Below are 72,089 nucleotides of genomic sequence, written 5' to 3' on the forward strand. Positions count from 1 at the left end.
TAAGTTGCAACAATTTGTTGTCTTTGGCAAATGGACAGAAGCTGGATTAGAGAAGGAGTTAGAAAGTTTTCGAAAGAACATATGAAAGGAGTTGATGATTTCATGGCATTTGTTCGGGCAAATTTTGCCAACGATGCTCACATTCTTTGCCCATGTTGTGAATGCCTCAACCGTCCAAGAATGGCTCAAGGAAGAGTGGAAGATCATCTGCTTCTTAATGGGATGTCCAGCACATATGATAGATGGATATATCATGGAGAACCTTTAGACAGACAACCTCAACATTTTGAAGCTGATACAGAGGCCCCTCATATGATGGGTGGTGGTGATGCTAGCATTGATTTCATGGAAAAGGTTTTGCGAGATAATGCTATTTTGGAGGAAGAGGATGGGCATGAAGATGATAGGATTCCTGACCTATTGAAGGATTTGTACGATGCTGAAGATCGTGCTGATGGACAGAAATCATTGTTTGCTGAGGTGTTAGAGGAGGCGAAGCGCGCAGCTCATGAAGGGGGTAAATTTTCAAGATTTACCTTCACCGTGAAGTTACTCCACATCAAGTCTTTCTACCGGATTAGCAATGCCGCATTCAACGCAATTCTCCGTCTTTTGAGCTTGCAATTCCCTAATAGTTGTGTTCCCAGATCTTATGATGAAGCATTGAGCATAATCCGCAGGCTGGGGTTAGGTTATGTGTCAATACATGTGTGCCCAAATAACTGTGTCTTGTTTCGGAAGGATTTAGCAAAGCATGACAACTGTCCAAAATGCAATGCATCTAGGTGGAAAGATGCTGATGGGAAGAAGTCAATACCGGAGAAGGTACTGAGGCACTTTCCCTTGATACCAAGGCTGCAGCGGATGTTCATCTCGAAGAAATCATCGCGTGAGGTACAGTGGCACAAGCTGAAGCGGCAACCTGTGGACAATGAGCTGAGCCATCCAGCGGATGGAGAGGCATGGAAAGAGTTTGACCGTACACATTTTGATTTTGCTGCAGATCCAAGGAACATAAAACTTGGCATTGCCACAGATGGGTTTAATCCGTTTGGGAACATGAGCACGTCTTATAGCATGTGGCCAGTTTTTGTGGTGCCGTACAACCTGCCACCATGGGCATGCATGGACCAGTCCAACTTCATGATGTCATTGCTTATCCCGGGTCCAGATTCTCTAGGAAAGGATTTTGATGTCTTTATGGAGCCCCTCGTAGAAGAACTGCTCCAGCTCTAGACTGGTGTACCTACATACGATGCCTTGAGTCCGGAAGAAAAGTTCAATCTACGTGCTGCGATCATATGGTCCATCCATGATTTCCCGGCTCTGCACACTCTGTCTGGGAGGATCACAGCGGGTTATCAGGCTTGTGTCCATTGTGACAAAGACCCTTGCTCAAAGAGAATAAGGAGCAAGATATGCTATATTGGGCACTGCCGCTTTCTTCCCCGAAACCATCGCTGGCGAAGAAGCAAAGATTTTAATGGTGAGAATGAAACCCGTGACAAGCCATCTGAATTCACTAAAGAAGAGCTAGAGAAGCAACTTGAAAAGGTGAAAGATGTGAGACCAGGAAAGCTGGCGAAGAAAAGAAAGCGTGAGGAAGGTCAATGTTGGGACCGGAGGTCTTGTTTGTGGGACCTGCCATACTGGGCTGATCTGAAATTAAGGCATAATCTCGATGTAATGCACATTGAGAAAAACATATGCGAGAATCTTCTAGGGACGTTTCTGAACATTGAAGGGAAGACAAAGGACACGGTTAGTTCTAGGCTTGATTTGGAGGACATGGGCATAAGAGAAGATTTGCATCTACAGCACAATGAAGATGAAGATTCATTTGAAATTCCACGAGCATGGTATACAATGAATAAAGATCAAAAGCTTGCATTCTGTGAATTCCTAAGAGCGGTGAAATTTCCAGATGGTTATGCTGCTAACCTAGCAAAGTGTGTTACTTCTGATGGATTCAAGCTTTCAGTACTGAAAACCCATGATTGTCACATCCTCCTCCAAAGGATTTTACCGGCGGGCCTCTGAGGAATCATGCACAAGGATATATAAGAAGCGTTTGCTGAGCTGGGAAATTTCTTTAGAGAACTATGCTGCAAAACCCTCAAGTTAACTGTCTTGGAAAGACTTGAAAAAGAAATCCCAATTATTCTTTGCAAGCTCGAGAAGATTTTCCCTCCAGCTTTCTTCACCGTGATGGTCCATTTGGCGGTGCACTTACCCAAAGAGGCAATGCTTAGAGGCCCTGTGCAATACGGTTGGATGTACCCAATCGAAAGAAGGCTGCTTACTTGTAAGCGTTATGTGCGAAACACAGCAAGACCTGAAGGTTCTATTGCTGAAGCATATGTCGTTGACGAGTGTTTGACTTCTTGATCTAGATACTTTGGTGATGTGGAAACAAGATGGAACCGGCCGGGTAGAAATAGAGAGCGGTCTGATTCGCAAAGTGGTGATGTCTCTATTTTCAACCATGGTGTGAACTTTCTTGGAGCCTCACAATACTTGGAGGCTGGTGATGAGTATGACAAGATGGTTTTGTTTGTGCTCAGTAATTGCGCCGAGGTTCTACCATATATCGAGTACGTTATATCTTGTGCACTCTTTATATATATATATATATTTTGCTTGGGTTGGCACCAGCCTAATGTTTTAATTCACATGTTTTGTTGGCATTGTAGGAAATGCAAGGAAGAGTTAAATCAGGAAGAAAGCAATATCAATGTTGATAAAAGGGTTGCCAAGGTGTTTGCTAAGTGGTTTAAGAATCATGTGAGATCTTTAGCCACATGTTTTATGTTTTCTGTGTTATTCACCCATTGTTAAATACCATTGTTTGCTAAATGGTTTATTTTTGCAGATTGGAAACTTGCATGAGGAGAAGAAGGTCAGTGATGATCTATTTGCTTTGGCATGCTTACCGGATAAGCGAGTGAGAGTGTATTCAGCATGCATTGCTGACAGTGTCCGGTACCACACCGTTGACCGCGAGGAAAAAAGGAAGACACAGAATAGTGGAATCATCACTGAGGGGTCACATGATGGTGAGATCATTGACTTCTATGGTCAGTTGAGAAGCATCGTAGAGTTGCAGTACAACTCTAGTGGAGGCATCCATCGCTCGGTTGTCTTATTTCGCTGTGACTGGTTTGAGATTGGTAGCAAGAAGAGGAGAGACTCTTTTGTCAAATATGATGACCACTTCAAAAGCATCAACACTGCAAGGTGCTGGTATAAGAGTGATCCCTTTATTCTAACAACACAAGCAACAATGGTGTTTTATCTGCCAGACACTCTTTTGCACGGAAAATGGCAAGTTGTGCAAAACTTTCAGCACAGACACTTGTGGAGTGTGACTGAAACTGAAGTGGAAAAGGGCCCCGGTGATGGTGGACTAACATACCAAGATGATGACTCTACGGAAGTTCCGTTGCAAGCTGATGATGACTCTATGGAAGTTCCGGTGCAAAGCAGAGTGCGAAGGGACCGGGAACGTGTGATCATTGGTGCTGCAACAGTTGAAGGCATCAAGAAAAGAAGAAAGGTGGTAGAGGATGGACATGAAAGCGAGGATGAGGAAAACTGGACTGATCATACTATGCTGCAATATTGTAGTGATGATGAGGAAAACAGTAGTGGGCATAGAGTTCCTTGTTTTCGTATCGACGACGATGAGTAGCGAATGGACATGAAGGTAAATTTGGTCTCCTTGGTGATCCTTTTAACTCTCTGTAGTTTTCCTTCTTGTGCATATGCATGGTGATCCTAATGTAATGTAGTGGTGTGGTCTTATAAATTTGGTCTTTTATCTCCAGGTAGCAAAATGCTTGAAGATCCTGATGGCTGTAGTGGTGTGATCCTGATGGCCGTAGTGGTGTGGTCTTATAGCATGGAGCTGATGGCAAAATGAAGTTGTGCTCAGAATGTTGTCAAAATGTTGTCCTGTAATGCAAAAGGTTGCAAAATGATCATTTAGATATTGGTGATCATTTAGTTCAAGTTTTGGTGATCATACAGAATGTTGTCTAGTAGTTTTTGTGATCATGTAGTAGTTTTTTTGAACTGAAGTGGATGATGTCTGGTTTTGCTTCAACTGAATTTTAACTGAATTTTGCGCTATTTTAACTGAATTTTGCTTCAACTGAACCCATTTCATTGTGAGCAAAAAGATATGCGCCAGCGGGGACTCGAACCCACGACCATACGCTTGTTTCACTATGTTTCTACCATTGGGCTAGGAAGAGGCTGTTGGTTTTGTACTCTATGCCAACCCTTTTGACTATATCAAACTAGTCAAGTATCAAGCACACACCTCACTGACAAGTGGGCCACTCGACCCACTCACTGACAAGTGGGCCATTTTGCTATTGTACCAAAGCTACCAAAAATATGCGCGTGGGCAAAAAATATGCGCGCGCGGGGGCTCGAACCCACGACCGTGCGCTTAGTTCACTTGGTTTCTACCACTGGGCTAGGAAGAGGTTGCTGGTTTTGTACTCTATGCCCAGCATTTTCAATGTATCAAACAACTCGCTCACAATTGGGCCCGCTCCTCCTCCTATCCACTCTTTTCCCCACTCCCCCTCTCCACTCCTCCTATCCACTCGACCCATTCCTCCTCTCCACTGCCACCGGCTTCTTCCTCTCCCACCGCCGCCGCATACTTTCTCTCCGTCGCCGACTCTCCGTCACCGTGGGTATGAATCCGCTTCCTCTTCCTCTTCCTATCTACTGTTATGATAGATTAGGGTTCTTGCCGCCGGATTAGGGTTTGATTAGGATGTTTTTTAGGGTGACGGCGACGCCTCCCCGGCGCCTCTGCTGGTCCGACGCCTCCCGCGCAGCTTGCCCTACGCCGCCGGCGACCACTTCTTCTCGGACTCCGCCGCGGTAAGCCATCCGCTTCATATCCTCTCTCCTTTCTCTTCTGCTCTAGGGTTTGAGAATCTAGGATTTGTTATGCATACTAGGCATCTATTGGTGGATTTAGGCATATTGTTCTTGGTGGATTTAGTATGCTCTGTTGGTGGATCTAGTGTGGTTGAATTGCTTTTTGATTACTATGTTGTTGTGTTAGGTAGTGTGGTTGGTGGATCTATGCTCTGTTGGTAGTCACCTGACAGCAATTAACTATTGCTGTGGTAGTGTGGTAGACATGCTGTTCTGTTGCTGTTGAATTCTATGGTTAATTAACTGAATTAACCGAATTCTGTTGCTGTTGAATTCTATGGTGAACATGCTGTTACTGTTGCCAGAACATGCTGTTGAATTCTGTTGCTGTTGAATTCTGTGGTTGAACATGCTGTTGTGGTTATTCTTGTTGACAAGTCTTGTGCTGAAGTGGGATTCATGCATATGCAGGTGTAGTGACCTGCATGAATATGGGCAGAGTAGTAGCAGTAGTAGATGCCAACATTTGATATGCATGCATGCATTCTTGCTTGTTTATATTCTTTTAAACTGAACATGGTCAAGTATGGAAGGTTTACAATGCTGCTTGTTTCCTATTTCTGTCCAGTCATGTTGTTTAATTTACTATTGTTTGTTTAGAGTAGAAGTGAGATGGCTGGCTTGGAAGGTTTTGAGTTCTTCGAGATCATAATTGAGAAATCTTGCAGTAGGCAGGTATATTTATCATCACTCATTTCTTTATCATCACTCTGCTGTCTAGTGCTTGATTGCCACAATTAACCACTGCTTGACCCTCGCTGCAGAGGCTGGCTGACAAGTTTGCGAAGATGCTCGCGGGCCGTGAGCCCCACAAAGTGAAGCTGCGGGAGGCCGACAGCGGGCTTCACAGGCTGTGGAAAGTGTTGGTGGTGTTTGATGGTGAAGGCCACATGTACCTAGGGCCCGGCTGGGAGCATTTCGCCCGCGCCCATGAGCTACAGCTCGGATACTTCCTTGTCTTCCGCTACGACGGCGACGCCATGTTCACCGTGAAGATGTTCGACAACACCATGTGCCGCATGTACTACCAGCACGACGACGATGCCAGTAAGCTCTCTGCCTCTCTTCTTCCTGTCCTTTTGGCTTCCTCTACCTGCACGATGACAACACCATGTTCACACTTTGTTGCATTTGGCCAGGCAATGGGAGCAGCAGCGGGGATGACGAGGAGCAGAGCGGGGATGACGACGAGGAGCAGAGCGGGGATGACGAGGAGAAGAGCGGGGATGACGAGGAGCAGCCTATTCTGGCTGACGACGAACATGCTATGGTGGTGGCTGACGACGACCCTGCTATGTTGGTGGCGGATGACGACCTTGCTATGGTGGTGGCGGACGACGACCTCGCGATGGTGGTGGCGGATGACGACCTCGCGATGGTGGTGGCGGACGATGACCTCGCGATGGTGGCGGCGCCTGCAATCCCACAGCTTGGCGACAGGACCATGCCAATTGTGGTAGAGGAGTACATCCGCGTTGGGATTCGCCACTCTGAGCGCATCAGGTTGATGAAGGAGAAGAAGGAGGAGTGAAAGTGTTAAGAAGGTGTTCAGCATGTTAGGTTTAAGCTTGTTAGTGTAATATGAACATGTCAATGTTAATAAGTATGTCAGGTTTAATTTTGTGCATGCTCATGGATGATGTATGACAGTGTCATCTAAACAAGTCATGTTTTTAACAATGAATATTCAGTTTGGTAATTGATGGGAATTGAAATTTTTTATGAATGCTCATGGATGAAAGATAAAATTATGGGTTTTTGTGCATGCTCATGTATGAAACAATATAAGTTTCATTTTTTGAATGCTAAAAACATGACTCAAACCCTAGCCACGGACGACCGCCGTGACTAAATCCGCCGGTTTTTGAAAACACCGTACAAATTAAAAGGGTGTGTCTAGGGCACATCTAGATGTGCTCTAGTTATTGCACATCTAAGTGAGTGAATCAAGCATAAAGAGAAAAGAAAAAAGAAAAAGGAAAATATCCACATGAATCTCGACGTAAGATCAATGCCATAGGACTTAGATGTGCAATACTTATGGCACATCTAGATGTGCTTTAGCAAAACTGAAATTCAAAAACCGTTTTTCATTTTTTGAATGCAAAAGACATGCGTTTTTCGTGAAGCGGCTACAAGGAGGGGCACCCCAAACGGCGCCATTCCATGTCTATCTCAAAGTAGACCCTATTTTACGGACGGTCGCCAAAAAGCATGCATTTCCGACCCTCGTAGCTACTCCCGGCAATTCGGACCACCTTCGGCCGATTCAGCTGGAACCGGCTGGAATTTAAACTGCGGGTCCTCCATAGCTTGCCCGTTATTTTCACTAAAAATGCTTTTTAGCTTCACAGGTAGGCATTCCATCACAGAATCGACAACAGATTTGCACGGCTCAAACCCTAGCCACGGACGGTCGCCGCGACGAAATCGGCCGGTTTTTGAAAGCACCGTAAAAAATTCAAAAAAAAAATCAAAAAATGGGAGACCTCCGCGTCACATCATCAAATGTGGCCTACCAACTAGAAAAAATACTAAACTTGCAATACCGGTGTTTTCTTGAGAAAGTGTTCTCAAAAACGACCTACCACGAACGAAGATTCATGGCTTTCAAAGCCAAACTAGCAATGATATGGCCACATCCGTTGAATAGTTTCTGATAATATGCCCAAATTGGGCGCATGCCTCCGTCTTGTGATGGCAAACAATGTTGCCAAAGCGAGGTTCCAACTTGTTTAACAAAAAAAACCGTTTTTCATTTTTTGAATGCAAAAGACATGCGTTTTTCATGAAGTGGCTACAAGGAGGGGCACCCCAAACGGCGCCATTTCATGTCTATCTCAAAGTAGACCCTATTTTACGGACGGTCGCCAAAAAGCATGCATTTCCGACCCTCGTAGCTACTCCCGGCAATTCGGACCACCTTCGGCCGATTCAGCTGGAACCGGCTGGAATTTGAACTGCAGGTCCTCCATAGCTTGCCCGTTATTTTCACTAAAAATGCTTTTTAACTTCACAGGTAGGCATTCCATCACAGAATCAACAACAGATTTGCACGGCTCAAACCCTAGCCACGGACGGTCGCCGCGACGAAATCGGCTGGTTTTTGAAAACACCGTAAAAAATTCAAAAAAATCAAAAAAAATGGGAGACCTCCGCGTCATATCATCAAATGTGGCCTACCAACTAGCAAAAATACTAAACTTGCAATACCGGCGTTTTCTTGAGCTACTCGGTATGATTTTAACCATGATTTCTACAAAGTTTACAAAAAAACCCTATTTTTTTCTACACCCAAACCCAAAAGGATTTCCCTCCCACACCAAAATTTTCCCTCCACCAAAATTTCCCTCTCCCAAAATTTCCCTCCACTCCCTCTCCCACTACCAGACAGGACCCACCACTCCCTCTCCCACTAACACGCGGGATCCCCTCCCCTCCCCTCCCAAAATTTCCCTATTCCCCTCCCCTCTCCCCAACGAACCCTAGCTTCTCCCTCCCCGCTCCGCGCCGCCCCGCTCCCACTCCCTCCATTCCCCACCTCCCCACCCTAGCGCCGCCCCTCCTCTGCTCGGCCCCGCACCTCCCTGCTCCACGCCGCCCCGCTCCCACTCCCTCCCCTCCTCCGTGCCACGGACTACATCGACGACGACGGCGGCCACATTGACTACATCAACGACGACGGCGGCTACATCGACGACGGCGCGATCGATGACGACCACCACTGCATCGTCAACATCATCTCCCCCTAGGTACTTCTCCCCTTGATCCATCTCCCCTCCTCTTGTGGATCCACCTCCCCTCTGGTGGATCCATCTCCCCTCTAGTAGATCCCCCTCATGGGTTAGGATATTCTAGGGTTAGGATCTCCTGGTGGTTCGGTAGGTCCTCTAGTTCGGTAGGTCCTCTGGTGGTTCTTGGGGTTAGGGTTCATGTTTATTGTTGCGTGGGGATGATCTCCCTCTAGTTCATGGGGTTAGGGTTAGGGTTCATGGGGTCAGGGTTAGGGTTCATGGGGTTAGGGTTAGGACCTCCTGGTGGTTCGTTTGGTCCGCTTCATGGTTTAGGGTTCATGATTTTAGGGATGGGGATGGATGGGGAAGTGGATGATTTTAGGGCATCAACAGCAGCCTTGGAGTGGAGAAGAGGGTTGGGCTGGGTCGGAGAAGAAGAGCTGGGCGGAGCCAACGAGGCTGCAGGTTGAGACAAGCAAGGTGTGATTCTGTCGGGGTTTCGGCCAGATCTCCCTCCCTCACGGCGAGGCTGCAGATGGGGATGGATGGGGAAGTGGATGATGTCTGGTTGATGGTGCTTGTATCAGTACTTGCTTGTGTATGGTTCAATTACTCAGCTAGCATAGATGGTGAATTAGGTTTCCAACAGCACTTCGAAAAGAAGCTACTTGCTTCCTTGTTTGTATCAACAGTACTTTCTTGTTTGTTGCCCTTCAATTTCCTTCCTTGTTTGCTTGTTACTGCCAGTAGCCCTATGCTTGTTTCTATCAGTAGCACTTTCCATGCTTGCTTGCTTGTATTATGCACTTTGCTTGCTTGCAACTTGGGTTAGTATGAACATGTACTTGATTGCTTGTAGCACTTTGCTATCAGTAGCACTACTGGGGTTTGTAGCAGTGTTCTTCTTTCATGATATGTGCATGAAGCTTGTGTTCTTCTTTCCACTGAACACGGGAATGCTTAGTACTTATTGTGGTATTGGAATTCCTGCTGTGTTAAGGCAGTATGACTAGTTTTAACATATACTAGAGTGGTGCTAGATAATTTTGATTGTTGTAATATACAAGGTTGATTCTAATTGTCAAAATGTCTTAACTTGTGTCATCTAGTCTGTAGCCATTTTTGGTGTGTAGAGACAGCATAATCAATAGTTGAGTATAGTTTTTTCATCTGCTTTTGTACTGCTGCAAGTATAGTTGTTTCATGCTTTACTAGTGGCAACATCTAGTTGTTTTGAAGGTCCTCATGATATACTCGTCTAGCTTCCTGTCAGACTGTCTAAGCATGTGTACATGACACCAATTCACTAGTTCATGTTGCTTGCTTGCTAGCATACATGTTGCTTGCTGGCATACATGCTTAATTAGGGTTTCCATCAGCATTACTTGCTTGTATCACTAGCACTTGGAGAAGAATCTACTTGCTTGCTTATTAATTAGGGTTTGTATCAATAGTACTTGCTTCCTTCTCTTCATTTTCCTTCATTGCTTGCTTATTTCTATCAGTAGCACTTTGCTTGCTTGTTTCTATCAATAGCACTTTGCTTGCTTGCTTGTATTAGTAGCACTTATGCACTTTGCTTACTTGCTCCTAGTGTACATGCATGCTTGTTTGGTTCACTTACATGTTTTCTTAATTAATAACACTAGATCATTGTATTGTTTATCCATCAAGTTTGTTTCACATGTATTACATGTATGTGCATGATGGTCCAAATGCTTTCCTTTATTGATACAAGTGCATCATTTTACTTTATCCCTGTTGTATCTGATTGTTGTTTATTCTATTTTGCAAGCACCACCTCAAGATCATCCATGGCAAGGAGGACAAGGTCAAGCATGAGGCCAACCGTTGGTATGCAACTTGCTCCTTGTGGCTAGTTTCATAAAATCTGTGTGTCTTAATATGCTAAGTGAAATGTATTGCTGCAATCTGAATAAGCTGGCTTAATTGTGCCTGTGTGCTGTTAGTCTTCCTTACCTGAATAACTAGGATTAAATGATAATAAAATTTCATAAGATATGTTTGGCTGCCTGTCCATGCATTGCAAACATTCACCTAATAGTTATGTTTCCTGTATCATGCAAAGAAGAGCCTCTCACCGAGTACGAGAAGGTTAGGGCTAGAAATATCATGAGGAACAATCGGATGTTTCAGTCCCTTGGCATCGGTGCAATAGCGTCGATGATTAGGAAAACAAATGGTGTACACGAAGGTAGAAGTGATGAGGTTCAAGAGGGTAGTGGAGTTATCAATGATGACCCAGAGTACAATCCTAAGGAGGATGAAGTTATTGATGGAGAGGAAGTGGATGATGTTGTAGTCAACAAGATTGTTAAGGTGCAAACTCTGTCTTGCTTGGAGGGTTGGGGTTCTGTTATTCTATGTTATTCCTTGTGCTCACATATTTCTCTTGTGATCTAATGCTTTTTTCCGTGCTATTTATACGAGGCACTGAAGGAATCTAGGACGAAGAGGCCTGGTGTTAAGAAGACAGTCAGCAAGAAGCACAAGAGCTCAGAAACATCTCCTGCAATGCCTCCAGGAAGGGTGATGGCCCCAGATCCAGGACAAAAAAAGAGGATCCTGGAACCTGATGAACCTGCCCTTGATAGAGTCACAAGGCAGAAAGCAAGGATGGCGACTGCGACGGACCATCAGGAAAGTATGCTGCTCATGGACTCTCAAACCTCGGTGCAAACGGGTGATGAGTTGCCGCCCATGGATGAAGGAACCACTCTCAGCATGGATGGAAATGGCACTGTCTGCCTAGATGAAGCAGGAACCATCTGCATTGATGAAGCATGCACTGTCCACATAGACCTCACCCCTGTTGCACCTTCTATTGACAGGAACGCTGTCATCAATGAAGAAGAACAGCAGCTTGTGCTTCAATCAGGCAAGTTGACCTTTGCAATGCTATCTTTTACTAGTGCATTTTCCAAATGGAATGATCATGTATGCTTTTGTTGATTCCTGCATTTGTCGATTTCTATTCTAATTTATGAGTTCAGTTTTATTTTCAGATGCAATGACTCCCAAGACTAGACTTAGAAAGGGCAGAGGGCTAGAGAGGATCACCAAGTCGCTTGGTAGCAAGGTGCCTATCCAAATTGCCGAAGGGATGATTCGTCTAGAGAAGCCTCTGCAGGCAGCAAAGCTTGCTTCTGAGTGTGGACTCGTTGCAAAAAGCCATCTTCCGGTTCTTCCTCACTTCAAGCTATACAAAAAAATGCTAGTCTATTGGAGAACTACATTGGGAAAGTTGCTGTAAGCTACTTGTTTCATAGTTAATGTGCTATCTATTTTCTGTTACACCTATGCATGATCACTAATATTGTTCCTACCTTGTTTGCTATCTTGGTAGGCAAATTTTGAGATGAACACGGACTCGGAGACCATCAAGACCTCGTGCAAAGATATTCTGCAGAAATATTCAAAGAACAGACGCCATCAGATCAAGAAGAAGTATTTTGATACCGTAGCCGCAAATAAAGTCAGCATTAAGTCTCCGGTGCCTGATCTAACGGATGGTGAATGGCAAGCTCTGGTGGAGATGTGGTCTATCCCAAGACATAAGGTTTGTCTCTGCTTTGTTTGATGCTTTATGTTCTGCACATGATATGCTAGTGCTAGATCATGCTGACAGTATGCTTTTTTGTAGGAAACCTGTTTGTCGAACAAGATGAATCGACAAAAAGTCGTGTACAATCAAAGAACTGGTTCTAGGCACTACACAACACACATTTTTGCCACTGTGAGAACTCTTCTCTAGAGACCTTACCTTTGGTTCCTCATTGAATAACTTTTCTGATTCTTGCTGAATAACATTTTGATTTTTGTTGAAAAACATTTCAGAAAGAAGAGCGTAAGGGTGAGGAGATGTCTGCGATTGACTTGTTTAAGGCCACCCACAACATCAAGAAGCATGGGTTTTCGGAGCCAGTCAAGACTGCTATAGTAAGTCACTCCATGCTTTGCCCTGTTTGATTCACAGCCAGCTTTGATGATTTGATGTTGTTTGACTCGGAGCTAGTCAAGAACACATGCTATGTTCCATGCTTTGATGTTGTTTGATAGTTCAACAAAGATATCAGAACTTGCTGTAGCTATTTGATGCATTTTTTATGATATGATGAAATTTGATCTGAATGTTAGTTTGATGATCGTCTCACTCGGGAAGCCATCTTATATAGAACCACCATTCTAGGCTTAATGAAGTGATCATATTGTTCCAATTGCATGTCTCCAGGTCACTAGTCATCATCTTCTTGTATAGATTTTGTGTGCTGGTTTGATTACTTCAAATAATCTATTTGTGTGCTGGTTTGGTTTCTCTTGCTTGGTTTGGTTTGCAAAATGTGAAATAGATCTCCCACTAATGCCTATCATTTTCCTCCATATGCTAGCTTGAGATGGAAAAAATGAAGGAAGCGCCGGTACCAGAAGGTGAAGAGCCAAAGTCTGCTGTTGAAATTGTCGAACAAGTCCTCAAGACCGAAGCCAAGGAAAGCACATTCCTCAGGAATGTTGGGCTCCAGTCATCTAGGAACAACTCCAGCAAAGTTGCTGCTCATGTTCGTGACCTTGAGCAGAAGCTGGAGAGGTCCGAGCTTCAAGCTGAACTGGTGCAAGAAGAATTGGCGGCAATCAAGATGAAGGCGGAAGAATCTGAAGCTGCACGTGACAAGGAACCTGAGCTGCTGCGCAAGAAGTCTCAAGAACAGGAAGAGAAGTTAGCCCACTTGATGGCTCTCTTTGGAGCTAAGGTAGTTTGATGGCTGTGCTATGAACCTCTTTGTCTTTGAGCTAAGGTAGTTGTTGCATTTTGAACCTGGGAACTGAGCTGAGAGCTGTTGCATTTTGTTGCATTTTGCTGTTTAAACTAGAGCACATGGATCCTGTGAAGTTATGTGATCACTTGTGAACCTGGGCCTTTCTGTGAAGTTATGTGATCTTGTGAACCTGGATCACTTGTGGATCATTTTGTTTATTTTCTGTGAAGTTATGTGGATCACTTGTGCACCTGGGCTTGTGGATCACTTGTGGATCACTTGTGCACCTGGGCCTTTCTGTTTATAGTTATGCAAAATGAGAACCTGGGCTCTAAAAAGGCCAAGGCCCAAACAAGAATTAGACCAAAAAGGCTTGGGCCTAAAAAAAGAAATGACTGTAAGAAAAAAAAATATAAAAGGCTGCATAACAGAAAATAAAAAGGCCAAGGCCCAAATTCGAACTAGACTAAAAAGGCTGTGGCCCAAAACAATAGTGGAATATAAAAAAATCATCAGAAAAAGGCTCCATTCCCAGAAAATAAAAAGCCAAATTATTGGCCCAGGCCCATGCAGATAAGCAAAATAAAGAGAAAAAAAATTTAAATGGGCTGAATTATTGGGCTTGGCCCATCAAGACGGCTGAAATGGACCGGGCTGATTCTATTTTATGACCTTTTCATTTGGTCGTAAGTCTGCCACGTCAGCTTGCCACGGTGGATCTGACGTGGTGTGGTCGGATTGCTAGTGACCAAAACAGTTGGTCGTTAAATCTATGACCTTTTTTTTGGTCATAAATGTTTGCGACCATTCCAGAAGAAAGGTCGCTATAGTCAGTTTACGACGCCCAGCTTTTGACCTTATGTTTTTGGTTACAAAAAGGTCATAAATGGAAATTTGTGACCATTCAGTGACCAATAGTGGTGGTCATAGGTTGACATATTTCTTGTAGTGAGTCCACGTGTGAAAGCTGTTTCCCAACCTGGTAATAGCAAAGCTGCTAGAGTGGCCAAAATTTCTGTCTTTTTGCCCCGGTCTTCCCGTGGCAACTGCTTTTGCAGCACGGATGATTGATGTTGACGGAGCGACTGGTGGAAGCCTTCTTGTCCTTGGCTTTTTGCATGCGCTGGGGAAGGAAAACATTTGTTGTTGGTGATATTGTTGGCCTAGTTGCAACCCAGTAGCGGCAAAGCTTGCATTCCCAGACATTGTTGTTTGCTGTATTGAAGGACCTGTCCGTGCTTCTGATGATTGCGGTGTATCTTCAAATCTGCCTGTGCTGTTGAAATATCCAGGCGGTATTTCTGGTGTTACCCAACCAGGTGGTGCCCCATATCTGTTTTGCTCATGAAATGCTTGCTGCGTGCGCTGCCTTGCATGCTTCTGCAAACAACATTCAAAAGTTTTTGGGATTAATCTGGTTTCGTTTTCACTCGAACTGATGAACGTTCATGTTCAAACACGGATGTACTGATGTACTGTTTTTTTAGCACTGTTTTGTAAACTGGACATTGAACTCATGCATGACGTCTCCTTTGTTCTTCTGTAACTTATGCAACTACACTAGAAGTACTCCTAGTTTATGTATCATTGAACTTACTGTGTAACTGTGGCACTCTCTCGTCACTATCTACCTGGACTGACGCATATGTGCTATTTTTTTAACTTGAACTGAAGATAGCATATTAGATGCACTGACAGTAACCTCGACATCCTAATCGTGCATCAATGCATATACATTACAAGTACTGCTAGCTTATGTATCACTAAACTTACTGTGTAGCAATTTTATATTTCTTTTGGTAACAGTTTTGTTACTCGTTCGAACTGACGCAATTACATGACTTGTACTCTTAGGAATAACAACATACAACTCTCAGCGGTAGCTGAACCTTGTCACTATACCTGGACTGACGCATATGTGTTATTTTTTTAACTTGAACTGAAGATAGCATATTAGATGCACTGACAGTAACCTCGACATCCTAATCGTGCATCAAGTGGCAGGGGTGTCAATGAACTGATGCTAGCATTTGCAATGTACCATCGGGTTCTTCTTCATAGCAGGACTGACGAACTGATGGAGTGACACAAACGTGGGGAGCAGACATTACCTCCAGTGTACTGTCTTCTTCTTCTACCTCTTGTGGGCGTCTTAATGGCATGTTCTTGCGAGGCGGCACCATTGACGCAGCACCTGCTTGTGGTGGACGTCTGGCGAAGAGGTTCGTAGAGGAAGCACCTTGCGGGGATAACTGCCCCGGAGAAGGAGACCCGGCGACGGAGGGAGGCGGGAGGCGGGGATGACGGCTCCGACGATGGATCCGGCGATGGAGGGAGGCAGGAGGCGGGGATGACGGCTTCGACGATGGATCTGGCGACGGAGGGAGGCAGGAGGCGGGGATCACGGCCCTGTCGATGGATCCTGCGGCGGAGCGAGACAGGAGGCGGGGATCACGACCCCGACGATGGATCCGGCGACAGAAGGAACGAGGAGGCGGCGGCGGATCACGGCCCTAGTAAGAAATTTTTGGCACTAGGTAGTAGTTTTTGGTACCATGGAGTACTAGTACTAGCATTATGGAACGTTATGGGATTGCTTTATACTGTAAAAAATAGCACTAGTAAGAAAATTTTGGCACTAGGTAGTAGTTTTTGGCGTGGATTAAGAAATTTTGGGTATGTTTTTGCCATTTTTTATACATGCCAACTAGTGTCAAAAAACGTCATACATTATGTGAAGGAGGAGTACGTACTCGTACTGTAGCAGTACTAGTACTACTTTTCTCAACTAGTAGTGCGATGTACTGTACTTCTAGTCTAGTCTTGTATAGTGCACCGGTTTTGAACTCTTGAATCTCAAGGCCAAGGAGCTACAGTTGGAAGTGGAGGGTACTACTGTTCTCTAGAACCATCGCTGTACTATCAATGCAGGGGAAGTACACCTGCATAGTGGCCTAGTGGGTACTCTCGGTGCTCTATTCAGCCGCTCCTCTCACGTAGCTGGCCTACTCAGCCGCTCCTCTCACGCACACACTAGCAGCCTGTTTATCAGCGACGGTTACTGCGGGGGCAAAACATTTGAGTTATTTGATACAGCAAGACTAGGCTTTTCGCTTCCATTTGTGGAGGTGTAATGGATCTCGTCGAACTTTGTTAGTAGTTCCTTCTTTATGAATGAGATGAAGCAAAGCTTTTGCCTCCGTTTCAAAAAAACACATCAAGAGGAATTTCTTTTATAGTAGAGACGATAATGGAGTGAAGTCCATGCATGCAACGCCACAAGCTACAGAGTAGTAGTAGAGCACTTTACGTATAGAGCCATATTGCACAATTCCCAATGCCCCGCCAGGCTTTTTCGGCTCCTCGGGCTTAATTGGGAGGCGCTAGTTTAAATATGCTACTAGTTGGAAGCTGCAAGCGAGGTGTGGCTAGGGCGAGCACGCGAGCCATGGGATGCTGGGAAGGAAAACCCGTTCACGTGGCTAGGCTGTCCAGTGCACCCAGATTGTGGGCCCGCACGTCCGTTTGACTTCAAAACTCAAACTACCCGTGTAAAATATTGGCTTGCAGCGAAGTGTAGTAGTATACTATTTTTTTAAAAAAGGCCGCCGTGCGTTCGGCCGGGATCGAACCCACAAAATGAGGTATACACTCCCGCGACCACTAGTAGTACTCGTTGGAGTACAACGCAACCTAGAATCGCCTTTTGTCGCTAGTAGTACGTACATTGTTCCTTACAAGAAACCCCTAAGAGCATGGTTAATAGTATAGCCAGCTATTGGCTATAAGCCAGTGCCATGTCATCTACAGCCCATCTTATAGCCAACATGTAGTAGTAGTTTATTTCTTATAGCCCGCTGACTCAGCTCTATTGTACTTGCTCTAATAATGCAAGAAACCACTAAAATGCCAAGAAACTACTACCACTTGCATACGTGGTAGACTTAAGATAAGACTACCTTATCAACCATTGTACATGCTCTTACCAACAAAAATCCTCGAGTGACCTCCTACCTCCGGCACGTCCACCTAGTCATCCTCGGCCATGGGACACAGCTACCGCCACCGGCAGAAGGCGAGGTCAAAACCGCTGGCGGTGCGGAGCCCATGTTGCGGCAGCCCGGATGCTAGCTCCGTCCAGCGCTCGCGGCCGCTAGCTAGCCAAGATAGCTCTGTCTAGCTGCTTGTTTGCAAGGTTTGCTAGCTAGATTGGCACGGTAGCGCGGCGGCTTGCTCACGCGCGCCGCGCTAAGGCCAGCCATATGGCTCAAGCGAAGGCCAGCGCGGCGGCTTGCTCGCTCGTGAGTCACGCTCGGGCCAGCCTGCCAACCCGTGCGGAGGCCAGCGCGGCGTCCAGCCCGTCGGCGGAGCGGCGGCCAACTCGCTCATCACCGGCGCCACCGACGAACACGCATCAGTACTGTTTGAAGTAATGTTCAGGAAAAATAATGATTTGAGGGGGAATAACAGGATAGAAGGTCAGATGTGGGTCCCTCGTGTCAACGGTCAAACAAAATGTGTTGGTTTAAGCTGCCTCATCAGCACGGACATGTGGGCCAACCCTGTCATAAATGGGTTTAAACGAACCTAATCGGTAGGAGTACTAGGTAGTTTTTGGCGTGGATTAAGAAATTTTGGGTATGTTTTTGCTATTTTTTGTATAATAGATTCCTCCTAGGGCTGGTTGAAAGTGGTAGTTTTTTGTTAAATACTCTACATATTGTAAGTAGGAGTGAAAGTTAAGCTTTGGAAGCCAATAAGCAAGGCTAGTTACATAGTGCATATGTGTACATGATTGAAAGTAAATATCAACCATGAGTGACTAATATCTTGATGGAAAACTCGAAACTATGGAATACTAGGAAAAGAAATGCATGGTTGGAAATACTAGAAATGTTCATGTCTGTTGCAACGAATCATAATTAGAATAATACTTATTCACAAACTTGGTATAAAACACTCTAATTTTGATATACATATGTCACTAGAGATATATTATGTTTCAATTAGAACTTGGGCTGTTTTGGTGAGGTCAGGGAGGGATGTGGTTGGTTTTAAGATACTAATTATGGGTTTTTATGCAAATTGGTAGACAAGTGGGATGTTGGTGAGAAAAGGCAACAACTTATCTCACAATCATTAGATGTAGATCTCATGGTCAGAAATGACGGATGGCAGACACACCAGCATCACCAACTTAGTCTTGTGTAGGAGTACTAGCAAGATCCGTGCATTGCACGGAACATCAAGATGCATTTTTTTATAAAACACTTGTTGTGATTGACCCTTGCGTGAGTAATCCCATGTGTAAAAACTAATGATATCTCGAGAAATATGAGATAAGGTGAAGAGGAGTGGGGTGTGGTGGTGGTTGGTGGTCGGACTGAGCGGAGGCATGGGGATTGACGACGCCGGCAGCGGCCACCAGGCCAGTTTGTTCCAGAGGCTTCCTTTCTTAATTGCTCAACAATGAGGTTTGTTGGAGATAAGGATGAAAGAGGGAAGGCCTTGTCTGCAAATGTGGAGAGGGGTGCGGGTATCTTTTAGTTTAATTTCCATCCGTCAGATATAGATCGGACGGTCTATATTGCAAGATGGAACACATACCATCATCACCAACTCGGTTTTTTATAAGAGAAGAAATATATGTATGGAGATACAAACATATTATCGATACTTGCTTCCGTAAACTAGCATCTACATTCTATTCAACGCCTCGGCATGTGGGGCATTAGCACAATGACTTCTCAACTATGTAAAACGAAGATTTTCCCGTCGCCGACAAGGAGGGGGTGATGGCGGCGCGCTTTTTGGCTTGCTCTAGTCCTAGTAGTCATACTAGGTGGTCTAAGCACGTGTAGATTTATTCTTTTTCACGTCTCGTGTTCGCCGTACTGCCATGACTGTTCATGAATAGACGGTAAGTTATTCATGGCGTAACCCTTGTTGGGCGTGTTTGCGAGACAGAGAGAGAGAGAGAGAGTGCGTGTGTGATATGTTAGAGACCGAGGCAATGGTAACAGATTCTTTGTGTCTATGTGTGTGGAGGATAGAGAGAGACATGTACATGGGGCTTTGTGTTGTGTAACGTGGAGACACATATACATAATTAGAGAGTGAGTGTGTGAGATACACATGCGGACATGAGGAGAGATGAGGATCCAGGTAAATGGGTGTTTGTGCGTGTCTGTGTGTGTTTGTGCACGCGTTTGTGTGTGAGAGGGAGAGAGTGTATGTGGAGTAGAGAGACCACTGATGATGTAAACCTAGTATAAGGGAAGGGGGAAGGTGTGACATGTGTAGTAGCGAGATAGCACGGGCGCGGACGGGGGGAGCGGACTATTTGGAAGAGAAATCGAGTGTGTGTGGGAGAGGGGTGTGAGAGCGAGAGAAAGAGAGAGCTAGCGACGGAGAGAGAGAGAGCGGGGGGAAGAGAGGGGGCGAGAGGGGTCGTTTGTGTCCATAAATGGCGTATAGATAGGGAGACAATGTTGATGTTGTTCGAAATTGGCCTATGAACGGAGACGCAAGGGAAGCGAGTCATCGTGTGTGTGATAGGGACTTCATGAGAGATCTAGAATAGATGGTGTAGAGAACAATGTGCGAAATCGAGAAAGATTATACATTAGGGAGCTATGCAAAGAGTCACGACATATATGTATACAGGGAAGGAGCTAGGGCGGGTCCGCATGTGGGAGAGATAGAAAGAGGAGAGTGGTGCACAAGGAAACAAAGTGTGCTTGTTTGCAGCGGGGGTGGTGTGTGAGGTGAGTGCGCGAGAACCACATAACTAGGGAGATAGACGTTTGGGGCGACGTTTTGTGTGTATGGGAAATATACACTCTACATAGTGTGTGTGCTTGGGTAAGAGAGATAGCGGGAGACCTAGAGAGTGAGGGAAGAGATGTGTGCATGGCCGAGAGACAAAGTGATAGAGACCTATGTTGGGGTCCAGACTTTACAAGAGAGAGGGGTGTTAATGTGCTCGTGTGTTGGTGTTTGGGGGAGAGAACGACTTCTCTATGTGTGTGTGTGGTGGAGGGGGGGTTGACTTCAGATAAAGAGTGAGGTGTCTATATTTGAGGGACTTTAGCGTAATTGAGATATTGTGCACTCATGGTTGATCAATTTGTTTCACAGTTTGTACTATGAGATAATGATACTTTTGAACATGCGTGATATACCTTGATGTACCAGAATTACAAACCTAAGATTGGAATTTTGGAATTCGACTCCATCATTAGCTTTTGTAATTCATTTAAATGGAGGTACATTTTTTAAGCCAGGATTTTGTGATTTCCAATTCATATATCAAACCTAGAGATATACAGATACGGGCATGTTAAAACTTTATAATCATCCACTTTATTCATACACATTCACATTTTTGCTTTTGTCATCATATTTAGGATAAACACATTTGGAATTTCATTTGAATTGGACCGTATGATGGTATTTGCTTGTAGTAGCTCAATGATCCATATTTGAATTGAATGGACAATCTAAGTTTCGAGTTGGAGACATTGATTTTCAAAACTTGCACATTTTTTTGCGTGCAAAACAAACAAATTGTCGGCCATGATATCATAGTCGGCCGTACGAGAGCAGAATACTTATAATTTTAGGCGCCAAAATCTTTCAAACTTCCCGCTCACATCGAAATATCACGCGCCCGAAAGTTTAGCCCTGCGATATTCCTGTTTTACCCCTGCCACATGAACGAAAAAGGGCTGCTTTGGTAACTCCATTGTTTCCCCCTCTTTGCCCCCAACATTCTTCCCCAGAGCCCCTCCCCATCCCCTCCCCGACCCCCCCCAACCATGGCAAGCCGCCGAATCTAGTCCTTCGCCGCAGCGGTGGACCTCACACCCCGCCGAATCTACCTTCCGCACCTTGGAACCCCAACTGCCAACTCACCACTTCACCGGAGCCGCTTCAGCGACTGGCTTGTCCACCACTCCAGATCTCCTTGACCGCCATCATGGTCCACCGCACCGGATCTGCTTAACCGGCGCCCTCGTCCACCACAGCGTAGGCCCTTCACTGACTCCCTCGTCCGCCCCTTCACTGGCCCTTCATACAAGCCCTCGTCCGCCGCAACAGATCTGCCTCATCGAAAGCACTGTACAACACGCCCGCCAAAGCCTTCGTCCACTGCACCGGACCCGCTCCAGGGATGCCATATTCAACTCCACCGGCCCTGCTTTACCGACGCCGCAGCCTCATCAGGTTATTTCTATTTGTACTCCTTCAGTTTTTCTCTTTATCGTGCAACTATTCACTTACCACAGATGAGCTTTCTTGTATGTCGACAGGCGCCGCAACCATAGCACCGGAGCCGCTTCAGCGACGGCGACAGCCGGCCCAAACTCAATCGCAACACGAGCACCATCGACGATCCTTAGCTATCAAGTATGACAACGATACCCATATGCCGCCGAGAATCAGGTACTATTATCCAACGGCCGGCGCCTACGTTCACTTTCCTAGCATAAGCACCGCACCTTTGAATTTCTTCAGGGCATCATTCAATTTTTCATGAGACACGTTATTCTGCTTGCACCTGTAGGGCCATACTTCTGGCAGTGAACATGTTACATGTGCTAAATTACATACCAGTGCACATATAGTTAATATGCTTTAGTTTTGTTCTGATGCCACCTGTTGGTTCCATCAAACTGCTTAATGTTCTCTATGCTTAATTACACATCAGCAAACTAGCATGTGGTTCCACTGCTTTTTGTTTGTTTTACCCTACATTTTCTAATGCTAGCTATTACATCACTGCTCCGAGCCTCTGTTCATTACTTGTTTCTGTGTTCTTGATCTTCCCAAGTTGCATGACTAATTTGATGCTTCTATTAATTATGGAGCTGCCAACCCCATCAAGCAAAAGTTTTGTTCTTTTGGGGCTGGCACCTCGAACAAGCATAAAAATAGAGGGAAGCAGATATACTCCCTCCGATTCTATTTACTCTGCGCATAACTCTTGACCCGCATACCAAGGAGGGCACTGGTTTAATTTTTTTGGACTAATTTGCCAATTAATTAGGGCAGAGGCGGATGGGGCGGGGCACAAAAGGAAACCAGTGCTACGAATCAGCAACGCGCAGACTAATTTGAGAAAACTGAGAAAAAGTTATACGCAAAGTAAAAAGAATCGGAGGGAGTATTGTCGTGTATGCACACACCCTTCTTTCATTAGTTTAGATGAACCATTGATGATCAATTCGGACCAGTGCATGCGATTAAAATTAAATTTACCTAAATAGATGGTGCAGAATAAACTACAACAACTAGATTTGCAACCACGAGATGCTGACGATATCTTCAACGAACATTGCAACAACAGCTAGGCTTCACAACAACCTATGGTAAGCCAGTGTGTTTTAGTACATGTGAAATGTAATGCGAGTGGGCTGCTTTCTTGGCTTGTGCCCTCAACGTGTAATCCTACCGAATTACAAATAGTTCAGTTGTCTGCTTTGCTGTATTGCTTGACTCGAATGCTTATTTGTTGTTACGCTATACCTGAGTTGGCCAATATGTTAGTAGTGCCTGCTATACTATCGTAAAGAAATGCATGCATATTTCATTTGAGTCCTTAACTTTTCCTCTCAACTTCATCACAAGACTGTCTTCATAGTTTATATGAGGCCACACTATTAAGTGCTTTCTCATATTATTTCAACTGCTTAGATGCCTTGGCAACTTAAATATAGCGGTTGTACACTCCCTTTCAACTAGGGATGTCAACCGGGTCCGGTTTAATCCCGATTAAAGTCCACTAGTGGTATGATAGTTCAAAAGAGTTTTTGTTTTTTTGAGGAAAATGAACTAGGGAGGTAGCAAAAACTAACTAGATGGGACTGGCGGATTTCGTTTATTTGCCACTTACATACCTAGTTTCATCTTAGCATTTTAATTTCTTTTCGGCTAATTCTACTTCGAACCATTTAAATATAGTTTGCCATGCTCGGCAGTAATTCGTCTGTCGTTTACCATGTAAGCTTACTGCCTAGATCATATGATAACTATCTCTTACTGATGTCCAGCGAAAACCTTTCAGGATGCCGTTCACACTAGGACACAATGTACAACCCCAGAATCTATTTGTGGAAGCAGTGCGCCATCCATGTTACCAGATGGTAGCAGTTCAGAGGCAACACTGCCGGAGAGCAGTCTGAGCATAGATATTATAGTGCTTGAGGCTCTACTAGAGGCAGAAAGAGATGGTGTGGCTGCCATGAATGAGGTAATCTTTATCTTGAGGCTGGAAATTACGGAATTAGCTGCACGCATTATGCAAGCAACCCAAGAATTGGAGGAAGTAAGAATGATGCATTTGAAGACAGAGGAGGTACTGCTGTTTCTGCTATCTGAAGCCCAAGATAATCTAGGTTCTTCTTTAGATACCAGTTGAAATTTTCATTAGATTATTGTACTTGCATGTTGTGTCATGTCTCTGAATGGATTATGTTGCAAGACCCCCTATGTTGTCCATGTGTTGTAATGATCCGAATTTTTTAGGCGAGGTAATCCTCAGTACTTGTATGATTGACATAAGGTGAACTGTTTTTCGTGTGAGCATATTGTATTGGATGAAATAACTATTTGACTCAGAGTGTATCCAACCTACTGAATTCGAAGATCACGGCATTTCTAAATCATAATCATATATAAAGGTGGAATAAATCTTTGTTGTGGTTTTGAAGAAATAAATAACAAAACGTATAATTATCTGTGGATATTCGTAATCGAATACAAATTGGATTTGAATTTAAAGGGAAAACGTGAATGCTAATTCTCCCAAGTTTTGAACGAAGCGGCTAAACACCCACTATAATTTGTGGGCTGCCCGAAGCAAGTGTTTGCGAGATGGAAATTACAGTCTACCCCTGACAGTTGACATCCTTATCGACAAGATTTACACTGCTGTCGATAGGGGTAGACTAGTAACTTCAATCAGACGTGACACGACGGCCTCTGAGCCCATTCAGACACGGTGGGCGCCAAACATGGGCGGCAAAACACATTTGATTCAAGCTCGTCCGGGAGACATGTGTCTCTTCCTCCATTTCCCCATTCATACACGATGGGCGGCAAAACAAACTCTCCTAGTCCGAAATCGATGTCGGCTTATATTTTAAATAGGGGCAGATGTGTAACTTCCATCAGACGTGACACAACCGCCCTACCTGTCAGCCCCGTTCATACACCGTGGGCGCCAACCGTGGGCGGCAAAACACCCTGTCCTCGCCCGAAATCGATGTAGGCTAATATTTTAAATAGGGGCAGATGTGTAACTTCCATCAGACGTGACACAACCGCCCTACCTGTCAGCCCCGTTCATACACCGTGAGCGCCAACCGTGGGCGGCAAAACACCCTCTCCTCGCCCGAAATAGTTACCGGCAAATATTTGGGAGATGCGAGATTACCGTCCTATCCCCAACCGACGCGATGTCTGAAATTTTAAACGGGGGATAAGTTCGTAACTTTCCCCCATTTCAGAGAAGCGCGTCCCAAAGTATGAGATCCCCCCTCCCCTCCATTTCATCATTCATACACCGTTGGCGGCACGACAACCTCCGCACTGCGGCCAGCCTCCTCCGTCCGCCACCCCATCCTCCACCTTGCCGGAGCCGCTACCCCTACCCCGTCGTCCACTGCAAGAGATGGATGTCTCTCATCCACGGCGCTGGACCAGGATCCTTTCATCGCCTCCTCTCGCTTCATCGGCGCCGTCGTCCACCTTGCCGTTGCCGCTCCTACGACTGCCTCGTCCATGGCAACAGGATATATCCCCCGACCCGGCCGTCTGCCGTCTAAAGTCTTCTTCCCTGCCACTGACAGCCATCGCACCCACAAAACCCTCAACGTATCAGCATAGGCCTACACGGCGTCGCAAGAGAGGTGGTACTCTTCCATATGTGCTTAAGTTATTGATCTCACCCGGAAAATAGATCGTAATTTGTTTATTTTACTTTTCTTGTCCGTACCAAATCGTAGTGGCTAGTTGAAAGCAAACATTGGTTGCGAAGTAGCTTTGTCCGGTTTGCACCTTCAGATCCGGCATGGCACGGGCACTATACTCGTAAAGCTTATGGTTTCCCCCCTTTATATTCACTACCATCATCATAGGTGCTTCGTGTCATCCTAGCACTGCTCCTCAAGACCTCAACCCAAAGCTTACGTGTTGAATACGAATCTGATATGATGCTCATATCACTAAAACTGAGAACGTTTAATTGGTCACCTAATGTTCCTATATTTGTTTCGAAAAGCATGTGCGCCACCCACTGGTCTAGCTAGTTCCACTTTCCTGATTTTTCTCTTGATGCTTAGGGTTTTCCCCTTTTATCTACTCTACTATGATCTGCGTAGGTGCTTTCTGTCGTACTAGCATTACTCCACCCTTCAAGCTAAACAACACAACACTCAGAATTCGAAAGCTTAGTTGTTCAAATATGATTGTGATATGATACTGATATTAGTTAACCGACACATTTAATTGGTTAGATAAAGGTCCCACTTGACTTTCCAAATGCATGTCGCGACATATAGAGAGATAGCATAATTGCATTTCTTCTGTTGACCGTACTTTCTTGTCCATACCAAATCTTAGTTGTTATTTCAAAGCAAACATCGGTTGCTAACTACCCTTTGCGCAGTTTGCAGCTTCAGATCTGCCATCCCACTGCCACGGTTAACACTGTACTCATCATGCTTATGTTTTCCCCATTTTATGATGACCACAATCAGCCTACGTGGTTCATGTCATAATAGCACTGCTCCATCCATCGAGCTAAACAAGCTTAGTTGTAAAAATTCATATATGATATTATTGCTGATATTAGTAAAACTGAGAGATGTTTAATTGGTTAGCTAAATGTTCCTACTTCAGTTTTGAAATGCATGTGAGCCACATATGGAGAGACCGGAAAGAATAGTATTTCTCTGTGCGCTCTGGTTCGTCATGGGTGGCCAACCGACATTGTATTAAAAGACTTGTAATATCTTCAATCTGCTTGCTCTTCTGCTCTTCTTTAAGATGATACTCTTCTCTTGCGGTCGACTGGTCAGGTCGAGTTGTTCTCCCTTAGTATATTTTGAATCTGTCAGGTCAGGTCGACTTGTTCTTCTTTACTATATGTTGAAGCTATCATCTGTGAAGTGTCATCACTTCTGGAGCTCTCATATTTTGAGTAGTAGGCCACATTATATTAATGCACACAACAAATTACAGCATGCATGGCATCTTTTAAAAGAATTGCAGAGATAGCACAAAGGGGTTTACAGGGAGGCAGTATTGGATTAGAATCACTTTTGCATTACAAAGTATATCTCACTTGTTTTTATGCTTTCATGCATGTCAGATATTGAACATTATCAAAATGAATATGAGAATGGGCGCACGAGAGGAATATTGCGGAACGATCCACTGCCTAACAAACTTGGCATGGTGGAGGATGGCCTATCTTATTCACCCATCAAGGTGCTTGCTCTAACTTTGCAAAGTTGTATTGGTCACACATATTTTGCTTCTGACCTCTTGCATTACTTCTACTTTGTTACACCATCTGCTTAGTTTAAGCATCATATATGAGTATATGCCATACCTATCCATTTTCTGTACCTATTCCATGTGTCGTCACACTATGTTTTTCCAGTCAAATGTTGTTCTTTTGTAATAGATGTCCAAAAGGAAGAGGGTGAGTGCAGATCCTCAAGGAGTACAAACTAGGTATTTGGAAAAGGTAGTGATACCTGTTAAATCAGATAGACCAGCAGCCATAGAAAACACAGGCCCAACTGTACCACACTTTACCCCTACTCCAGTGGCCAAACCCTTATTAGAACTGCTGGGAGCCCAGCGTCAGGTACTGTCTATGATATCAATTCCAAATTTGAACTCCTAAATTTCTGCTTGTGCCTTACCTTCTCTCTTGTATGAAAACTAATTTCAGATGAATCTCCTTGCTCAAAGGATCATACGATCTCAAAACAATAATGGGCTCTGCATTGCTCTTGTCATTACCTCTCTCCATTTTACCTTGTGACACTGTACTTAATTAATTGCTATTTGATTATGTATCATCAATATGCACCTGAGCTCCATTATCCTCTGTTTCTTCCAATATTATTTGATCTATATTTACTCTTTGCAAAATGTAGAATAATCGCAACGCTTATAAAGAATTTTCTTTGGGGAATTTATTGAATTATCCTTCCATCAACATGGAGAAGGGCTTTGTCCAGCCCGTGTTAACATGTAATGTAAGTTCATCTTTCTCAAGCCTTCATACTTTGTTCTAGTATAGATTAGGATAGGCATCATTTCCTCCACTGATGTTTGCTTTGCTATTTACATCTGATTGGATGTTTGCAACAACTACCAGTTTCAAATTGTAGTTGACATGTTCCTTATGCAGAACAGATCCATTTATTTTCTTATATAATTGTGAAACCTGTTACGTGTCTCCTTGTTTCTCTTTCAGACTCGTATCTCTTATGCCAGGCAGAACTTTAGGGAAGATAGTGAGCCAAACCATCTTGAGGACAGTGAAATGACCCCAAGGTCTTGTCTTGATGAAGACAGTGAGTTGAAGCTACTCACCAACAGGTGTAAGACAACCTCTGTGCAGTCGCTGCCTCAATCAGTTCGACTTCTTCAGTCTCAACTTAAAGCGGAAAGGCTTGCTTCAGCTCAGCTCCGACTTGAAGTCAAAGATGCAATGAAGATGTCAGAGGACTGCCGTGCGCACCATCATGCCTTAAATCTAGTGTTGATGCATCTATCGTTGACACAACTGAGGTCTACTCAGCTTCTCCAGCTGTTTGGGGGGGGGGGGGCAACTTGGCCAGGCCTAGTGCCTTCTGAAGTGCTCTCAGTTTTGTATATTCTTTTGTCGGCGCGTTTATTTTCACTGGTGGAGAACTTTGATGCCCAGTGGATGTAATATGTGTGATAGCCGTGATAGCCTAGCGTAAGTTGCTTGCTTATTTATTTCCTTGTTGTCTTGTTTATTTGTTTGCTTCTAGTCATTGCAGTTCTTTTTCCGCGGTTTGCTAGTGGCTACAATAACCTATTTTTTAAAACTAGGCCACAATAACCATGGGTTAATATTTACTGTAGTGACACTGGGCCTCCTACGGGCCGTAGAAATAGTGGGCCTTCTACGGGCCGTAGAAACAATGGGCCTTCTACGGGCCGTAGAAACAATGGGCCTTATAGGGCAGTATGATCGATGGCCAAACATGGGCCAATAACAGGCCGCATTATGGCCGTAAACGGGCTAGAGTTGGAATCGTCCGTTCATGGGCCGACCATAACGGGCCATCGTTAATAGGCCATATTTGACGACGCTATGAAAACGGCCCAACATATTAACATACCACAAACGGGCCGACTGTAACCACGGGCTGAATTTGGCCCACAAGCAGAAAATGACAGTAACGGGCCGTAAGTAAACGAATGCTGGAAATGAGCCCAAGAATAAATGGGCTCTGAGAAGGCCGGAAGATAACATGGGCTGGAAACGGCCCAATGGAATAATGGGCCGTTAATGGGTATAAAGTGATACATTGTTCATTACGGGCCAGTTTCACCACGGGCCATTAATGGGTGTAAAGTGATACACTGTTCATTACGGACCAGTTTCACCACGGGCCGTTAATAGGCCAAGAGTTACATAGGGCCTCATATGGGCCGAAAGACGTCATGGGCCATAGATGGGCCAGAAGTGAAAATGGGCTGGAATCATATTGGGTGGCCCAGATGACGCTACTAGGCCTAATTCGGATAGGGCGTAACGGGCCTTGGGTTAGTGGGCTGTAAATGGGCTATATGCGAACAGGCCGTTAACAGGCTTTACATGGGCCGGCCCGCCACCTTTTGACCAAGTCAAACGGGCCGGCCTTTTCATAGGAATGGGCCTCTGTTGGGCCGTGCCACATGTCGACGTATCATAGATGCCTATCTGACCCACTAACGAGCTGACACGTGTTTCGTCCGGCCAATAAGAATTTTACACATGGAAATTTCCCATTGGTCGGGGCTGTTAACGGGTTATCGGATCCAAAACCCGACCCGATAGCTTAACGGCGTTCCGTTACGGTGGATGCCACGTGTCGGTCACCCTTGACGAAAGCACTTCTGTGACGCGCGATTTATCGTCATGGAAGTGGACACTTCTGTGATGATAATTTTGGTAATGTCATGGAACACTTCTACGACAGCACAGATATGACTATCTTGATTCTGTCATAAATTTGTCATGGATGTACATGCATGACAAAAAACGCGACCTACTGTGACAAACACGTATCATCACGGATGTGTATTTTTTTGTAGTGGGATTTGTTGTAGGCGCAGGTGGAGCTGAGGAATTTGGTTGATTTTCTTCAGGCGCAACTGATGCAGTTGCCCTGATTTCTTCAGTTTCTTCAAGCGCACCGCTAGTGGATGCCCTGGCAATTTCTTCAACGGCTGGAATGGAGTCATCAACCCTGGAACTAGCATTTTCTTCAGCAGCCTGAAAGTCATCTGCGGTGCTGGCATGTTCTTCAGTTGGCTGAGCAGAAGCTTCAGCTTGAGGAACTTCTTGTTGCGATGGGACTGCAACATTTGCGAACTTCTCAGTCAGTTTTACGAACCTGACTTTGGCTCCTTGCCAATCAGCATAGTAGGCGTTGAAGTTGTCGCTGAGGGTTTTGATTTCAAACTGAATTTTGATAAGTTCATCAGTTGTCATTTTGACAACGTTGGTCTTCAGATACTTCTCCTTCTTGTACAAGGCCTTCTTGATCTGCCTGGCCTGCTCATATTTCCATTTCTCCTCTTGGATGAAATGAGTCAGCATGTGTGAGGGAGTCCTGGATTAGGGGGTGTTCGGGTAGCCGGACTATACCTTCGGTCGGACTCCTGGACTATGAAGATACAAGATTGAAGACTTCGTCCCATGTCCGGATGGGACTTTCCTTGGCGTGGAAGGCAAGCTTGGCGATGCGGATATTCAAGATCTCCTATCATTGTAACCGACTTTATGTAACCCTAACCCTATCCGGTGTCTATATAAACCGGAGGGTTGTAGTCCGTAGGCAATCAACCCCATACACAACAATCATACCATAGGCTAGCTTCTAGGGTTTAGCCTCCTTGATCTCGTGGTAGATCTACTCTTGTACTACCCATATCATCAATACTAATCAAGCAGGAGTAGGGTATTACCTCCACCGAGAGGGCCCGAACCTGGGTAAAAAACATCGTGTCCCTTGTCTCCTGTTACCATCGGGCCTTGACGCACAGTTCAGGACCCCCTACCCGAGATCCGCCGGTTTTGACACCGACATTGGTGCTTTCATTGAGAGTTCCTCTGTGTCGTCGCCTTTAGGCCCGATGGCTCCTTTGATCATCAACAACGATACGGTCTAGGGTGAGACTTTTCTCCCCGGACAGATCTTCGTCTTCGGTGGCTTCGCTTTGCGGGCCAATTCGCTCGGCCACCTGGAGCAGATTGAAAGCTACGCCCCTGGCCATCAAGTCAGGTTTGGAAGCTTAAACTACACGGATGACATCCGCGGAGACTTGATCTTAGACAGGTTCGAGCCACGGCCAAGCGCGCCGCACTATCTCGAGGGGCATGATCTAGCTCTGCCCCCGGACAGTGTCTTGGAGGCCGCACACGCATCGGTTCCGACCCCTAACTCGGAGCCTATTGCGCCAATCGAGGATGAGCGGTTGGACGTCACCTCGGGGGCTGCGATCCCAAAAGCGATCGAGCCGAACGCTAGCCCCGCACTCCGCATGGCCCATGACTCCGAGGAGCCGGATTCCTCTCCGAACTCCGAGCCCCCCGCGCCCCTGCCGATCGAATCCGATTGGGCACCGATAATGGAGTTCACCGCCGCGGACATCTTTCAGCACTCGCCCTTCGGCGATATCCTGAATTCTCTAAAGTCTCTCTCTTTATCAAGAGAGCCCTGGCCGGACTACGGTCAGCAAGGTTGGGATACGGACGATGAAGAAATTCAAAACCCACCCACCACCCACTTCGTAGACACTGTCGAGGACTTAACCGACATACTTGACTTCGACTCCGAAGACATCGACGGCATGGACGACGATGCAGGAGACGAACAAGAACCAGCACCTGTAGGGCGCTGGAAGGCCACCTCGTCATATGAAATATATATGGTGGATACTCCAAAAGATGGAGATGGCGATGGAACAGTGGGGGATGACGCCCCCAAGAAACAGCCAAAGCGCCAGCGTCAGCGGCGCCGCTCTAAATCCCGCCAAAGCAAAAACGGTGATTCCGGAACGGGAGATAATACTACCCCGGATAGCGCCGAAGAACACCCACCTCAGCAAGATTCGGCACAGGAAGATGGAGAAGCCAGCCCTCATGAGAGAGCGGCAGACCGAGAGGTTGAGGATGATAACTATATGCCTCCCTCCGAAGATGAGGCAAGCCTCGATGACGACGAATTCGTCATACCATCAGACCCCGCCGAACAAGAGCGTTTTAAACGCAGGCTTTTAGCCATGGCAAGCAGCCTCAAGAAAAGGCAACAACAACTTAGAGCTGCACAAGATTTGCTAGCTGACAGATGGACTGAAGTCCTTGCGGTAGTAGAGTATGAACTCGAACGCCCCTCCAAGAGTTACCCGAAGCGCAGGCCGCTACCCCGATCAGAGGAGGAAGCACCTACATCACGAGTGCATGACATGGCAGACCGGCCACCTCGCGGCCGCGACAGAGAGGCCTCTCGGCCCTCCACCCAAACCATGCCCCGACGCCGCTCAACTAAGGCACAGGAAAATGCGCCCGACCTGCGAGACATACTAGAGGATAAGGCAAGACGAACAAGATCGATCTACGGATCGCGCAGGCGCCCTATGGCATGTGACAATGATCTTCACTCCGGATACAACAAATCTGGCCGGGCCGAACACAACAAACATAGCTCTTCCGAGCTGCGTCGTGATATAGCCCAGTACAGAGGCGCCGCACACCCGCTATGCTTCATGCATGAAGTAATGGATCATAAAATCCCAGAGGGTTTCAAACCCGTAAACATCGAATCATACAATGGCACAACAGATCCGGTGGTATGGATCGAGGATGATCTCCTTCACATCCACATGGCACGCGGCGATGATCTACACGCCATCAAATACCTCCCGCTCAAACTTAAAGGATCGGCCCGGCATTGGCTTAACAGCTTGCCAGTAGACTCAATTGGTTCTTGGGAGGACCTGGAAGCCACATTCCTCGACAACTTCCAGGGCACTTACGTGCGACCGCCGGATGCCGATGACTTAAGCCACATAATTCAGCAGCCAGAGGAATCGCCAGACAATTCTGGACACGGTTCCTAACAAAGAAAAACCAGATAGTCGACTGTCTGGACGCAGAGGCCCTAGCAGCCTTCAAGCATAACATCCGCGACGAGTGGCTTTCCCAGCACCTGGGACAATCCATGGCAGCCCTCATGACACTTATGACCCGCTTTTGCGCGGGAGAAGACAACTGGCTAGCTCGCAGTAACAACTTATCAAAGAACCCTGGTAATTCGGACACCAAGGACAAAAGTGGCAGGACACGTTGGAATAAGCAAAAACGCCGCGTTAACAGCTACAACAATGAAGACACGGTAGTCAATGCCGGATTCAAAGGCTATAAATCCGGTCAGCGGAAAAAGCCATTCAAAAAGAATACTCAGGGCCCGTCCAGTTTGGACCAAATACTCGATCGCTTGTGCCAGATACATGGCACCCCCTCAAGGCCAGCCAATCACACTAACAGGGATTGTTGGGTGTTTAAGCAGGCAGGCAAGTTAAGGGCCGAAAACAGAGACAAGGGGCTGCATAGCAATGACGAGGAGCCCAAGCCGCCGAACAACAATGGACAGAAGGGCTTTCCCCCACAAGTGCGGACGGTGAACATGATATACGCAACCCACATTCCCAAGCGGGAGCGGAAGCGTGCGCTACGGGACGTATACGCGATAGAGACAGTCGCCCCAAAGTTCAACCCATGGTCCTCCTGCCCGATCACTTTTGATCGAAGGGACCATCCCACTAGCATCCGTCATGGCGGCTTCGCCGCGTTGGTTCTCGACCCAATCATCGACAGATTTCATCTCACAAGAGTCCTCATGGACGGCGTCAGTAGCTTGAACCTGCTTTATCAGGATACAGTGCGGAAAATGGGCATAGATCCCTCAAGGATTAAGCCCACAAGAACGACCTTTAAAGGCGTTATACCAGGTGTAGAAGCCAACTTTACAGGCTCAATAACACTTGACGTGGTCTTCGGATCCCCGGACAATTTCCAAAGCGAAGAGTTAATCTTCGATATAGTCCCGTTTCGTAGTGGCTATCACGCCCTGCTCGGACGAACCACATTCGCAAAGTTCAATGCGATGCCGCACTATGCATATCTCAATCTCAAGATGCCAGACCCTCGAGGAGTAATTACGGTCAATGGAAACACCGAACGCTCCCTCCGTACGGAGGAGCATACGGCGGCTCTCGCAGCGGAGGTACAAAGTAGCCTTCTCAGGCAATTCTCCAGTCCGGCCATTAAAAAGCCAGACACTGCCAAGCGCGCCCGGAGTAACCCACAGCAGGACCGCCTGGCACACTCTGAGCAATCGTAGCAATGCGGCCCCAACCCCAGCTTTCGCGACATAGCGAAACCAGTACCTCGCGTACATAACTACGCCCTTGAAATACCATGGGCATAGGGGAAGGAGCATAGTAACGGCACGCCCAAAATACGGCTTAAAATGTACTAGGGGCTGACGGATTCTTTTTTTTAATTTTTTCTTACTTCCAGGACTCCACACTTCGGACGACCTGTTCGGCAATTCCACTGCCACACAAACGATGCAAGATCCAGGGAGGCAGACAAGCCATGCCGCATTATGGAACTCCCAGGTGGTCTCTATTACGAGCGGTATACCTGTTTTAAATACAATTCCGCGGCCTGCCCCTGGTCAGGACATACTGAATAGTCCAATATCTTTTGCTTATCACACTACTTGTATCGTTCGGCTTTGATAAATAGCCTCTCTATAAACAATGCATAGCTTTTTGTCTATTTTTGCATTATCCTCTTTTCATATATATGTTTGTTAAATGACATGATCGCACCCGTACACCTTGGTACGGCAAACACGCCAGGGGCTTCAGTACCCCTCATTATGGTGTGAGAAGTCTGTACACTTTCACAAGTGCGGCACCCCGAACTTATAGCACTATATGCATCGGCTCCGAATCATGATTTGGGTCAATAGTTGGGTTTGCCCGGCTCCTATGTTTTGGTGCCTTACGTTCCGCTCTATCGGCTAAGGTAGCACTAGCAGAACCACTGCGATTGTGCTCCGGTTCAGCTGGGTTAAGCACCTCAGTGGAGAAAGCTAAAACTGACTGTCATGATGTGGCGAGAGACCGGTCGCTGTTTGAGAGGTTTTTCGAGTCCCTAAAGGCTTATGCCGCTTCGAGCGAGGAGCTGGCTTTGTCCGGCCAAGGCGTGGATAGCGCCCCGAACTCGGTCTTCCGAACTAGGGGCTTCGCCGAAATTTAAAATTATAGAGTTCTATGGCTAAGTGAGAGTGTTCAAGCATTATAGTCCGATTACCTGGTTCGTTGTGCTGAGCGCCTCCCTCGAAGGACCCCACTATGGGAAAAAGAGCGCTCAGGTTTATCCCGAACACCCCAGCACTAGTGGCATGGGGGTAGAAGCCGATGACTGGCCATCTCTCAATTTTTTGATAAACGGCCGCATAGAAAGTAATATTTTAAATTCAACAAGCATTGCTTAGCGCATATGAACAAGTTTTCAGCCCACAGGATAAACACGAGCGAGTTCATTCAAAAATTACATCCTTGGTACATTCATCCGCCACAAGGCGGGCACCCGCAAGAACATCCTTATAGTAGTTCTCGGGCTTGCGATGCTCCTTCCCCGGCGGCGGCCCGTCCCTCACAAGCTTTTCACCGTCTAGCTTACCCCGATGCACTTTTGCACGGGCAAGGGCCCTACGGGCACCTTCGATGCAGACGGAGCGCTTGATGACCTTGAGCCTTGGACAGGCCTCCACCAGCCGCCGCACCAGCCCAAAGTAGCTCCCAGGCAGGGCCTCTCCGGGCCACAGCCGAACTATGAAGCCCTTCATGGCCTGTTCGGCCGCCTTGTGGAGCTCGACCAGCTGTTTCAGCTGGTCGCTCAAGGGCATAGGGTGTCCGGCCTCAGCATACTAAGACCAGAACACCTTCTCCGTCGAGCTGCCCTCTTCAGCTCGGTAGAATGCGGCAGCGTCGGATACGCTGCGGGGAAGATCTGCGAATGCCCCTGGAGAGCTCCGGATTCGGGTAAGTAACAAGTAGTTTACTTTTATATTTCTGCTTTGCATAAAGAATGCCTTACCCGCTGCAATCTTCTTCATCTCCCCCAACTCTTGGAGGGCCTTTTGGGCTTCGGCCTTGGCAGACTTGGCAGTCTCCAGGGCCGCCGCGACCTTGGATGCTTGCGTCTTTGACTCAAGCTCCAAACTCTCATGTTTTTTCATGAGAGCCTGAAGCTCTTGCTGCACCTCGCCGACCTGGGCCTCAAGTTTCTCTCGCTCGGTGTGCTCCGCGGCCGCTTTCTTTTCGACCTCGGACAGTGCCTGCTTGATGTTCGCCACCTCAGTCGTGGCCCCTACAATAAGCAGTACAATCCTGTTATTTTTTGCAATCACGTCTTTTTATAGGCACTTTTTCTGTAAGGTATTTTCTTACCTTCTTTCTCCTCGAGCTGCCGCTTGGCAAGGCCGAGCTCTTGCTCGGTCCGCTCGAGGCCCTGTTTTAGGGCACCCACCTCCGTAGTCAGTGCGGCGGTGGCTAGCAGCAAAGCTTGCATACGCATATTGACTCTTTGTTGTTAGACTCCTGCGAAATTTAATAGATCCTCTATTCGGCTTTTCTTTCCGAACGCCAAACAGAGCATCAGGGGCTACTGTCTATGCAGTTATATTTTTTACTTACCTCGAAGCCTGTTAGGAGGCTAGCGCAAGCTTCACTCAGTCCGCTCTTGGCGGACTGAACCATCTGGATCACTGTACTCATAATAGTATGGTGCTCCTCGTCGATGGAGGCGCCGTCAAGCACCTCCAGCAGATTGTCCGGCACCTCCGGTTGGACGGAGGCCGCCGGCTCAGAAGGCTTGCTCCTCTTGAAAGGAGTTCGCCTACCGCGGTCCGGAACTGTTGAAGATTCTGGCGCGGTGTCCGGCACAAAGCCGGACTTGGAGCCGTGGGGGGTCTTGTCCCCTTTACTCCTGGGGTCCGAGAGGTCGCCTTGCGGCTCCTCCAGGACCACCTCCTCCTGCCCCGGAGCTCGTTGCGACGCCACTTCGGCGTCGCCCGCAGTGCGGGGGGAGATAGTGGGCGGAACTGAGTTCACGTCCGATGAATCCAGGGAGCCGCTCGACGACTCGTTGAGTTCGGCCCGGGGTGGGCTGCATAATTATGTTAGACATTAGGGAAAGCTGTGCGACAAAGGAACGTCATGAGTTACTCTGATATCCGAATACTTACGATTTCGCCGGACGCTTGGCCCTATCTGGCCACTCCTCTTCGTCCTCTTCGGCGTCGGGGGAGTAGTTCGGCGGAGGGGTCTTCCTCTTCCTGGACCCTTCGGCCTCCCCCGTTGGGGCGGCCTTCCTTTTATTTCCTCCCCCCGCTGGAGGGGGAGAGTTTTCTTCTTCCTCCTCCTCGTTCTCACGGGAGGAGAGCGTCTCGGACTCGTCGGATGAAGAGTCCGACACCACCACATTACGGGCACTCTTTCGAGTCCCCGTGGCCTTCTTCTTCCTGGCCTTCTTCTCCGGCACCACATAAGGCGCCGGAACCAGCAGCTTCACTAGGAGAGCAGGGGCTGGGTCTTCGGGCAAGGGAGCCGGACAGTTAATCGATCCGGACTGCGCCTGCCAAGCCTGTCAAAGGTGAGGGAGTTTAGATCCCGCATAGAGTCAAACTATGAAAAAACTTAACATCCTGTAAAAGGTGAAAATAGCTTACCTCGCTAGCGTGTCGCTGCGAGCTGTATCCGCGGTCCTCGAAAGCGGATGTGGGAGCCTCGGCGCCTTTGGTTAGCACCTTCCAGATGTCTTCATACGTCGTGTCGAAGAGCCTGTTAAGGGTTTGGTGCTGCGCCGGGTCAAACTCCCACAGATTAAAATCCCGTTGTTCACACGGGAGGATCCAGCGGACGAGCATAACCTGGACTACATTGACGAGCTTGATCGGCTTGCTCACCAGGGACTGGATGCATGTCTGCAGTCCGGTCACCTCTTTTTCGTCGCCCCACGACAGGCCTGTCTCTTTCCAGGACATAAGCCGCGCGGGGGGTCCGGATCGGAACTCGGGGGCTGCGATCCATTTCGGATCGCGCAGCTCGGTGATGTAAAACCACCACGATTGCCACCCCTTCAGGGTCTCCACGAAGGAGCCCTCGAGCCATAGGACGTTGGCCATCTTGCCCGCCATGGCACCTCCGCACTCCGCCTGGCTGCCGCGCACCACCTTGGGCTAGACATTGAAGGTCTTGAGCCAGAGGCCGAAATGGGGGCGGATGCGGAGGAAAGCCTCGCACACGACAATAAATGCTGAGATGTTGAGGACGAAGTTCGGGGCCAGATCGTGGAAATCCAGGCCATAGTAAAACATGAGCCCCCGGACAAATGGGTGGAGTGGAAAACCCAGTCCGCGGAGGAAGTGGGGAAGGAATACTACCCTCTCATGGGGCCTTGGGGTGGGGAGAAGCTGCCCCTCCTCGGGAAGCCGGTGCGCGATGTCTTTGGACAAGTATCCAGCCTTCCTTAGCTTTTTGACATGGCCCTCCGTGACGGAGGAGACCATCCACTTGCCTCCCGCTCCGGACATTGCTGGAGAAGGTTGAGGTGGGAAGTGCGGGCTTGGGCGCTGGAGCTCGGGTGCGCAGGAGATGGATAGGCAAAGGAGGAAGAAGGCGTAGGTAAAAAGGTGGATCCTTGTCCCCTTATATGGGCGAATGCGGTTGTGCGTCCCCACCTGCCTAGTAAAACTCGCTTGCCTCCCAAGCGCCGTGATAAGTGGCGCGGTTGGATTATCCACGTCCGTATTGATGAGAATCCCGTAAAAGGGGGGTACACGATCTCTGCTTTGACAAGACGTGCCAAGGAAACCACCTCGCAAAACACGCTGAGGTGGAAAAGTAAAAACGATTCGAGTGAAGGACTTGGTCGTAGTGTGATGACACACTGCGGAATACGTCGGCAGATTTGATTTGTGTCAATATTATTCTCTCTATGGCAATATGTGGAAACTTATTTTGCAGAGCCGGACACTACTCTTGGTGTTTACAATCTTCTATGAAGGACTTGGAGGAGGAACCCGCCATGCAATTTCGAAGACAATTTGCGCGCCGAACTCATCGTCATTGAAGCCTGGTTCAGGAGCTACTGAGGGAGTCCTAGATTAGGGGGTGTTCGGGTAGCCGGACTATACCTTCGGCCGGACTCCTGGACTATGAAGATACAAGATTGAAGACTTCGTCCGTGTCCGGATGGGACTTTCCTTCGCGTGTAAGACAAGCTTGGCGATGCGGATATTCAAGATCTCCTATCATTGTAACCGACTTTATGTAACCCTAACCCTATCCGATGTCTATATAAACCGGAGGGTTGTAGTCCGTAGGCACTCAACCCCATACACAACAATCATACCATAGGCTAGCTTCTAGGGTTTAGCCTCCTTGATCTCGTGGTAGATCTACTCTTGTACTACCCATATCATCAATATTAATCAAGCAGGAGTAGGGTATTACCTCCATCGAGAGGGACCGAACCTGGGTAAAAAACATCGTTTCCCTTGTCTCCTGTTACCATCCGGCCTTGACGCACAGTTCGGGACCCCCTACCCGAGATCCGCCAGTTTTGACAACGACAATGTGACTTTGGCCAGGAGTCAACTTGAAATCTGGCATAGGAGTGTTTGGGTCCTTGTGGCAGAGATCAATGTAATCGAGGATTGCCCTTGGATCCAAAAGCAGTGGCACAGGTGTGCCTTTGGCTCTAGCGGCCCTTTCTTGTCTGTCTCTGATGATTTCTGTAAGTTCATCATCATCAGCTTCATCTTCTTTGGTCGGCACCTGGAAGGCGACTTGTTTCTTCTTAGGACTTGGGCGAGGACCACGTCCAGCAGTTGCCTTAGTCTTCAGCAGAGTGGGGCCTGATGAAGAATTTGGTGCAGCTGAGGAACTTGCTGAGACACCTGAGGCAATTGAGATGCCTGCAGTCCTTTGGCACGTGGCAAGATGCGCAGGTGCTGAGGACTTTTTCGGAACAGCTGGAGACTTTGGAGGAGCTGAGGATTTTGGAGGAGCAGGAGCAGCATGAGGAATTGGTCTTGAGGACTTTGATGATTCTGGCCGTGAGGGCACAACTGAGGAACTTGGCCGTCAGGGCACTGTTGGTGAAGCACTTGGCTTGCGCGCAGGCTTCTTTGCCATAGATCTCTTTGGCTTGACAGAGGCCTCAGTGGCAGCAGCAGCAACAGAGTCTTCATTAAATTTCCTCAGTGCTTCTTTTGCTTGTTTAGCCAACTTGGCTTGGCGCTTGGCCCATTCTTCAGGAAAGTCCTCACCGCGTTTGATGCTAGTGGGATCTGCCTCTTGGCCAGGTGCCAATGGGGCTCTTGGGCATGGAGGATTGAGTGCGAATTTCTTCATATACTTTGGAGTTACATATATGTATTCCCTCCATTCTCGTGCCCATCTCCTTTCAATCCTCTGTATGCGCACTTTGCGCTGATTTTTGTTTTCCTTGCCAAACTTGGCCTCATCAGGTGTGCAATACTCTTTATAAATGTCATCAGGGATTTCAAAAGAAGTCATGACCTCAGGCTTCTTTCCTCCTTTCTGAGGCTTCTTACCATCTGCCATATTCTTCAGTTGAGGAATTTGAACAATCGAATTCTCTGAAGAAGTATGCAATTTTTCTTCGAGGAACGCTGCAAATGAGTTAAGTTGATGAGAACCTAGTGATTCAGCAGCGGACATGAGTACCTGTGAACAGAATATAGTTGCGAGGAATTTGGAGAGGTCATATGCGTTCTCGGAAGGTTTTTCAAAAAGGAACAAGTTTAAGGAATTTGACCAGATGAGTCTTGAAGAATTTCACTAAGCATTCTTTGTCTTAGGTTCCAGAGTTGTATAGATCGAAGATCCACACAATTGAGGAATCTTGAAGAAAAATGATGCTTAGAGAAACGAATCAAGAACAGATGACTTGTGAGTTTTAGTGTGTGAGGATTTGAAGAAAAACACCTTTGAAGTTTTTATTGAAATCATTCGAATCAAAGAGGGCAGTAAAAGTAAATTTTAATTACACTGGATGAAGAACACGACAAACAGTTAGGTGGAGAAGTGAAGTTCGTCTGTGTAGATCTTCCACGCCCTAACTCAGCGGAGGAAGACAGCTACGGCGGCGGCGGAGTGAAGATTTCCGCGGCCGGCACGAGTTCGATGGCAACGAGGTCGAGGCAGTGAAGCTCTTCCTCACCGGCGACGATGGAGTAGCGGCGGCGCTATGGTTTGGGAAGCTCGAGCAGGAGAGAGAGTTCGAGCGGAGTAAAAGAAGTGAGGAAGGGGTGAGGGGGTATTTATAGTCGCAGTGAAAAACTGTTCGCCCAAAGATTTAGGACGAACGTGCCCCTGACCCTTCTCCTTCGCACGACATGTGTCACCCATGTACTAAGAAGTGGAGATCGTGTAAGATCGTGGGTGAATAGAAAAATGCATCATGGGATGCGGAATGGTTTGAGCGGAAAAACCGAAAATTTGGATAAGATTAGTTTTAACGTTCCGTTCACAATTTCTTCAGCTGACAAGGACACAGTGAAGATTTTGAACGAGTTTCAAATAGAACGCACATGAAGAATTTGTGAATAGATTGGGTTGAGTATAACATAGAGGGGGAAGGGTCCGATCACATTCACTTAGCAGAAAACACAACATGAAGAAATAGCCATAAGTGAATGCTGTAGAGGACATAAACTCATATATATATAGCCAATGAAGAAAAATGATGGAACCAGTGAGAGAGAGAGAGAGAGAGAGTAACAGTATTCTAATCCCAGGATTAGAATAGTTATTCGGATCACGGCTCTCCCTATATGACGTGATGGGATGTTCCGAAACTCTGCAAAACAAAATAGACAGCCTCATCTCCCTCGGGCGTAGCCCCACCCCCGTGCCCATCGCACCACCCCACCCCCGCCTGAGTCCGGCCACCGACGAGCGGATCCAGCGTCGCACCAGGTCCGGCCGCCCCTTCTTCCCCAGAGTGTCGCCGCCCCGCCGCCTCCGCAATCTTCCCCAGCGTGCTGCCGCCATCTTCCCAGAGCGCCCCCTGCCCATAGGCCCCGCCGCCGATCTCCTCCTGCAACCCCGCCGCCACCCTGCCGCCACCGTCCCCCGGACCCAGCTGCCACTCCGCCACACGCCTCGGATCCGGCTACGGCGTCGCCCCCCAGCGCGGGATCTGGTCGTCGTCCCCACCGCGAGATCCATCCGCCGCCCCCATCCGGCCGCCGCGATGTCACCGTCCATCGCCCCGGTGGTGCGGTGCGGCGTGCCCTTACCTGCCCTACGACGCGCCCTTCCCTCCCGTCCGGCAATAACTTCCCTCTGCGCCGCCGCGACGCGCCCTTCCCTCCCGTCCGGCGCGAACTTCCCTCTACGCCGTCGCGACACGCCCTTCCCTCCCGTCTGGCGCGAACTTCCCTCTACGCCGCCGCGACCTTCCCTCCCCTCCGGTGTGGCCTACCCTCTGCTCCGGTGCGCCCTCCTACTCCTCCTCCACGTGCGGCATGAACCTCGCCTTCGACCGCGAGCTCATCAGCCCGACCATGTACTTCGGCCTCATGGGCGATGGCCAGCCCAACGGACGCTACGACGACATGTGGCCGGCTGGTGCGTCAAGGTAACTACAACTAAACTAAACACACACATCGTCTTTGAGTTTGGTCTGGCTGTACTGAACTTTTACTGAATAATTTGTGTATGTGTGCAGGTGATCTGCGACCACCTTGGGCTAGGAGTCAAGACGGGGCTGCCCTACATCTAGCACATCAAGGCCAGCAACCCGTTCATGAACCTGAAGGAGTACAAGGGCATCTTCTGGCAGGAGGACATCATCCCCTTCTTCCAGGCCGCGAAGCTGACAAGGAATGCGACACCGTGCAGAAGTGCTACATCTCGCTCTCGCAGCAGGTCAAGGAGAAGCTCGGCAAGATCGACCCCTATTTCGTCAAGCTCGCCGACGCCATGGTCACCTAGATCGAGGCCTGGGACATTCTCAACTCCAAGGACTCCAAGGAGGACGATGCCAACGGCAAGCTCAAGGGGAAGTAGATCCAAATGGAGGGAGAGAACCTTTTTTGCATTAGCATACTGAGCAGGTGGTGAGGCGGCGTATTCTTCAGTTCGTAACATTCAATGCATGCATCAGGTATTCAGGTTCAGGCTGTTGTGTACTACAAAACATTAGCTGCCTGTATGTGAGAAAACCATGCTGTTTCTTATTTTGTTTATGTGAGAAAACAAAAATGTATTTTAGAAGTTCATTTATTATTTCCCCAAAAGTTCATCTATCACTACCTGTATGTATTTTGACATTTCACAACACCAGCAGTAGAATTTGTGAAGAAAACCGTGTAGAAGTTCATGTATACAAATTAATGAACCTCCCGACGCCGATAGGACGTGACTCGTAATGCGTGTACTAGTGCATAGTGTTGTGTATACTACGGATTGGTGTACTGTGTATGTGTATTCTTGTGTGTAATTTTTTTTGCTTTTCAAAAGCACGTGAAGATCATGTTTCAAGAAAATTTGAAGTTCGGAGGTATAACATATAGAAGAATTTCATCCAAAAAAGGAACTACCTAGGTCATTTCACCGAGAACAAAAAAATGCATAGAAAGTGTAACACAAAAAATAAAAAAGTTCACAAAAATATACAATATATTAAGTTCTTAGAAAGTAGAGAATTCTTATTTTTTAGTAACTTTAGTTGTTTCTTAAAGAAGGGGCTCTAAGAAGTTCAGATTTAGAAACTAAGTAGTTCAAAAATAATTAAAAAATGAATTTTCTCTCTCTTTTAAAAAAACTCGAGTTTCAAAACTAAATAACAGAGAAGTACCAATGTTTATAAAAAAGGAATGCCAAATGAAAAAAAATAAAGCAGATCAAAAAGTTTATAAAAAATGGGTTTTCCCTTTTTGAAAAAACTTTAAAATAAGACTAGAGAAGTTTAAATTTAAAAAACAGAGAGATTCAATGTTTGGTACAAAGCTAGAAAAGTCAAAATTAAAGATGCAGAGTAGTTAATGTTCTATAGGAAATAATGGGGTTGCATTGTTTTAAAAAAACTAAAAGTTCAAATTTAAATAACAGAAAAGTGGTTAGATGTTTATTACAAAACCACAAATTTCAGTAAACAAAAAACCCAAGTTCAAAATTAAAAACATATAGCAGTTTAAAATTTGTAAAAACACAATGTGTGCCTCCGATGACAACACATGGATGGGATCGATGGACACAGATGGCGACAACCGGTGCACTCGCAGCCACGTTTGGACTGTAGCGACGACCGAATCACACCTTCCCCCCACATCAGCAATCTTTCTTCTCTTCCTGTTCATCAATGCGCACCGCCGTCCACTTGTGACGCTCCACCCGCTAGTGTCAAAGACAAATAGTATTGTACATGAGAAGTTCATGTATTACTGCCCATGGGAAACTTGCCTATGAGAATTGACCCCAATTTTCCTATTGCTTTTGCAGACCCTTGATTCAAGAGAAAAATGTGTATAAAGGTGATTTCGAAAGTTCAAACCAAAAAAAATGTAAACAAAAAAATCATGGAATTCAAAGAATAAAAACTATGGAGTTTCAAAAAAAATAGCACTGAAGTTCATGTTTCAGAAAGTCCGAAGTTCACGTGTAGTACATACAAAAGAAAAATCATCAAATGAAAAAAAAGGATCGACGAGGCCATTTCACTGGAAAGCAAAAAATGCATAAAAATGTCACGACAAAATTCTATATGAAGTTCAAATTTAAAAACGAAGCAGGTCGATGTTTAGAAAAATGAAGTTTTTAATAAAAGTCAAATTTGGAAGGTCAAAAAATTTCAGCAAGAAGTTCAAATAAAAATACTTAAAAGATCTTTATAACAGATTTTGCCCGTTTATAAAACATTTTGAGAAGTCCAAATTAAAAAAGGGGAGAATTTCAAAAGATTTTATAAAAACAGATTTCCCCCATTCTATAAAAACTAGAAGTTCAAATTAAAATAAAACTACGAAGTTCAATTTTAAAAAATGGTGAACTTCGATGTCTTTGAAAAAATAGATTTTCACATTATTAAAAATAAAACCAAGAAGTTCAAAATTTTAAAACAAGGAAGTTCAAAAAACTTGATTTTCCTCGTTACTAAAGAATAAAACTAATAAGTTCAAAGTTTAAAAACAAGGAAGTATAAATTAAAATAACAGGGAAGTTCAAAGTTTGTAAAAACCTCACATTCTCGTTAGTAACAATAAAACTAATAATTTTGAATTAAAATAAGGGAACAACTAATAAATTTTAACCTCGGGCCATCGACATCATACGCTCTACTGAAATAGATTTCACGGACAACCAGCTATATCCGATCTTGGTTGGCCTTTCACCCCCTAGCCACAAGTCATCCCCGTATTTTGCCACATACGTGGGTTCGGTCCTCCAAGGCCTGTTAGAGCTCTCTTGAGGGAGCGATCGAGGAGACCGATCTCCCTTTCAGGAAAGCAACAGCAACTCCGGAACAAGGTCGATGAGTCGTGAAATCACAATTGATTGAACGACGAGGAAGACCGATCACGCAAAACCGGACGCATTCAGTTCGTTCACCGCTAGGAACTCAAATGATGTCCCTTGCTAGGCTATCGGATGAGGTTTTAGGAAGCCAAGCATTAACGAGAGCTTTGCTAAGCAACTTGGGCTTTGTGGCACCGAGTATTTGCCACATGCAAACAAGTCCTCGATAGCTAGGGTGTTGGAGAAAAATATTTTCCCTATTTTTTAGAAAACTAGGATTTTGCCCGATACTAAAGATTAAACCATGAAGTTCAAAAGTAGAAAAAAGACAAATTCGATGTTTATTTTTAAATCGAACACAATTGTTTACTAAAAAAATAAAATATGTGAAGTTCAAATTGAAATAACACAGAAGTTCAAAGTATATTAAAAACCTGGGATTTAGAAGTTCAAAAAACAAAAACAAAAAACAATGTCATTTTTGGGCATTTTTTCCAATACTAAAGATAAAAACCAACAAGTTCAATTTAAAAAAATGAAGTAGTTCAATGCATATTAAAAACTCAGTTTTTTCTTGTTACTAAATAATAAAACCAAGAAGTTCAATTTTTAAAAGCGGAGCAGTTTGATCTTTATTTGAAAACTCAATTTTTTCGGTTACTAAAGAATAACACCAATAAGTTCTATTCGAAATAATGAAGAAGTTCTATTCAAATAAACCTAGAATTTCAAATTTAATGAAGCGGCTCGATGTCTATCAAAAAGTAGGATTTTTCCGTTACTAAAAGAAATAAATCAGGAAGTCCAAATTAGAAAGATGGAGAAGTACGATGATTATAGAAATCTCAGATTTCCCTAGTTATTAAAGATTGGAAAATAAGAAGTTCAAAAATTAAATAACAAGAAGTAAACTTTTTTAAAAAAATAGAGCGCTTCAAAGTTTCATAAAAAGATTAAGAAAAAACCTAAAAGTCCATATTAAAAAGATGGAGAAGTTCGATGATTATAGAAAACTCAGATTTTCTTCATTATTAAAGAATGGAAACAAGAAGTTCAAAAAATAAAAAAACAAGAAGTTAAACTTTTAAAAATAGAGCGCTTCAACGTTTCATTAAAAAGATTAAGAAATAAAACCAGGAAGTCCATATTAAAAAGATGGAGAAGTTCAATTATTATAGAAAACTCAGATTTTCTTCGTTATTAAAGAATGGAAACAAGAATTTCAACTATTAAAAAATATAGCGCTTCAAAATTTCATAAAAAAGATTAAGAAATTCAGATTAATATTTTCATAAAGAACTCAGATATTTTCACATAACCGAGAGAAGTTCAGCTTGATAACCGCCAGAAGTTCATGTACTATATGGTGTGCATTTTTTATTAAAAAGAATGAAAAAGCAAAGACTAAAAGTTTGTTGATATAAGTTCAAGTGCTCCGTCGGAGAAAGTTAAAAAAATATTGCGAGAGAGGTTTATACAAAATAAATACCATTTTTGTAACACTTGACGAATGGATGAGAAAATTACAAATGAAAAATATGTTACAGAAGTTCAACGTGAAAACAGCAGGAGGTTCACCTACTACACTGAATGAATAGCACATGAAAAACTTTTAAAATCGTCGCGAGTATGAAAAAATGATCAACACGGGGAAGTTGCGTGTTTACAACTACTTTCCATCGGTATATCATTTGCTCAATTTCGGTGAGTGGATGGAGAGCTACGAGCAGTGGATGGAGATCTACGAGCAAAAAAAAGCACGTGAAAAACAGAGTGAAGTTCAAGTAGACATGTCGAGAAGTTCAGGTTCTTCACGTGGTGCATTTTCGAAGAATCTGTTTCGCGATAAAGGCAGAACGAATGATCTCGCCGGTTTCAAAATTACAGGAAAACGACTAGGAATCGGAGAAAACCATCAACATGGAAAAGTTCTGCATTTTCCGTAGCTTTTTAGCGGTATATTATTTGCCCCATTCCGATAAAGTTTGTAGAAATTACGGCAAAAATACGTTTTTAACCATTTTCAAAACTGACATAAAACCGTAATGAATTGGGAGAAACAATATATACAAAAAAGTTTCGCATTTGTTCAAGCTTTCCAACGCCATATTGCTTGCTGCATTCGGATGTACGGTTCAAAAATTAGCTCGAAAATACAAACTCGGTGGAACTTGTATCATTTTCTAAATTACTTTTAAACTGTTCAAAATAAAAAAAAACTTTTAACATGAAAAAATAGCGCATTTTCATAAGCTTTCGAACTCCATATTATTTGCCTCAATTGGATTAGCCTATTAGAAATGACATCAAAAATACAAACTCGGTTGTTCGGTTTGTGAAATTTTACGATTTGCCAAATTACTTTTTAACCATAGGGAGTTAGAGAAAACTTTCAACATGTGGAAGGAGCAGTTTTGCAGCAGCTTTACAACACCATATTATTTGCCTTATTCCGATAAACGGTTTGAAAATGCGATCAAAAATACGATTCACATTTTTTATATAAAGAAAAAACGGTTTTCAAAACTGCTCTTAAACCGCTTACATTTTGCCAAAAATTTAACTTGGGTCATGATACTGGTGTTCATAGCTTTCCAAGGGTATATCGCAAGCCCCATTTGGACACTTTTAGCTGAAGTTCAACCTAGTACTCGGGGAAGGTCAGGCGTGTTACTCGGGAAGTTCATGTTGTGATCAGAATATTATTCTGATCCCGTGATCAGAATAGTGTTATATATATATATAGCCAATGAAGAGAAATGACGGAAACAGTGAAGATTTTGCAAAGTTGAAGAATTTGAACAACTGAGGAATTTCAAAAACTGAGGAAAAACTCAAATTGAAGATTTTCAACTTTCTGTGGTGGCGTGACCCACCGTATAAGAATGATGATTTCAGACACCGCATACAATTGTCGTAGGGTTCTGAGAATCAAATTCTTCATTAATTTCTTCACACTTAGAGTGTTATTCTTCATTGTTTGAAGAAAAACGTTTTTTCATGTGTTGCACATCTAAGTCATCAATTTTGCATAAGTGTTAGGATGAGTGTCCTTTTCAAAGAACATTCGAAGATTCTAAGATATTTAGCTCACATCGCAACTTGCTAAATCTCTTCTCATCCAAGGGCTTTGTGAAGATATCGGCTAGCTGTTCTTCAGTCTTCACATGCTCAATAGAAATGTCGCCCTTCAACACATGATCGCGAAGAAAATGATGACGAATCTGAATGTGCTTTTTCTTCGAGTGCTGAACTGGGTTGTGAGCAATCTTGATGGCACTCTCATTGTCACAGAGGAGAGGCACATTCTTCACGTTGACGCCATAGTCCTTGAGAGTTTGCTTCATCCATAGTAGTTGAGCACAGCAAGAACCAGCAGCAATGTACTCAGCTTCAACAGTAGATAGTGATACGCAGTTCTGTTTCTTCGAGGACCAACAGACCAAGGATCGTCCGAGGAAATGACATGTACCAGATGTTGACTTGCGGTCCACATGATCACCAGCATAGTGAGAGTCAAAATATCCAATGAGATCAAAAGCCGAGCCCTTGGGGTACCATAATCCTAGTGTTGGTGTGTGAGCTAGATATCGAAGAATATGCTTCACAGCCTTATGGTGTGATTCCTTCGGTGCAGCTTGAAATCGGGCACACATGCAAACACTAAGCATTATATTTGGCCTAGATGCACATAAGTACAATAAAGAACCAATCATGGAGCGGTATACCTTATGATCGAAGTCAATACCATTTTCATCGGTGCACAGATGGCCATTTGTGGGCATAGAAATGTGGACGCCTTTGCAATCTTGCATGCCGAATTTCCTCAATACATCCTTGAGGTATTTCTCCTGAGATATGAATATGCCATTTCGCTATTGACGAATTTGAAGACCTAAGAAGAATTTCAACTCTCCCATCATAGACATTTGATATTGTTCACTCATCATATAGGCAAATTCATCACTATAACGTTGGTTAGTACAGCCAAAGATAATATAATCAACATATATTTGGCACACAAACCGTTCACCATCATAAGATTTAGTAAAGAGAGTAGGATCGAGTGAACCGGGTGTGAAGCCATTCTTCATGAGGAATTCCTTCAAAGTATCATACCACGCTCGAGGGGCCTGCTTGAGGCCATAGAGGGCCTTATTGAGTCTGAAGACTTTGTCAGGATTCTTTGGATCTTCAAAACCTAGGGGTTGAGCAACATATACTTCTTCCTCAAGCTTACCATTGAGGAATGCTCTTTTCACATCCATTTGATATAAGATGATATCATGATGTTTAGCATAAGCAAGTAATATACGAATAGCCTCAAGTCTAGCAACAGGTGCAAAAGTTTCATCGAAATCAATTCCTTCAACCTGTGTGTAGCCTTGAGCTACAAGTCGTGCCTTATTCCTCACCACAAGGCCATTTTCATCTTGCTTGTTGCGGTAGATCCATTTTGTGCCAATGATATTGTGCTTGCGAGGATCTGGACATTTGACCAGTTCCCAGACATTGTTGAGCTTGAATTGATGTAATTCTTCTTGCATGGCCCGAATCCACTCAGGCTCCAGAAATGCTTCATCTACCTTAGCGGGCTCTGTGATAGAGACAAAAGCATAGTGCCCACAAAAGTTAGATAGATGTGAAGCTTTTGAGCGTGTGAGAGGACCTGGTGCTCTAATGTCATCGATGATCTTCTCCACTTGTACTTCTTTTGCAATGCGAGGATGAGCCGGTTTTCGTTGAGGAATTTGATCAGCATTTTCTTCAGCATCAATTTCCTCAGCATTTTCCTCAGGTGCATTAGCTTGACGTTCTTCATGTTCTGGAATGAATTCTTCAGCAGATTCTTCAGTAGGAATGACATCTTCAAAAGCCTTGAACTTGATAGAATCTTCAGGAGCTGGTTCATCTATCACAGAAGGCAGGTGCTCTCTTTGCGAGCCATTAGTTTCATCAAACCGCATATCTATAGTTTCAACAACCTTGTGAAGAACGTTGTTGAAGACTCTGTAGGTGTGCGAATCCTTTCCGTAACCAAGCATAAAACCTTCATGTGCTTTCGGTGCAAATTTAGCATTGTGGTGAGGATCTCTAATCCAGCATTTAGCACCGAAGACTTTGAAATAACTCACATTGGGTTTCTTGTCAGTGAGGAGTTCATAGGCAGTCTTCTTGAAGAATTTGTGAAGATATACTCTGTTGATGATGTGGCACGCAGTATCAATTGCATCAATCCAGAAACAACGAGGCGTTTTGTACTCATCGAGCATAGTGCGAGCCATCTCAGCAAGAGTTCTGTTCTTGCGCTCCACGACGCCATTCTGTTGAGGAGTATAAGGAGCAGATAACTCATGAGTAATACCAAGTTCATCAAGATAGTCATCGAGACTAGAATTCTTGAACTCAGTACCATTGTAACTTCTGATGTGCTTGATCTTCACACCAAAGTTGGTTGAAGCCCTCGAGGAAAATCGTTGAAGACTTCCTGCACTTCATGTTTGTAAGTAACAAGGTGTACCCATGTGTAACGAGAATAATCATCAACAATAACAAAGCCATATTGAGATGCTTCATTTGAAACAGCAGAATAATGATTAGGACCAAAGAGATCCATGTGAAGCAATTCAAATGGACGAGTAGTGGTCATGATAGTCTTCACGGGATGCTTGGCCTTGGTCATATTTCCAGCTTCACAGGCTCCGCATAGGTGATCCTTGAGGAATTTAACATTCTCAATGACAATGACATGCTTCTTCTAAGCAAGCGTGTGCAAATTCCTCATGCCTGCATGACCAAGTCGTCGATGCCATAGCCATCCTTCTGAAGCTTTTGCAAGTAGGCACACGGCTGGTTGTGAACCTGTAGAGAAATCAACAATATACAAGTCTCATCCTCCTAAAGCCTTCGAAGACTTTGGAATTGTCAGCTTCCATAATCACAACACAACGATACTTGCCAAAGACAACAACCATATCAAGATCACAAAGCATTGAGACAGACATAAGGTTGTATCCTAAGGACTCAACAAGCATGACTTTGTCCATTCGATCCTTTGTGATCGCAACCTTACCTAGACCCAATACCTGACTTTTGCCTTTTTCATCGAAGATGATATGCTTCAGTTGCGATGGTGATAAGGGAGCATCCATCAACAGATTCCTGTCACCAGTCATGTGATTTTTACATCCGCTATCAAGGACCCACTCAGTGGCTTTGGGCTGATCATCCTGCAGATGAATTAGTGCAGCTTACGAACTTCATATACTTCATCAGTGAAGAATATGACATCACAATTCATCTGATCAATTTCATCAAGCAGTAAGACAAATAAAGCAGTATGAGGACGTGAGAAATGAAAGTTCATTTCTTCATGATTAACCTGCGTCCTTTCAGGCATTTTGTCAGGTCCCCAGCAAATTCTTCAGACAGTTGAGCACGTCTGGAGACCTGACCCTGCAAAAGAAATTAGTTCTTTTTCTTCACCACCCACATCTGAAGCGGTGGCAAAGAGTTCATCACTCTGCAAGCTCCATATGAGAATGGTGGCATAGAGGTCAATCCATTTCGTTTCACATAAGAGCGGTTAGGGTAAGCATATGAATAAGCAGAGAAATTCTTCGAGGACTTATGAACATAATGATTAGAAGAATAATTCTCATATTCATAGCCCTTGGCTCTTCCCTGCGAAACAGAGTTGTTAGCACAATGATGTTAATATGAGGACTTTGATCCTTTTGAGGAATTTGATCCACGTGAGGAATTTGGTCCGTATGAGGACTTGGATCCATATGAAGAATTTGGTCCATATGAAGAATTTGATCTGGGGTTCCTATTCTTCACAGGTGGTGTCATGAGTACATTCACCTGAAGACTTTCAAGGCACCTTTTGGGAACCCAGATTTTCTTCATAGGGGAACCGTTCCTGCAGTTAGTGCTAACATATCTAGCAAATACTTCACCATTATGATTTTTGAACAGTTTATAGTTGGAGTCAAATGACTCATCAGAAGAATGAGAAGATTCACATGTATAACCAGATAAATTAGATGGATCAACTGGAGGTTCCTTTGCAGCAACCCATGAGGTTTTGGGGTACTGCTCAGGCTTCCAATATGTACCATCAGCATTGAGTTTCCTCTCAAAGGCAATACCCTCTTTCCTAGGGTTCCTGTTGAGGATCTGCTTTTTAAGCACATCACAAAGAGTCTGATGCCCTTTGAGGCTTTTGTACATGCCTGTCATGTACAATTCTCTCAGCCCTGCATCGTCAGTGATACTAGCAGTGTCCTCAGATGAGGAATTAGTGATAGCAGAGGCAGGTGAAGAATTTGTAACATTAGAAGCATTTGAACATTCAGGTGAAGAATTAGCAGATTCACGTTCAATGCATTTCAAACATGGAGGAACAAATTCTTCCTGAGCAGCGCTGATTTGTTGAGCAAGTAATGAATCGCGCTCCTTCTGAAGATCTTCATAACTCACTCTTAGCTTCTCAAGATCTTGCTTTCTTTGAAGAAATTCATAAGAAAGCTTCTCATGATCAGATAAGAGAGTGTTATGATGGCCTTGAAGGTTGTTAAATCTGGTCTGAAGTCTCTGAAGATTTTCAGTCAAGATTTTAGTGCGATCCATTTCTTCACCCAACATATCATCACTTTTGTCTAGCATGTTTTGAACCTTTTCAAAAGCCCTTTGTTTTTTTACAGCAAGTTTAGAGTAGCTGGGCTTAAGATTTTCATCAGATTCATCTTCACTAGACTCAGAGGAGGTATACTTAAGTACCTTGGCACCCTTTGCCATGAAGCAATAGGTAGGAGCGTAGTCATCATTGCCTTCATCAGCCTTGTTGGAGAGATCATTTTCTTCAGCGTTGAAGATAGACTTGCTGACGAATGCAGTAGCGAGGGCTAGGCTCACCACACCAGACTCGGAGTCCTCAGATGCCTCCTCTTCCTCTTGTTCCTCAGATTCAGCTTTAGAGTCCATTTCCTTGCCAATGAATGCCCGAGCCTTCTTGGAGCTGCTTTTCTTGTGAGATGAAGACTTTGAGGATTTTGATGATGAAGATTTTGAGGATTTCTTCTTTTTCTTCACATCATCAGAACTGTAATCCTTGTATTTCTTCTTCTTTGATTCCTTTTCCCACTAAGGACAATCTTGAATGTAGTGTCCAGGTTTCTTGCACTTGTGACAAAGCCTCTTCTTGTAGTCACTGGATGAGGAATCATTGCTCCTTAAGGGTCTTCCAAAGCGACCACATCTTGAGAACTTCTGGAATTTCTTCACGAGCAGTGCTAGCTCATGACTCAGTTCTTCAGGGTCACCAAGACTGCTACCAGAGTCTTCATCTTCAGACTCAGATACTGCCTTGGCCTTCAGTGCACGTGATCTGCCATAGCTCGAACCATAGAGATCTCTCTTTTCAGCAAGCTGGAACTCATGAGTATTTAGCCTCTCGAGGATATCAGCGGGGTCAAGTGACTTGTAATCAGCATTCTCTTGTATCATCAATGCCAGAGTATCAAATGAGGAATTAGGCGATCTCAGCAATTTCTTCACCACCTCATGGTCGGTGATGGCAGTGGCACCAAGTGCTTGAAGCTCATTTGAGATGTCAGTGAGGCGATCGAAGGTTTGCTGAACATTTTCATTGTCGAGTCTTTTGAAGCAATTGAAGAGATTGCGAAGAACATCAACTCGGGAGTCACGCTGAGTTGAAACTCCTTCATTGACTTTGGACAGCCTATCCCAGATAAGCTTAGCAGTTTCCAAAGCACTCACTCTTCCATACTGTCCTTTGCTCAGATGGCCACATATGATATTCTTCGCTTGAGAATCTAGTTGCTTGAATCTCTTCACATCGGTAGCATTCAGTGAGGGTGATATAGAGGGAACACCATTTTCCACAACATACCAGAGATCGTTACCAATTGCCTCAAGATGCATTCGCATCTTATTCTTCCAGTAGGGGTAGTCCATCCCATCGAAGGTAGGACACCCAACAGAGACCTTGATCGTACCTGCGGTCGACATAACTAAAACTCGAGGCGGTTAAACCAAAATCAAACAGAATAAGGGAGTACCTTGCTCTGATACCAATTGAAAGTGCGTTATATCGACTAGAGGGGGGTGAATAGGCGATTTTTATGAATTCTTCACTGAGGAATTTGCTAGTGAGAAAATTCCTTAGCGAAGAACTACTTGCAGCGGAATAAGTACTCAGAAGTAAACATAAGAGAAGACAAGCATTGTCATCATGATGAAATGAAGACAAGCACAGAGTACAGAAAGCGTTATCACAGGATAACACAGGATGAAAACAAACAGACTGAAGAAATTGAACTGAGGAAATTGAGAAAGTCTTCAGTCAAAGTCCTCAAACATAGATATGACAAGCACACAACACAATACTGAGGAAATGAAAGAGTTGAGGAAATAGAACCAGTTGGCTTGGTGAAGATAATGATTTGGTAGACCAGTTCCAACAGCTGTCTCAGTTGTACATCTGGTTGGAGTAGGTAGGTATTCAAACCCGAGGACACATAGTCCCGGACACACAGTCCTCACCGTATTCTACTTGAGCTAAGGTCACACAGACCTCGCCCAATCACTCATGGTAAGTCTTCAGGTGACTTCCGAACCTTCACAAACTCGGTCACTCGACAATCCACAATTCCTCTTGGATGCTCTAGACCATGACGCCTAACCGTCTGGAAGAAGCACAATCTTCAAAGGTAACAAGCGTCGGATCCATGCAGGATCAATCTCTTCAGTGATGCTCAATCACTTTGGGTTTGTGGGTGTTTGGGTTTGGGTTTTCCTCACTCGATGATTTTCGCTCAAAGTCCTCGGAGGATGGGATGCTCTCAAATGACAAGTGTTAGTTTCTCTCAGAGCAGCCAACCAGCTAGTGGTTGTAGGGGGCGGCTATTTATAGCCTAGGGAGCAGCCCGACATGATAAGACATAAATGCCCTTCAATGATATGATCGTTAGGTGGATAAGATATTTTGGGACAGCTGGCGCGTAGCACAGCAACGGTCGGAAATTTGAGGTTCAAATTCCTCAGGGCTATCATGTCCCTCACAGTGTAGGCAATCCGCACTGGTGAATTCCTAACTCCTCAGTCAGAACAAATTCCTCAGAGACCAGAAGAACTTCGTCTCTGTCATTGAAGAAATTGACTGAACTGTATGAGATTTCCAATGGCTTCACTCGAAGGGATTGGTAGGTGTAGGATTTGAGTTGAGCATCACATGGAAATTTTTCCTTAGTATTTCCTCGACCCCCTTTAACAATACGGTGTTTCCTATGACTCAAGAAAGAGAAAATAAAACTACGAAAACAAAAGTCTTCACGCTTCATGTTCCTCGAATGAATACCCAGTCTTCAAGGTTACACCAATTTCTTCACTTTCAAAGTCTTCAGAAATTCTTCAGAGTATCAAAGTCTTCAGTCGAAGAACTTCATTTTTAGGGGTCGACTTTCTCTATAAATATCAAACTCCTCATAGACTCATAGACCTGTGTACACTCACAAACGCATTAGTCCCTTAACCTATAAGTCTTCAATACACCAAAATCACTAAGGGGCACTAGATTTACTTACACCTGGGCCGCCTCCGCCTCCTCCTTCAGCCTCGTCAGGCGGTCGCGCTCCGCATCCTTCCCCAAGGCTGCCTTCTTCACCTCGGTGTTTCGATCGGCGAGGCTAGCCTCCTGGGCCTTCAGCTTCTCCTCACTCTCCTTGAGCTAGCTGGCCTAGGCAGCCCGCTGATCCTGAAGAGCCTTCAGTTCAGCCTCCACCATGCGGCATCGATCCTCGGCTTCCGTGGCCTCCTTCCACGCCAGGTCGTCGCACTCGGTGGCAACCATCCCGAGCACCTTCTGGGCTTCCTCCGCCGAGCCCCAGGCCACGCGGACAGACGTGTCGGCCTGGAGCCAACCAGAAATCAGCCATAGGCGTCCCAACGCCGAGCGCTGGTCCGGGTCTCGAAGTTCACCCTGGAGGAGGTTCAGCGCCGCCCTTGCCTCCTCCAGGGCCCCGGAGGTGGCAGGAGCGCCATGGCCCGACTGCACGCCGGGCAGGGGAGAAGACGTCCTCAGCACCAAGACAGAAGAAGCCTCAGCATCAGGAAGGACCAGGGGCTCCGGAGGCTGGGCAATCTCAGCAGCCGCAGCGAGGATGGGCGTCAGCGGGGTCAGCCCCGCCGAAGGCGTCGGCACCTCCTGAGGATGGGCTTCCACACCCTGGGGAGACGACATCAATGCTGGAGCTGCAGGGGCCGCGACACTCTCCTTCGCCAGGGCCGCGACGGCCACTTCGACGCCTTCGACCACGGCGACTTCCGCGCCCTCCTTCTGCTTCTCCGACGACTTCTTCCTAGTGACAGATGAAGACGCCAAGCATCGCTTCAAGAATCAACAAACAAGGCCAAGGAGAAGACTTACTGGTCGGCGAAGACATAGCTCCTCTTCAGGCCCAACAGCGGGCCCCGAGACGGGGAGCTGGAGCTGAACTCTTGGGAGCAGGAGAACTCACGGTTGGCACCACTCGGGACGCCGTCGGCGAAGGCGGAACGCTGCCCGGGGGAATCAGCACGGTCCTGCCCTTCTTCGTGGCCGTCCACTTGGGCTGCTTCGAAGAGGACACCCCGGATCTCGTGGTGACTCCAGAAGGGCAAGGCACCTCCACCACCTGAGGCGCATCATCATCATCATCGGGAAAGTCACGGAGGAGCTCCCTCTGCCGCGGGGCAGAGGATTCCTCCACAACCTCGTCCTCGGTGGCCTCGGAGGATTGATCGCGGGAGGACAGGTCCACCAAGGAGGTAGGCGGCAAGGGAGGCCCCGCCCGCATGAGCCCAAACTCGTCGAAGGCCGGCATGGTAGCGGCGACCTCCTCCCCGTCGACCCGACAGTACAACGGGAGACAATCCTCCGGAGGGTTGCTCGGGTCCTTCCCCGTCAAGTAAAGCAACACCTTGCTCAGCTCCTCCTTGGGAAGGGCGTCCTGGCGTAGGCGAATCTTGTCGTCGGTGCCCCCAAGCTTCCACAGGGGGCGGGAGCGATCTTGGAGTGGCGCTATGCACTGCGTTAAGAACTCCTTGATGAAAATGGCCCCCATCATCTTCTAGTTCTTCAGGTCCTCCTCCATCTTCTTCACCAACGGCTTCAGGGAAGGGTCAGTGATCTTCTCAGAGTACCACCCCTTCCCAGAGGAGGGGAGCTCGGTCGGCAGCTCCAGCAGGTCCTGGGAGCACTTGGCATCCATCAGAACCTACCACTTCAGGGCATCCTCCACCTTCTTCCTGGCGCGGAAGATCGCGTTGCCGCCCTGTACCATGACAAAGCCGATACACCCAACGGGATGGTCGCCAGTCATGCGGAGGAAGAAGAAGTGGCGGAGCATGGCGATGGAGGGCATCACCCCCACGAACGCCTCGCAGTAGAAGGCAAAAATCGACAGGAGGAGGATGGAGTTGGGATGAATGTGGAGCTCGTGGAGGCCATAATGGTGAAGAACGGCGTAGAAGCAGCGGGAGAATGGGGGCACCAGCCCCGAGTAGATGTTGTGCAGGAAGAAAGGGAAGAAAGTGTTGTTCGCGAGCTCTGACGCAGCGGTGGCGACCCAGAGCACCGTCCTCTTCCATTCGTTGTCCTCGCTCACCGTCAGGAGGAGCGCGGTCTGGAGCTTCTCCCCGGCCATGGAGGGCACAAGCAGCGCCAGCTCGTACCAGGCGGAGCCGGCAGCCGAGGCTGAGGCCGTGCTCTTCTGCTACCTCTTGAGCACTGCGTTGGATTTCCTTGAAGAGGAAAGGGTGATGCAGCAAAGTAGTGTAAGTATTTCCCTCAGTTTTTGACAACCAAGGTATCAATCCACTAGGAGGCTATGCGCGAGTCCCTCGTACCTACACAAAATAAATAACTCCTCGAAACCAACGCGATAAGGGGTTGTGAATCGCTTCACGGTCACTTACGAGAGTGAGATCTGATAGGATAATATTTTTGGTGTTTTTGTGATAAAGATGCAAAGTAAAATAAAAGCAAAGTAAAAAGCAAAGGAAATAACAAAGTGTTGGAAGATTAATATAATGAAGATAGACCCGGGGGCCATAGGTTACACTAGTGGCTTCTCTCAAGAGCATAAATATTTTACGGTGGGTGAACGAATTACTGTTGAGCGATTGACAGAATTGAGCATAGTTATGAGAATATCTAGGTATGATCATGTATATAGGCATCACATCCGAGACAAGTAGACCGACTCCTGCCTGCATCTACTACTATTACTCCACACATCGGCCGCTATCCAGCATGCATCTATAGTATTAAGTTCATGAAAATAGAGTAACGCCTTAAGCAAGATGGCATGCTGTAGAGGGATAAATTCATGCAATATGGTAAAAACCCCATCTTGTTATCCTCGATGGCAACAATACAATACGTGCCTTGCTGCCCCTACTGTCACTGGGAAAGGACGCCGCAAGATTGAACCCAAAGCTAAGCACTTCTCCCATTGCAAGAAAGATAAATCTAGTAGGCCAAACCAAACTAATAATTCGAAGAGACTTGCAAAGATAACCAATCATACATAAAAGAATTCAGAGAAGATTCAAATATTATTCATAGATAATCTTGATCATAAACCCACAATTCATCGGTCTCAACAAACACACCGCAAAAAGAAGATTACATCGAATAGAACTCCACGAGAGAGGGGGAGAACATTGTACCGAGATCCAAAAAGAGAGAAGAAGCCATCTAGCTACTAACTATGGACCCGAAGGTCTGAGGTAAACTACTCACACTTCATTGGAGAGGCTATGGTGTTGATGTAGAAGCCCTCTGTGATGGATGCCCCCTCCGTCGGAGCTCCGGAACAGGCCCCAAGATGGGATCTCGTGGGTACAGAAGGTTTTGGCGGTGGAATTAGGTTTTTGGCTCCGTATCTGATCGTTTGGTGGTACGTAGGTATATATAGGAGGAAGGAGTACGTCAGTGGAGCAACAGGGGGCCCACGAGGGTGGAGGGCGCGCCCCCTACCTCGTGGCCTCCTCTTTTGTTTATTGACGTAGGGTCCAAGTCTCCCGGATCATAATCTTCCTAAAAATCACGTTCCTGAAGGTTTTATTCCGTTTGGACTCTGTTTGATATACCTTTTCTGCAAAACTCTGAAATAGGCAAAAAAACAGCAATTCTGGGTTGGGCCTCCGGTTAATAGGTTAGTCCCAAAAATAATATAAAAGTGGATAATAAAGCCCAATAATGTCGAAAACAGTAGATAATATAGCATGGAGCAATCAAAAATTATAGATATGTTGGAGACATATTAGGCATCACCAAGCTTAATTCCTGCTCGTCCTCGAGTAGGTAAATGATAAAAACAGAATTTTTGATGCGGAGTGCTACTTGGCATAATTTTAATGTAATTCTTCTTAATTGTGTTATGAATATTAAGATCCGAAAGGTTCAAGACAAAAGTTTAATATTTACATAAAAATAATAATACTTCAAGCATACTAACAAAGCAATCATGTCTTCTCAAAATAACATGGCCAAAGAAAGTTATCCCTACAAAATCATATAGTCTGGCTATGCTCTATCTTCACCACACAAAGTATTTAAACCATGCACAACCCCGATGACAAGCCAAGCAATTGTTTCATACTTTTGACATTCTCAAACTTTTTCAATCTTCACGCAATACATGAGCGTGAGACATGGATATAGCACTATATGTGGAATAGAATGGTAGTTGTGGAGAAGACAAAAAAGGGAGAAGATAGTCTCACATCAACTAGGCGTATCAACGGGCTATATATGGAGGTGCCCATCAATAGATATCAATGCGATTGAGTAGGGATTGCCATGCAATGGATGCACTCACTACAAAAAAAATACACTTCCGTGATGATACGTGTTTGTCACAGTAGGTCGCGTTTTTGGTCATGCATGTACATCCATGACAAATTTATGACAGAATCAAGATAGTCATACCTGTGCTGTCGTAGAAGTGTTCCATGACATTACCAAAATTATCATCACGGAAGTGTCCACTTCCATGACGATAAATCGCGCGTCACAGAAGTGCTTTCGTCAAGGGTGACCGACACGTGGCATCCACCATAACGGAACATCATTAAGCTATCGGGTCGGGTTTTGGATCCGATAACCCGTTAGCAGCCCCGACCAATGGGGATTTTCCACGTGTAAAATCATCATTGGCTAGAGGAAACACGTGTCGGCTCATCGTTGGGACAGATGTCATCCACTCATTGGACGGAAGGCGCCTATGATACGTCGACACGTGGCAGGGCCCAACAAAGGCCCATTCCTATGGAAAGGCCGGCCCGTTTGACTTGGTAAAAAGGTGACGGGCTGGCCCATGGAAAGCCTGTTAACGGCCTTGTCACGCCCAAGATGCGACCCTATCCTAAAGGAAACTTGAAGGTCCCACCAAGGATAGAAGCGCATCTTGAAGACGCTTTTGCAAGGTGGATATCATTACATCAATATTACATAATAGATGGGGATACATACAAGGCATACAAATGCCGCAAGAATACATCAATATACATGAGAACAACATCCGACTATGGATGAAACATAAATAGAAACTCAAACAATATCCACCCTGCTATCCCAGGCTGCCGACCAGGAACCTAACCCAAGATCGATGAAGAAGAAGAAGAACTCCAACACAAGTAAACATCGCTCTCACGTCAAGATCTTCGAATAACCTGTACCTGCAAGTAAACAAGTAATCTGTGAGCTACGAGGACTCAGCAATCCCATTACCATGGGTATCAAGACTAGCAAAGCTTAATGGGTAAGGAAGGGGTAAAGTGGTGAGGTTGCAGCAGCGACTAAGCAAAGTATGGTGGCTAACTTACGAAACAAGAGCGAGAAGAGGAGCTACGCAAACGGTCGTCAACTAGTAATGATCAAGAAGTGATCCTAAACTCCTACCTACGTCAAACATAACTCAAAAATCATGTTCTCCTCTCGAACAACCCCGAAAAGAGACCATCACGGTTACGCACACGGTTGGTGTATTTTAGAAGAGTTTACTTCAAGTTTACTACAACCGGATATCAAAAAATTCCCATCTACCACATAACCGCGGGCACGGCTTTCGAAAGTTCAAACCCTGCAGGGGTGTCCCAACTTAGCCCATGATAAGCTCTCACGGTCAACGAAGGATATTCCTTCTCCCAGGAAGACCCGATCAGTCTCGGAATCCCGGTTACAAGACATTTCGACAATGGTAAAACAAGACCAGCAAGACCACCAGGATGTGCCGACAAATCCCTATAGGAGCTGCACATATCTCGTTCTCAGGGCACACCGGATGAGCCAGATGTTGGGTTGGCATAGACCCTGGTTGCCCAGGGGGCGCCGGACATCGCTCGGTTTGGACCGGCACTCAGAGGAGCACTGGCCCGGGGGGCTAAAATAAAGATGACCCTCGGGCTCCGAAAATCCAAGGGAAAAAGGCTTAGGTTGTTAGGCAAATGTAAAACCAATGTTGGGCCTTGCTGAAAGAGTTTTATTCAAGGCGAACTGTCAAGGGGATCCCATAACACCCAACCGCGTTAGGGGCGCAAAATCCGGGAACATAATACCGATATGACGGAAACTAGGGCGGCAAGAGTGGAACAAAACACCAGGCATAAGGCCGAGCCTTCCACCCTTTACCAAGTATATAGATGCATTAATAATATAAGAGATATTGTGTTATCCCAACATAAACATAATCCAACATGGAAAAATCTTCATCTTCAGCTGCAACTAGCAACGCTATAAGAGGGGCTGAGCAAAAGCGGCAACATAGCCAAACAACGGTTTGCTAGGAAGGGTGACAAAGGTTAGAGGTTCATGGCAATTTGGGAGGCTTGATAAGCAAGTGGTAGGTAACGCGGCATAGCGATAGAACGAAGCAACTAGCATAGCAATGATAGTAGTGAGATCCAAGGTGACCGTCATCTTGCCTGAAATCCCGCTAGGAAGAGGAACGAGTCCATGAATAAGATGAAGCCACGAAGACGAACCAAGCGTAGATGAACGAATCCTCACGATCGCAATGAAACGGGAACTATCGAGAAGAAGCACACAACATGGTAAACACAACACACATGAACAAGGCATGATGCTCAACCAAGTATGATGCATGACAAGGCTAAATAAAGCTACTCATGGCAAGAGATGATGCATACAAGAACAACACATCAAAGCAAGTTTAAATGAGGCCGGAAACAACATAGAACAATTCCGATAAGTCCTCATATGCAAATTTCGAAATTGGTCCAGATCTGAATAAACCTTATGTTCAAGTTGTTAAACAGCAAGTTAAGAAGCACCACGATGATCTACACAAAATTCTAGTCAAGTTGCATATAAAGTTCATTTAATTCGGAGCTACGGCCTAGAATATATGAGAAAAACAAGTTAAACATGGCATTGATACAAAATGCATTCAAATATCAAGCAAACACACTCAAAACATGGATGCAACAAGGTAACATGAAACTACATGCAAAACTAAGCAAGTTCCATGTAGAGCACGCTCAAAACGGAGCAATGGTTCAACACATACACATGAAACAAGTTTAAAGGACAAGCTGTCCAAAACAGCAACTAGGCAACTTGCAAACATCAAAACAATATGCTACAGCCACTCAACATGAAAACAAAAGGCATGGACATGGTGTACAGGTAAAGCATGACAAAACATGAACACTGAGCTATCTCCAGAAGTCATCAGAAAATGCTCAAAAGGACATGGCAAGATTGCAAATAATAACAGTTTCACAGACTTGGCAGAATTCACAGGACATGGCAGGAATAACATCAGGTTGCAATGTTAAGAGCTATCAAACAACATGCTACAGCAAGCTATCATGTCAAACAAGAGCATGGCATTCTAGTACTAAAAGCAATTAACAAAACTCCCTTACTTAACTTATACCAAAGATCAACATAAAAGATGGTAGAACCCATGCAAACATGGCAAAAGATATGACAGATTCACACAATGAAAATAACAGCACATGGCAGGAACAACGATAAGTAGGCATATTGGTGAGCTTGAATCACTCACCACAAGGCATTGCATGACAAAAAAAGCATACCTACAGCAAGATGACATGATCATGAAGCTAACCATGGCAAGAGCAAGTTCATAGCATGCTTGGATCACTAACAACAACCATGGAAAAATTGATTAACATGTAAACAATCTACCAGGAACATTTTATAGCAAAAGTAGAGCAAGATTAAGAGATGCTATAGCACTTCATAAATTCAAACAGGGGCATGGATGGATAGAGAATAACATGTGTAACAAAACACCCTTATCGAACATCTCCAGATTATGCATAGAACTCATGGTATCAACAGGTTTACATAACATCACAATATATTAGTTTCAGACTTAGCAGAAATGACTAAGTCACAGAAATCAGCAACATCATGGAGGCTACTTTGCAAGCTTGTAACAATCAACACATGTAATATCATGAAGAGTGGATTGCACCACAGCAAACATGGCATGTTGTAGCTCATAAAACATGTAGACTTCATGCTCAAAGGATGCACACACAAAATGCAACAAAAATGACAAAACATCAAGTTATAACAAGTTTCAGCAGTTAACATCACATAGTAGTCTTGCAACGATGATTAGGGCATCAAGATGAACTCAAACAAACATGGCACAATGGAATTAAATGAAGAGCAACTCACAATGAACATTTCCATATATTATGCACGCAAAACGGAGCAGTATGCAACAGTTATGGCATGTCAAAGGGGCACCAAAATGCAATAATTTTCGGGACTTGGTGGAAAAACAAAGTCAACCTCGTGGATCTGGGGTTCCGGGCGCGAATTACGAGGTTCGCCGGGGTTTCGCCGGGTTCGTCGCCGGACTTGGAGGAGATGTGGCCGGCGTCGATGGGGGGGCTTGCCGGAGCGTGGGGGAGCCGGATCCGGTCTCTCCTCGACCGGATCTGGCCAGAGTCGACGAGGGGCGGCGGGCAAGGCGCGGGGCGGTGCGGCCGGGGCTCGTGCCGGCGTGGCGGAGCTGGGCGGCGCCGGCGGGCGGAGCAGCGGGCGGCGGGGCAGGGCGCGCGGGCGGGGCGCGACGACGGACCTCGGGCGGCAGGCGGCGGCAGACGGCGGGCGGAGCTTGGCGGCGGGGCGACGGAGGGCGAGGCGGCGGAGGGCGGCAGCAGCAGTCGCCGGCGACGGGCGGCGGAGGACCGGCATGCGGCGGCGGCGCAACGGGCTCGCGCGGGCCCGTGATGGGCCTGGCGGGCCGCGGCGGTGGTGGGATTTGGCGGGGACGCGTGGCGGCATGCGGTTGGGCGCGGGGGCAGGGGCGCTGACGTGACGCTCCACAATTGGCCGGGGCAACGTGGCGGAGGGCGGTGGACGCGTCCGGCGGCGCGAGGAGGAAGAGGACTAGGGTTAGACCGCAAATTTCGGGGGGAGGCACATATTTATAGGTAGAAGGAGGTAGGAGTGTCCAAATGGGGAGCGGTTTTCGGCCACGCGATCGTAATCGAACGAACGAGAGGATGGAGGGGCTTTGGATGGACTCACGGGCTGTGGTGGAGGGGTGTTGGGCTACAAAGAGAGAGGGGTTTCGGGCTACGCGGTTAACCGTTGGAGTATCAAACGAACTCCAAATGGCATGAAACTTGACAGGCGGTCTACCGGTGGTGTACCAAGGCTGCTTGGCAAATCTCGGTACATTCTGAGAAGGGGCAATTGCATTTTTACCCCTAGTTGGTTCCTACCCATGGGTTTTGCCCTTACTTTTCGAGCTTGCTCAGTTTTGCCCTTACTTTTTCCATCGAGGTCCCTCGAATGCCCTTTGACCATTTGACCAAAACTTTGAAAATTCATAACTAATTCATATGACCTTAGAAAAATGCAAATAAGATATCAAAATGTTCAGATAAACATTAAGTTTATGTGCATATCATTTGCATTCAGGACAAAAGCACCCTTTAAACTACATGAGGTAATTAATGTTACTAACATTATTATAATTAAAAAGGTATAAACAATATTTTTTTTCATGAATAAAAATTACATGCAAATGTAGGTGATGTTTTCTGAACATCCTGATATCTTATTTGCATTTTTCTAAGTTTGTATCAACTTGTTATGAAGTTTCCAAATAATGGTCAAAGTCATTAGAACATTCTTAACAAGATGATACGAGCTCAGAAAAATGCAAATAAGATATCTGGATGTTCAAAAAACATCACCTACATTTGCATGTAATTTTTATTCATGAAAAAAATATTGTTTATACCTTTTTATTTTTAATAATATTAATAATATTAATTACCTCAGGTAGTTTAAAGGGTGCTTTTGTCCTGAATGCAAATGATATGCACATACGGGTAATGTTTATCTGAACATTTTGATATCTTATTTGCATTTTTCTGTGTTCATATGAATTAGTTATGAATTTTCAAAGTTTTGGTCAAATGGTCAAAGGGCATTCGAGGGACCACGACGGAAAAAGTAAGGGCAAAACTGAGCAAGCTCGAAAAGTAAGGGCAAATCCTGTGGGTAGGAACCAAGTAGGGGTAAAAATGCAATTGTCCCTTCCGAGAATGTTTAACACCCGCTCACAATAAGAGAAAAAAAAGGGGGACGCCGAAGGACATAGGAGTGTCGGATTGCAAAACGGACAACGGGGAAAATGCTCGGATGCATGAGACGAACACGTATGCAATGCAATGCACATGATGACATGGCAAAATTCAACACGCAAGCAAACGACATGGCAACGATGGCGAATAACTGGCGGACACCTGGCGCATCGGATCCGAGGCGTTACTGGCATGTTCGCATATAGCCCATTTACAGCCCGCTTACCCAAGGCCCATTACGCCCTATCCGAATTAGGCCCAGTAGCGTCATCTGGGCCATCCAATAAGATTCCAGCCCGTTTTCACTTCTGGCCCATGTATGGCCCATGACGTCTTTCGGCCCATATGAGGCCCTATGTAACTCTTGGCCTATTAACGGCCCGTGGTGAAACTGGCCCGTAATGAACAGTGTATCACTTTACACCCATTAACGGCCCGTGGTGAAACTGGCCCGTAATGAATAGTGTATCACTTTATACCCATTAACGGCCCGTTATTCCGTTGGGCCGTTTCAAGCCCATGTTATCTTTCGGCCTTCTCAGAGCCCATTTAATCTTGGGCTCATTTCCAGCATTCGTTTACTTACGGCCTGTTACTGTCATTTTCTGCTTGTGGGCCAAAATTCAGCCCGTGGTTACAGTCAGCCCGTTTTTGGTCCGTTAATACGTTAGGCCGTTTTCATAGCATCATCAAATACGGCCTATTAACGATGGCCCGTTATGGTCGGCCCATGAACGGACGATTCCAGCTCTAGCCCATTTATGGCCATAATGTGGTCTGTTTGGCCCATGTTTGGCCAATCGATAATACGGCTCGTATAAGGCTCATTGATGATACGGCCCACAGAAGGCCCATCGTTTCTACAGCCCATAGAAGGCCCATTGTTTCTACGGCCCATAGAAGGCCCACTATTTCTATGGCCAGTAGGAGGCCCAGTGTCACTATAGTAAATATTAGCCCATGGTTATTGTGGCCTAGTTTTAAAAAATAGGTTATTGCAGCCACTAGCTAACCGTGGAAAAAGAACTGCAATGACTACAAGCAAACAAATAAACAAGACAACAAGGAAATAAATAAGCAAGCAACTAATGCTAGGCTATCATGGCTATTACACATATTACATCCACTAGGCATCAAAGTTCGCCACCAGTGCAAATATAGGGAACAAAGCAGCATATCATATACACTGGTTGTCAAAGTTGGCGACCAGCGCAAATAAACGCCGCAGCAAAACAAATCCAGAACTGAAACCACTTCAGAATATCTCAAGAAACAATATCCTGGGTACCCATAATGCTGGCAAGATGCTTAGCAAGCTTATTAACTTTCTCTTGTTTGGCGCTTAAATCCTCCAGCGCTTGCTGTTGCACCAGAAAATATGCATCTGAATTCTGCAGGGACTTCCTCAGTCCTTCAGCTTCCTGTCGCAGCACATCTGGTCGATGTCTTTCAACTTGAAGTTGAGACTCAAGAAGACGAACTGATTCAGGCAGCGAGTTCGAAGAGCTTGTGCCAGCAGTAGTGGCCAGTAACTCGAACACTACATCAAGACAGGACTTTTGGGTTCCCTCACTGTCATCAAGATAGTTTTTATCAGCTTTCTTGGAGATCAACAGGGATGTCTCACTATCTTGAACCTTATCTGCATTACTTCCTTTACCATTGGATAACGCGGTACTCTTCTCCAATATTTTGTCCGCATTCTAAAAGAGAAACAAGCACACACATCACATGTTTACCATGTTGTATATGAAACTCATTTTGGTAAATGAGTTCAGTAGTAAAGTGGATAGGATAACAGCATGAAACAAACATATATCTATGTACCATGGTCACTTTATGGTCTATATCATTCTAGTTTTTGTTGCCAAATCAAGATAGAGACATAGTTCAAATAATATCTGTTCAAGACAAAGCAGAATAGATAGAATATAAGTGTGGGTAACTATAGAGCAATAACAACACTTGTAATGTGCATGACATGAGAACATAACTGTTTATTCAATTCAAACTAAAATCAACATAGAGCAGGTTACAACAGCAAACCAGTTAAAGAAACAGGTTTAAAACATACCTATTGTGCCATTGGAGTTTCAATTCCATCCTTCAAATTTAAAAATAGTTGGTATGAGTAAATACAGTAATGCAAGAGGAAAGGAGTATGAACCATAGCTACAGAACCTGACCTGAGAACAAATCTTCTTCTCCTTTAAGCGTTGAGTTGGGATTCGAAGTGGTGGTCCTCATGCTTTGGGCGCTGCAGTTCCCTTACTAACTGCTTGTGTTTGGGTGCTCTGTGGTGGAGACAGTGATGTGTCAACTGGAACTGGGTTACTATCTGTCGGGGTTGGGGTTAGAAGGGGTGAGCTGGTTCTCTGTCCAACTGGGTAGGGGTACAATCTGCGAGAGTCTGGGTTATGTGTGGTGGATCTGGTCCTTGGGCAAGTACAACTGTGGTTCTATCTGCATCAACTGGTAGCACTATCTTTTCTGAAGACCGTGTTGTTACTCCCTTAGATATTGCCATCACGCTCTCCAATTCAAATGGCTGATAAACAAGAAAAGTAACTGAAAGTATAGACATTGTATGATAGACAGGTGCAATGGATAGTGGGGAATAAAAGAGGGCATGAAATAATTCATATTTATGTTGTCTAACCAAACAGGATCGCATGACACAATTTCACATATATGATGGCTAACTAGACAGGATAGCATGACACAATTTCACATTATGATGGCTAACTAAAAAAGATGGAAAGACATAGTTCAAAATATGAGACTATGTAAACAGGATGACATGACATAACTATATAATGTGTTTATTAAATAGGTTGGCATGCCATAATTCACATACATTCACGGATAGAATGCCATAATTCAAAATATGATGACTGTAAACACTAAACAGGATGAGATGATATAACTATATGATGTCTTTATTAAATGGGTTGCCATGCCATAATTCAGATAGATGATGTGTATGTACTATGTAAACATGATGGCATGATATAATTCAAATATATGATTTATATAGTAAGCAAGTAAGCAGATGGCAATCCACATATGATGTAAAAACTATACAAGACAACATGCATGACATGGGTAATATAACCCTGCCAAGTTTGAGCATAGACCTCAGGGGGGAAATAGGATTGGTCATCAGTCTCTGAATCCTCCTCTGAGGAGCTCTCTGTAACTAGCAAGATGTCTGCTTCAGCAGGTAGCATTGTCTGCTCTGAATACCTTGTTTTCACTCTAGATACTTCCATCACCGCTTCAAATGGCTGATGCACAGGAAGAGTAGTTGAATATACAAACGTTGTCAATAAATGGAACACGTAATACAAAAAAATGATAGCATGATATAATTCACATACATGATGATTGGCTAAACAGCATGGCATTGCATAATTCACATATATAATGCCTTTGCAACAAGATAGCATTGTATAATTCACATATATAATGTCTTGCAACAAGATGGCAATGCATAATTCACATATATGGTAATTAGACACTGAACAGGTGGCATTCACACAAAGCATGTCTAAACTAATCAAATGACATAGCAATGCGAGACACCATACGCACGATATGAGCAACATAACCCTGCCAAGTTAGAGCTACACCTCGGGGGTGGGGGAATAGGACTGGTCATCTGTCTCTGAATCCTCCTATGAGGCGCTATCCGTAACCAGCGAGATATCCTCTTCGTCAGATAGCATAGTCTGCTCTGAAGACCTTGTTTTCACTCCAGAATTTGCCATCACCGTGTCAAATGGCTGATGCACACGAAGAGCAGTTGAATGTACTAACATTATTGACAAATGTAATATGTAACGAAAGAAAAAGGATGGCCTGATATAATTTACATATAATATGACTGGCTAAGCAGGATGGCATTGCAAAATTCACATATATGATGCCTGGCTAAACAAGATGGCGTTGCATAATTCACATAAACGATGAATAAACTAAAGAGATGGCATTCGCACAAAGGATGTCTAAACTAAGCAGATGACATATTTGATGTATAAAGTAAGCAATGCAAGACACCATATGCATGATAGAACCAACATTAGCATGCCAAGTTAGAGCGAAGACTTCAGGGGGTAAATAGGAGTTGTCTTCTCCTTCTGAATCCCCCTCAGAACAGATATCTTCCTATCGATTACAATCCGAAATGCGCGGAGGGGGGCTGCCTTTGCGCCTAGCATGGAGCGACGTCTGCATGAAATTTTATTGCCACACAAGGCTCGTCTCTTTTGCTCTACATGTTCAGTTCCATTGTTTACAATAACTGTCATGCATAGGAATAAAACATTGTGAGATTATGTAAGGAGTGCACGCAGAAATTCAGAGTGATGGTAGCAACCTGTGGATAGACCCAAAACCAATAATAGCAGGCAGATAATGGCTTCAGTTGAAAAATACAGATAATGGCTTCTTTACTATTTGTTTCCCACCCAACATGAAACTCATAGTAGACACCGGAGATTAACCAGATAGTAGATAGCTACTATTGATAGCGGCCCCGATATGTACCCCACAACCATTTAAAAACTCAAGTTTGACCATTAGTTTGGAGCTGACTCAGAGTCTAATCGGTGAACAGGACGATAAAGTAGCATGTAATATTAAGCAATGCATAACGTAAGCAGACACGAAAGAGTGCGACCTCTCTTGCGGACCCGTGTAGTCCTCGAGGTCATCTGCTCGGTTGATGATGGTAATGCAGTTTTCATGGCTGCCAGCGGTGGGGAAGAAGATCTGAGGTAGCGAAAGACAGTCTGGAGGCCGGATCCCTGCTGTGTTGGATCCTTCTGTCGTTGGAGCAGCTGAGCTGGGGTGGACAACGGCGCAGCAGGAGCGGGACAAACCACGCAAGGTTTTCTTTGACAACTATCTGTAAGAGAAGTAATTCTGTAAGGGCTCGTTTGAATTTGAGGATTCCAACAATGCAGGGATAGGAAATAGACAGGAATAGGATAGGAATGCACGTGCAAAACAGAGAATTTAAAAACACAGGATTTCTGCCAATCTGGGTGTTTGATTCACAACAATTGGAAGATCACAGGATGCAAAGAAGCATGGTGAGATTAAGTCAAACCATAAGAAAATGTACGGTTATAATGCTATTATGCTACTATCTCTTAGTCTTGTGCTTCATGAATAGGAATTTGAAAAGGAGGACAAGTGAAAATTAAAATTCCTACATTTTTTTAAGGAGACACTAAAGGAACAAATCCGTGTGCTCAGTGGACAATATATATATAATATGTAGAGTAAAAAAGAGATGCAACAAGTGTACAACCTCTTTGGCGAAGCCATGTCGATCTCAGCATGATTGGGTTGGCCGGTGAGGATGCTCCGGCTGACTTTGCTGTCGGAGGAGGGGAAGAAGATCTTAGGCGTCTGGAGATGGAGCCCGAGGTACTGCTCCACTGTGATGGAGGGTTTCGTCGTAGGAGCAGCTCCGGTGAGTTGTACGACGCCGAGGTTGAAGCGGGACAAGAGAGACAACGAACAACGTTAACCTGAGTGGAATTCTAATAGCATCTCCAATACATGACGTAAAATACATAACCACAAAGTGCTAGATGTAAAATACATCAGCCGCTCATCTCTCAACTTAACTATCGAAACTGAACTTAACTGTCGAAACTGAACTTAACTGTCGAAACTGAATTTTGCTGTCGAAACTGAATTTTGTTGTCGAAACTGAATGCACTAGCAAGGTGAGGCTACATGTCGGTCGACTGACTTTTTCATCTCTGGTCAGTCGATTTTGCAGCCGTTGGATACGAAATCAAGGTCTTGCGGTTCATCTACAACCTCCATCCCCCTGAGCCGCCAGCCACCACCGGCCAAACAGCAGCCCCCCGCCGCCCGCAGCCGGTGGTGCGCCACCCCGCCCGCCCAGAAAACACTCCCCACCGCCGGTCCGCCGCCGCCCCGGCCATCCCTCTAGCCCCCCCCATGCCGAGCTTTTTCTCCGGCAATCCCCACGCCACCGCTCCGCCACCGCCGGCGACCACCGCCC

The sequence above is a fragment of the Triticum urartu genome, chromosome 3 (genome assembly GCF_003073215.2).
Source record: "Triticum urartu cultivar G1812 chromosome 3, Tu2.1, whole genome shotgun sequence".
Taxonomy (NCBI): Eukaryota; Viridiplantae; Streptophyta; class Magnoliopsida; order Poales; family Poaceae; genus Triticum; species Triticum urartu.